The following is a 62,033-nucleotide window of genomic DNA, read 5'->3' as shown; positions in this document are numbered from 1 at the left end:
GCACCTCCCCCGTTCTCCAGGACCTTCCAAAGATGATGGCGAGCGGCTCGGCTAGGACATCTGCCAGTTCCATCTGCCAGCATCCTCCTTCCCCAATTCCCTAAAGCCCGTTTTATCCTCTCAGTCTGAAACACAGAGCCCTCAAAAAAGGAGCCACAATGCGTATGCTTAGAGCGCWAGTCCCTGTCTCTGTTAATACTGACAGAGTTGTGTTTCTGTGCTCCTTGTTCCTTAAGAGCGACAAGACAGAATCACAGACTGGTTGAGGTTGGAAGGGACCTCTAGAGATCATCCAGTCCAACCCCCTGCTCCAGCAGGGACACCCAGAGCACGGGGCACAGGGCGGCATCCAGGCGGGTTTGGGAGATCTCCAGAGAAGGAGACTCCACAGCCTCCCTGGGCAGCCTGTTCCAGGGCTCTGYCACCCTSACAGGRAAGAAGTTCTTCCTCACATGGAGATGGAACTGCCCGTGTTGCAGCTTGTACCCATTGCCCCTTGTCCTGTCACTGGCCACCACTGRGAAGAGCTTGGCCCCTTCCTCCCTACATTCCCCCTTCATGAACTTAGACATATTGATCAGATCCCCTCTCARCCTTCTGCAAGCTAAACAGGCCCAACTCACTCAGTCTCTCCTCATACGAGAGATGCTCCATTCCCTTAATCATCTTAGTTGCTCTTCACTGGACCCTCTCGAGAAGCTCCACATCCCTCTTACACTGGGGAGCCCAGAACTGCACCCAATACTCCAGGTACAGCCTCACCAGAGCTGAGCAGAGGGGCAGGATCTCCTCCCTTGACCTGCTGGCAACATCCTCCTGATGCAGCCAGGATCCCATTGGCCTTCTTGGCCACGAGGGCACTGCTGCCTTGTGGTTAACCTGGTGTCAACCAGGACTCCCAGGTCCCTCTCCGTGGAGCTGGTCTCCAGCAGGTCGACCCCTCATCTGTRCTGGTGCCTGGGGTTATTCCTCCCCAGGTGCAGGACCCTGCACTTGTCCTTGTTGAACCAGACGTGCCAGGACCATGTGGCTGCAGCCCTGGAGCCCTTCGGCAGAGGCTGCAGCTCCTCCTTCACAGGGGAGCTGCCCCACAGGCCACCCCGGACCRCCTGGCACCCACGCTCAGCCTGCATCTCTACAAAGAGGATGAGGTTGGTCTAACATCAGTAGTAGGTTAGGGAAAAAACAAAAAGCCAAGCATCCGAATAACTTTTTCTTTTCTTTTTCTTTTTTTTTTTTTCCTCTTGGTGCTTTTATGTCTATATCTAATTTTAACCTTAGGAAGAAAACAATAAAACTCATAGCTAAACTCCACTATGAGCAGTGGTGTTTCGTTTATAATCCATGTTCTCCTGAAACATTTTGTGGGATGTTAGGATTTAGCGGCTTGGACGTTCAGTGCCCTTATACAAGCCGAAAGGGCTTTTGTGATAAATGCTGATAGTTTGTGGTTGCTTATAACTTACTGGGAAGTTTGCTCACTGGCTCCTACTCAGTCTCCGGCCCACGCCGATGAACCACGTTGTCCTGTTTCTCACTGCATTTTGCAGATTTATAGTGATCATCAAAACACTGCAGTAATACAGAAACGTTTCAGAGTAAATACAGAAAAGTGTTTTTCCATTTGATTTATTTTCATAATAAACCAATTAAAAATACAAAAGACAAGAACCCAAGGGTTCAAAGGGCTCCATCATTTAAAAATTTGCCTTTTTAAATACAAATTCACTCTGTAATATGAATACATATAACATTAGACCTCTAAACATAATGATCTTATTTGCATCTATCAAAAATTTGTATGGAAACAAATTAGCTGAAAAACTTCCTTGTGACATTGAATGTACATTATTTACAATCAAAAAAAAAGAACTCTTAGCAGTACTAATCTCAGAATTCCTGCACAAATTGTATATATTTCATTTCCCTCCCCCCTTACAAAATAATCTGAAGTAGAAAGTGAAATTGTTAAAAGTCATAGTCAAAAAATGGCATGAAACATTTGCACCTGTAGTGATGCCACTAGTTTCTGTAATTAAATATATCTGATGTTTTCATATAAAATATAGTCCTGGCATTGTCCATTACTGGAATAAATGTTTTGTATACTCTCAATAGGAGTGTATATTTCACTTTGCACACACGAGAGCGTGTGTTGCAAAAAAAAAGATGCAACACGAGGATACCTGGTTATCACTGTCCATTATTAAAGGCTAAATCTGATGTAACTGACTGGTATGAGATACATACGCTTGATCATTAAAAAAAAAAAAAAAAAAATCATACACATGGAATGAAAATGTTCCATCCAAAGTAAAAGTAACTGTTGCTTCAAAAGGTAAGTGATACATGTGTGGGTTAAACAGAGAGGTTACAATAATGTTATTGTAATGTAAATTAGCAACAGACTGAAAACATACAAATATGTAAGAAATTTGGAACTTTGGCCAAAAAAMCTCAAGAGAAAATCTTCATAGCCTAAAAAAAGCACGTTCCTTCATGCCTGTATTTTGAAACATGAGTAATATGTATTTTTATTTATATGATAACATTTAGCAATTAACAGAAAATCAAAACCCGTTCTAAAGCATGAATCCTACCAATTAACTGCAGAAATTAAGTAGCTTCGTAACTTTGGAATCAAATCGTATGTACACAACTGAGAAGGTCCCGTCACATTTACGAAAACCATCATCCACAGGGTCTTTTTCCTTTTGGATTTATTTATAGGGACTGGGTTCCGAGGGCTCGCTCTCCTGCTTCACTTGCACGCTGGGCGGGAAACCATTTGGAGCAGACATGACCACGACGAAGGGCTGCTGCTCGGCCCCGCCGCCCTCCTCCTCCTGCTCCTCCTGCTCCTCCTGCTTCACGGCTCCCAGCTTGGCCTCCTTGATGACGGAGGTGATGACGGCGCCGGGCGGCGGAGCCGTCCCCTGGGAGCCGCCGGGCGAGAACGTCACCACGGGGGCGGCGGCACCGTAGGACGGCGCCGCGGCCGCCTCGGCCGCCCCGTTGCAAACTGTCTGCACGCCGCTGCCCAGCACGTGCTGCACCTGCGCCGGGCTCAGCACGAGGGGCGCCGGCGGCGACGGCGGCCGCGGCGGCAGCAGCACGTTCTCCTTGAGCACCGCCATGGGCTGCGACGTGGGGATGGCCTGCAGGATGAACTTGGCGGGGGCCGCCGGGGCGGCCGGCTCCGTGCTGGCGATCACCGTGGTCAGGGGCACCGTCTGGAGTGTCACCGTGTGCAGCTGYGGGTTCCCGGCTGAAACCACCACCGGCACCTGCGTCGGAGGCTGCAGGGTCCTGCGCGGGCCGGGAGAGAGCGCGTGTCAGAGCACCTCCACTTGAGCGCTTACAAGTAGTGGCACTCTTAATACTGATMCTAACAACATCAACAAATCCTTTGGCGTCACAGACATTCAATTATGATTCCTAAGGACTCCAAAGAGGGAAGCCCTCTGCCTAATAGAACAAAACCTCCCTAAATCAGCAACGCCTTTCCCAAAGCYCCGGCGTGCACTGCATAGGAGACCTGGGACTCCAATCCGTATTGGGCTTCAACAAATCCTACACGAACACCATCGAATTCAGCCAAATTAAATCCTAAATCCAGCCTCAATCCTCCCACTATCCATGTGTGTGACTATCCACCCAAGCGCCTGCGCCGTCACGGCCTTCCCAGGTTCTGTCCGCCAGGCTTGCACACTCCTCTGGGAAAAGCTTCGGGCCTGAATCTGCCCTCAGACAAACACACACACAAATAATAGGAATGATTCCATCCATTTTGGACTGACAGACTCGGATACCAGCATACTTTCCAAATAGGCACAGCTGAGAGGACAAAGTGAGAAGGTGAAGAGCCACATGACTGAAATATAGAAATCCTAGAGTCAAAAAGAGTGATTTATAAGTGTGGCTGAAGCACAAGCACTCCACTCCTGCACCATACCTATTTGAAAAGTAAATAAACTATAGAAATACATACACACACACACACACACACACAAAGATCCCGCACTCCCAGTGAAGTGAATGATTTCCAGGCGAGTAAGGAGAGCAGGAAAGGAAACTACTTCTGCCCTGTTCCCACACTATTTGTATTACTAATTCTCATTTCCTTTGCACCTTTATTTTTAGCACCTTATAAATCACAGTAATTTTGCCATGCCTTATTTATTTTGAACCTACACTTTCTGAGAATAGTTTACTCCATGTTTACTTTTTGCAGTCCTGGCTCACCACCACTTTTTTTCCCTCTTCTCTGAATCAGCATTGTTAGAAGTTTGCTAAATCTGTTTAAAATCTGCTCCCTGGCTGCTTGCTCCGGCCCACCTGGCCACGCTGCCCCTGACAATTTTTTTTCCCTCTCCYCTCCATYCTTCTCTGTARCTTCCTCYSCATAAGAAAGAAATCAGAAGTATCCAGGGATGTCTTTATAGCAAAAGAAATCCAAATACTTGCCCATCCAAACAAATCCAAACATTCAGGATGCAAAGGGTGATGCGTCAGTATGATAGTGGGAAGAAACAAAGGAAAATGCTCATGGAAACAGGCTGACTGGGAATACAGTGACCACTTCTTTCTCTCCAACCTCTGGATTTCGTGCCCAGGCTGAAGCAGGTGCTGCACAGGACACACGAGCAATGGGGCTTGCAGTGACAGCAGCACCAGGCCTATATGCTTATTTTTAAATAATTCCCCTTGGAGTCTGATAGAAAAAAGACAGACGGGCACAAACACCCACGTGTTACTGCAGAAAGATGCCACTGGCTTTTCAAAACAATGTGAACTACCTACAGTTGAAGAAAATGGCTGTAAAATCAACATGTCACAAGATACAGTCCAAACAACCCATGAAAGTCCCTGGGGACCAGCTAAGGACCCTTAATTGAAAAGCTCTTGACACATGACCTCAGGGAAGCCTTCAAAGCATCCGAGCAAGAGAGGGGGCAGCTCCTTAATCCACAAAGCACCGATTTGTGGCTGAAGGATTTAACAGCTTCTGAACAGAAAAAAGCAGTGGCTGAAGCTGCCAGCTCATGCCGGCACACCGTGCGAGTTACTGCTATGAGCTACTCTCTTGCTCTTCAGCTGCTTTGTTTAAAAGTAAAACAATGAAAAATAAGCAGCCCTAGCAGCAGTTGTGGCTGCAAACAACCTCAAAACAGGACCTGGATGTAATGAGTGCAGAGAGCAAAGCCCAGCTAAGAGCAGCTCCAAGAGCACTTGGAGCCAAGGCGCTCGCCCCAGCACGCAGCAATAACCACCCGGGTGTCGATCTTGAACCATTTTACTTCTCACTAAGGCAAAACCTGTACCTGCACGTCATACGGTGAGTAATATTTTATTCCAGATGCTTTGTTTTCTCCCTCGGTGGAAACACATATGGTATTTGCTCGCTTCCTGGCTCGGGGGGAGCCATATGGCGGGGAGYGCTGCACAAGCACGGGGTTAAGCCGCATCCAGACCATAAAGGAGCTGTCGCTTCCAGTCAGGAAGCTCCAAACAGAAATTGTTGGCTCAACTGGCAACATCAAGACAACAGTGTCTGTTCGTGAACTGAAATTTAGTCCCTCAGACTATTTGCCTTGAATATAATTGAAATATATGTRTATATATATGGGTATTCCATGGCTAATCTTTTTATTTGAATGSTTTACCAAAAATAAGATGCCTGCCACTCCAGATCATTTGTAATTGCTGGCCTAGGTTATTTTAGATGCTTTTAAATGCCTGTTTTGCTACACTTCTGAATTGCACTGTCAATTCACTAGCACCCTTGCCTACTCAAACACACTTGTTGGGTGTTGCTTTAGAAGGGCCTCTTGAAGTTCCAAAAGGAAGAATAATATTAAGCAACACTGACAAAATGCTGCCACTGAACAGGCTGTTTGCTACTGGGAAAACAATGACAAAAACTGTAAAGTCATTTTAGCCTGTCAGAAAATGATAAAAATTTATTTCTTAGTTCATTTGGTCCCATTGCTAGTCTAAAACTGTGCAACATCACATTAGCTCATCATGAAGTGAACAGGGATAAAGCAAATACTAGCTGGCAGGTAGAGAAMGCAAGTTCATTTGTGTCAATTTATTTGTGAAACCCCTGAAGTTGAGAAAAGATGAGAAAAGCTACAAAGTAAAGCTACAAGCCAAGGCAAATAAAATATTTCACAGCACAACAAGCAAATGAAACACGACAGTATTAAGAATTACATAGGGAGAGGCAACAGAAGGAAATTTCCTTCACCAACACACCTATTCCATCTCAACTAGAGGGGAAACGTTGGCCTAGTCACAACCGGGCAGATTTCCAGGGACTTTCCCGAGTTGTTCAAGTAACTGGTTACAAACATCTCATTCAATCCACCCAGAGGAGCCAGGGGGGTGAAGGGAGGGGGGTGCTCCCCAGAACCGCTTCCAATGCCCCCGTGAAGAGGCGACTCTCAAGTGCCTTGAGGAGGCACCAGCTCAACACATCTCAGGGCAGCTCTTTGAGCTCTGCAAGCCACAATTGCCCTCACTTATCTGATCCTCAGAGGGCTGCCAATCAGGGTGTCAGTGCTCATCCCAACACATCGCAACCAGAGGCACTTTACGGTGCAGGATTTGCGTGTGGGAGCTGCTAACGGGTCGGGCTACAGAGGCCTGCAAGATGTAGACGGGGACTTGAAGATTTAACGCAAAACCTTCACGTAGCCTCTTCCTAAAGGAGGAAAGAGCTAGTCAAGAAGTCAAGTTCTCCACACAGACAAGATAATTATTTATGTCATGAAGATCACAGGACCACAGACTGGCTGAGGTTGGAAGAGACCTCTAGAGATCATCCAGTCCAACCTTCCTGCTCCAGCAGGGACACCCAGAGCACGGGGCACAGGGCGGCATCCAGGCGGGTTTGGGAGATCTCCAGAGAAGGAGACTCCACAGCCTCCCTGGGCAGCCTGTGCCAGGGCTCTGTCACCCTCACAGGAAAGAAGTTCCTCCTCACATGGAGATGGAACTGCCTGGGTTTCAACTTGTACCCACACTGCCAATAAGATGCAGATAGAGGACTGAACTCTCAAGTCTGATGTCATTTTTACTGACCCTGGGGGTCTACAKGGCCCTCTTTCCACAGTTTTACATTATGACACAGTCACCTGAAAACCCTCTTAACCTGTGCTACTTAGAGAAAGCTGCAGAAACCTCACCTCTTTCCGCAGAGACAAATACAGACATACGAATCTGTATCTAAAGACAGCCCTTGCAGACAGTTTCTTACTGAATGGAAGCAAAATAAATTGGTCTACATGATTTTAAGTCCCTCCTGCTTTATTCCTACCTCCTGCAGAAGCTCATTCAGAAAACCAGGAACGACTCTTCTCAGTTGCAGGAAAATCAAATTGAAAGCTTTTTACTTGACAGGAGCTGACTGTACCGTAACAGYGTCCTGAGAAACGCAGCCCTTCGTAAGCACGAGCGCTTCCCATGGACGCCAAGGTCACAGCAGCCCATTTCTGAGGAACTCCTCCTCAGGAAGGGCGTTTTCCTCACGTTCCTCAGGCCTGGGAAGCAGCACAGCCATCGCTTCAAGGAGCTCAGAGCTCAACTCTTCCCTGCAACCCCTCCCCTGCAGGGAAGGCCCCTGCAGCACCAAGTGAGATCCCCCAGCGAGAACCTGGCCAGAGCACTGAGGGACCTTCTAGCGCTGCCTTCCCTGGGAGCCTAGAGCCACCAACCGGCTGCACTCACAAGTCTCCCCGTGAGCTGCCAACACAGCGACCTGCAAACGCAGGGAGCTGCAAGCACAGTGACCTCCAAGCAGGGCCTCTGTGCCGGGGCCTGCTCAGGGCAGCAGTCGCCGGTCACGGGAGGCCCTGCTGGCCTTGCGTTCAGCTCACGTTGCTCCCGCTCTGCCCTCAGGCCCAGAGAGCCCTACCGAGGCTGCCGGCCGCGCTAAGGCTTGTCCACACACCTGTAAGAAGGGCAGAGGAGCCCCGGCTGCCACACGAACTGATGGCACGAAGATCTGAACCTCCTTTTCTTATTGTGGGGCAAGGGGAAGCACTGAACATCAGCAGCAAATGGTTAATGCAAAAACCTGGGTAGAACRGGGCCAGGCTAATCCCTGTCTTCGCGTGGCTATGCACACATAGGAAAAGGGTATAGAGTTGGGATGCAAAATACTGATTAAYTGCGTTAATTTTAATAGAGACCACAACAATGACATTCACTGCACAGCTTACACAAGTTAATCACTTTTTTTTGCGCATGTGTGCTTGCTGGTAAATGCACACCTGACAAATCTGTGTATTTTTCAGTGTCAGACTAGCTGGAGATGTATGACCCACACTCAGGCTATACCACAGCCTGGGCACAGCCCTGTCCACCCGCTGGCCATGGAATGACAGCAGAAAGCACACGTGTGTGTGTGTGGGGCAGGCACCACACTCAGGTCATTAATTACTCAGGTAATTCCCCGGACATTCCTGGAATTACCAGGACAATCCACCCCACCCATATGTTGCTGACAGAAAGCAAAACAAAACACCAAAAAAGCCCCATGATTCATGTGCAGYCCATTCCTTCTCTGAAATGAGGATCTTGCTGCTGCAGCCCTAGGATGAATTACTGCAATGTTTTCTACCTCAGAGGGTMAGGTGGAAGCTGCGTGCGAGTCATCACGCGGTGGTTTCCCAGCTCAAAGTGAGCACTGGATACCCCAGGTCCTCTGCCATCTGCCCGCGTCCTTCCCTAGCTACAGGACACAACCAGGATGCTGGTCCTGTGACGGGCTCAGAGCCAAAACCACAGCGGTGCTTTGCACGTAACAGCCCGTGGACGGCTGGAGCCGGCCTTGTCCTCGAGGCAGCGCTCCAGCCGGCAGCTACGATCACACAAAAGCCTGGAGAGCAGGAAGGCACCAGCTCGGAGCTCACGAGCCCCACGTCTCCGGCAGGGCCGCTGCGAAGCAGGCGGGAGGAGCTGCTGTCTGCTGACCTCACACTAAAATCACACTAGAGTCTTCATGAGATTTATTGAGTTATAAATTAAACCACCCTCAGTAACCTGCAAAGATGCAGCTCCTTATTGTCATTCTCATTCACAATTTATTTAAAAAAAGAAAAACAACAACAAAAAAGGAAGCCCAAGAGGCCCTAGAAGAAGGTGCCAAAGCACCCAGAAGAGGCCCTGGATGTYACAGTCTCCCAGCGACGTTCTAGGKAGAGGAATACACCAACACACCRCCTTGCAGAGAAAGGGGTATCAATATCGATACATAACACCTTTCACAGCATTCTTCAAATACAATTCTTTTAACAAGTATCTTAGCATAGAACATGCCTGTTTAGACTTCTCTCTGAAGGATATTGCAAATGTTATGAATCTAATTGTTTTAATCTCAAAAACCCTCAATAGTTTTTCTATAATCTGTAATCAATCACATGATTTTTTTCCTCTTGCAACACTATGGAAGGAAACCACTGCAGAGAAAAATATCTTCATCAAGAACAGAGGTGAACATTTATATGAATATAGCTTTTTTTTTTTTTAAAAAAAAAAAGAAGTTACCTTATGTAAAATTACTTTGTGTAAGAAATTATCTGGCACCGAGGCACCCATGTGTCCAGGCACAGCCCGACCACTAACCAGTACGTCAGAAACAGCCAGAAAGCAGATTCTCCTGAGGAATGCTTCCCAAACCTGCCTTTTTTCCCAAATGACCTCATGCAGTGCCTCTCCAGAGCTACTGGCATATTCCAGTGCTCCTGTTCTTCCTTCTGCTTCCTTAGAAAAACCACCGTGCAGTTTCTTCAAGCACATCCCTATGGTGTGCACACACCAGAAGGTYGGCCTGCCGTTCACCAAGAATGGCAACCAACCCTGCTCTGTGCTTTAAACCCTGCTCTGTTTCACTTCATCCTTTATGGGAGGCTCCACGGAGGCGAGGTACAACATTAAGGCAGTCTCATACAACTGCTACATTGCTGCTTGGACAAGCAAAACCAAATCACAATTCCTTTGCTTTAGCTGCTTTATAAACCAGGCCTAAAACGCATGTTTTAGAAAGTGTTAAACAGGTCTTGCTGCCTGACCAAAGTATTTGAAACTTAGATTTTGTATCTGAACAGAAATATGCCCAGCACAAATGCACTGCACGATGCATCAATGGGGAATGACTGCAGAGGGCTCAGCGACAGCTTGGGCTGCATCTGCTCTGGTTCTGTTCATCTAGCTGAGGTTCTTTGTCATCACAGCTAGGAAAAATTGAAGACTTCACAGAAAAACATTTAATGTCTTAATGTAAGCAGTTTACAATACGATACAATGCGATACAGAATTCTAAGTTTTTAGTGCTCTTCTTTCATTGAAACTGCACACAAGTGTCATCTCTACTCCTTTTTTTCCCCCTTAGTTTACGCTCACAGTCTGACTGTGAAATATTGCAGTGCAAGAGGATGCCATAATATCCTTGTGCAGTCTCCCAAAYGTGAGGATGGACTGCTGGCCAGCCTGCCTTAATAGGCATTACAGATATTCTACTTGCTGTTATCATTGTAATAGCTTTTATACTGTTGATACTGTTTCTGATATATAATCTAGCCGAGATCTAGCCCGGGGCCATTCAACTCTGTAAAGTGCCCAACTCTCCACCGACTGGTATGTAACAACATTATTCTCCTGCCTTAAATGTTATTGCATAGCTTCAATTATGTCTTTACTGATTTCCTTTCTCTTTATGACCCTAGACACTTTTTTACAACTTACAGATAATTAAATCTTTCACCAACCTTGAAATCATAAGATTGCACCGTATTAGGTGGCTTCCTTCGTAGGTTTTAAATCTTATTTAAGGACACACCATGCAGAGCTTTTTATCATTTAATTCTCTATTTTCCATTTCTGTATTCTACTATTTTTTTCATACTTATGGAAAAATATTTAACTGACTTCTGAAAAAATAAAAACTTTCCATCCTATACATATACAACTCCAGTTGATTAGAATAATCAGGAAAACACAATTTCGTTTCAAAAATAAATAATCATTTAGAATTAAAGGACAAATTAGAATAGTAATTTTCTGGTTACAGGTGTTAATTTTTTCCTGTTTGTTTTTCTGGTGCTTATCTGTGTATGAGAAAATATTTTTCTTTCTCGGCTTAATTTATTTATTTCCCCAATAAATAAATTCACTTTTTTAGTCAGTGAATTTCTCTTTCCTAAATGAATCTTTCACAATGCAAAGCGAGTAAGAACATGTTGTATTTTCTTAACGAAATTAAAAAGACATAAGGATTCAAACTAGAAAGTCCAGGGATAATTTTAAAACTATTATCATTCATACCAAGGAACAAGCCGGGTTTTCTGGCGGGGAAGGTGGATTTTGTGTGAAGGTGAAGTCTTGGTTTCTCACCCCTCTACATGCACAAGTAAAACTTCAGTTTCTTGAACTGTTTTATGGTATAAGACTTTCCAATTTGTCCTATGAAATCTGCTCGTGAAAACTGATCTAAGCTTTTTAGTTACCATTACTTAAAAATACGACTGTCTTTGCTGTTTTGAATTTTCCTTAATCCTCTTCCTTTTAAGATAAGTGGAGTTCTATTAATGATTGAATTTTATACTAGTCCTCTAGCAGCAGAGAGGAGAAAGCAAAAGGGATTTTTGGAGGCCAAGGACTGACTCAATGTGATTAATATCCCATTTCTCGCTGACAGAATTCCCAGGCTAACCCCGGAGTGCCACTCACGGCCTCATCTCATCGCTGACTCGATACCATTTTCCAAGGCACGAGCAAGGCAGGGAGCAGGAAGCAGCACTACTGCCCTCTTGTATCACAAAATAAGAAATGTTAGAACATTGAACTTAAAAGAGCAAATCTCAAGAGTGCTGCTGATAATTCAGTGTTTTTGAGGCTTTCGCGAAACAGCTTTGAGGTCCAGAATCATCAGGCACAACTCAAACCTCCCCATAAAGTTGCTGAATTACAAGAATTCAGATCCTTTGCACTTGGGAAGACAAAGCTGCTCTGTCAGGAACAGCTCAGCTAAGTGCCTAGAGCTGACCAGAGTAAACCCAGATTTAGGGGTTTCCTTCTAAAATCTCTTTAGTTAGGATTATGCTCACAACTTGAAGGTGCAAGGGACTATTGATGCTTAGATGCTGCACAGTGCTAATTAGCTGACTTAAAAATTAAGCTTGGAAGTGTGATTGACTCCCATAACAGTTTACGGATACAAAACTCCTACAAGGTTACTCTGATAAATGTTTTCTAAAAATCAGAAGAACATGCTCTCATAATGAGAGCAAAACGCTACATGGAGCTTTCATAAGATGACAGAGATGACAAGAATTTGTAAGAAGRAAAAATAAGAAACAAGGCCAAAGAACTTTTTTGAAGAGATCAAGCAGGTACACCACATGTAACTCAACAGTGAAGAGATCGTTTAATGAAGAAGCAGTCATGAAAATACTGCCAGTGCTGAATGATAGAATTGGGAGTACTAACTTTAAAAGAAAAGGCTTTTCTCTGCCCTAGTGCTGCAGGAAAGATGTGCTTCCCTCCACCAAAGATCTGAGTGTAGGTATTGCAATGTAAGAAGAAGACGAAGAAGAAGACGAAGAAGAAGACGAAGAAGACGAAGAAGAAGACGAAGAAGAAGACGAAGAAGAAGACGAAGAAGAAGACGAAGAAGAAGACGAAGACGACGAAGAAGACGACGAAGAAGACGACGAAGAAGACGACGAAGAAGACGACGAAGAAGAAGAAGACAGTTTCCAGGTCACTCACTATGAGTCATTTCACCAGAACTGAATTAGGAGATGAGCATTTTTGAAGTGTAACCAAAAAACTAGTGTATCTGGCCATGATCGAGTGGATTTACTGCTGTTCACACACCAGTTTTCCTTACCCTTTCTTACCTCATGTTCTGCACCGAGGGGTTTAACGTCTCCTCGGGAACGCTCCTGGTCACAGCTGCGTGTCCCTCCGTGAGGGCCTGCAAGGGCTGCATGACGTGAACTGTCCGAAAGAGCTGCGTGGGGAACACGGCCTGCGGCGGCTGCACTGTCCTGGCGCCGTCGGGCGCCACGCCGGGCGCCTGCGCCCGCGCCGCCTCCGCGGGCTCCTTGGGCCTGGCAGCCTTGGCGCTGCCGGCCTTCGAAACGGGGGTGGCTCCCGCCTTGGTTCCCACGTTTGCAGACGCCCTCGATCTGCTCGACTGGTTTCTGTTGGCCGCGGGAGTTGAGAGCAAAGTCGAATCCGACGATTCAGTGCTAGGACTTGCATCCTCATCATCTATATAGACGAGATCTTTTGGCATTTCTTTAAATTGATACACAAGGCGCTGACCTTCTACTTTAGCCAGTATTCCTCTTTGGTAATAGTATCTGGTTAAAGCACACATAAATCAACAAGTTATGCAGTGTTCTTGCCAAAACAACAACCACCAAAAACAGACCAGACGAGCAGCAGAGGTAGGTGTGCAGGCTCAGGGTTTCATTTTAAATATTATGCCTATTTTCTTGGTTACAAAGGAGTGCTCAACTTAAACAGTACATTTTGCTCTCTCCATTTTTCTTCTACTGGCATTTCCTGCAGCCCTCTCATTTTAACTTCAAGTATCACTACAAGGAGAACAACTCAGTGACTTGGCATTCCTGCCAACTAATACTTTTTAACTTCAAATTGTCCCCAAGTCACACGGTTTGGTAGTTACCTGAATTCATGCTTATTCACCAATGAGCAAACACAGACCATTTTACTACAGGAAAGTAAAAGGAACAGGTCAGCACTTCTACCAACTAATAGGACAATTTAAAACGGTGTTGTTGACACCAAGGTGAGGGAGGAAGGAAAATAAGAGAAAAATGCAGCTGTTCATCCAGAGTATCAGGCAGTAGGGAAAGAYTGAAGCTTGTCAGTCATGCTCATGGATGTCTGCTTCTTTTGCACTACCTTTTCTGTATAATAAACATCCCAATTTGATAGGCAGAGATAACACTAAGATGCTTTTAAACTGYCTGTACTCACAAGCACACGCAGATCCAAATTCCAAAATCAAGTCTCCCAACAGCAACTGGATCATTTGCCACAGGAAGAGATCATTTCACTAGCTCTAATATACCTAAATTTAGGATTGTGTGAAATAGAGACATTCCATCTTTACAGAAACACCTGCCACGCTTGTCTGTTGGTGACTGAAGAAGCAGTTTTTGCAACAGCAAAGAAAATGTCCAAGTTGATACAGGGGATGACTGATTTTTAGCTGCAGGTTACTCTTAATTAGCTTATTTGTTTTCCTAAAATAACTTCTCTGTTTCCCAAGCTGACAGAATACTAACTCCTCACTGTTGTTAAACAAAATTAAATGAGCCATTTAATACACCCAAACACTAAAACAACAAAAAACAGTGTGTGATTAAAAAATGCCTACCTGAGAGCTCTACCCATTGTTTCRTAATTCATGTCAGGTTTGTTTTTATGTTTTCCCCACAACCTGGACACAGCCTTGGAATCTACCAGTTTGAAAATGCCCTTCTCTCTTTGAGTCCATTTGATATATTTAGGACACGTAGCTTTGTCCTGAAGCAGTGCTAGCAAAAACTCCCAGAGATAAATTGTATTTCCTAAAAAAGAAAAAAAAAAGTATTTCAGGGCACAGATATTATATTAGTTGACTATATTTTATTAATGTTGCAAATAATCTAAAGGTCAAGAAGCTGGTATCTTTATGAATACTTCCTAATATATGATTGAGACTAACAACTAAGTAACTGCTAACAACTGACTGAAGGGCTTGGGATGTTATTATTGTTAAATATTTCAATCTGGGTGTCCAAATGCCATAGCCAATATCAATAACATTAAGAGCCAGACCATGCAAACCACCAATATAACACAGCATTAATCACCTACTCGTACTCTTCCCTCCTGCCTAGCCTAGCTACAGGAGCAGTCATTACTACTGTACCTGGAACAGGAACATGTTTGTGGTCCTCTTCTGAAACTACTACAAATTAAACACTTTGCTGAACTGAGTTGGCTGTTACAGTCCTTTAAGAGGATAAATAAAATCCTTAYTTTTAACAACAGGTTTTATATGTGATAACCAATAGTACATGTTGAGGTAGACAGACCTTCAACAGCAATGTTCAGAACATTTTTTTTTTTTCTTTCCAGCCCAAATGAGTTGGCAGAAAAATCCAAACTTCATTTTACAAGTAAGTGAATACAAACACATACGAAAATACAATGCATCTGTTCAGTGTTAGCCTCACCAAAAAATGAGGCTATTAAAAATCAGATTATGAATGCTTAAAATCACTACAAAAATTACACTTCTTCTCCCCAAAAAATGCATTTAAGGAGTAAAAACGCAGGTAACTATTGAGATTCTTACTCCTGTTTTTTTCTGACTTGCAGTGTCCGATGTGCTTTTGGACCCTTGAAGCCATATACAAGCTTCTGAGTAATACACTGTTAGTCTGAAAAAGGAAGCAAACTTCTAGTACGGCYGTGTCTCCTCACACAAGCAATGACMGAGCAAGCACAGGATGGATGGCACACACAGACTTCCTCAGGTTCACACACATGGTGCCCACTGACAGTCTCAGTTGCCTTCAATTTTACTCTCCAATCTTCCAAATTTCAGTGGCTTCAAGTCTGCACTTTTTTAAACTAGGCAAGTAGCCCTACAGATTCTTAACACTYCTATGTCATTATATTATGATGTTAGATCGTTGTCCACTGCATCGRGCACTCCCTCTGAGTCAGTCGGTTCCAATGGAGAAAAACAAACATTTGCCTAAAGTTTTGGAGATGMCWYGKGAGTACTTTTATAATGGGATTTTGCTGAAGTATTTGGCGATGAAGAAATGTTAACAGCTCCTTCAGAAGGTGGGAACTTGAAAAGTGAACATCTCCAGGGGAAAAAAAACCACTGGCTTTGCACCAAGTGCCTTCCAGCTGGAATAGGAATGTCAGATCCTTTGCTTCAGGACACCCTGAAGGAAAAGGTTAAGGCTGCTTGGCTAAGATACAAGTCCAGTCAGGAACGTGGGCATTCCCAGCCGCTTATCATCTAATCCAGGGTGCTTTTGTTGCAGTCTAGACTGAAAATGCTCAACTGCATCCAGACAAGTCTAGAAACTTGTCACTGTTTAGCTATTGAAAAATCATTACGAAAAGGACTGTCTGCAAAAACAATGTTTTTACTCAAAGACCAACAATGTTGTCACCTCTGTGAATCACAGAAAAAGTATTAGGTAGAAAAATCAGGGTTTTTTATGCACTGCATAATATAATTACATCAAAAAATGCTATTTTAGAATACATGTTTTCCCTATGGCTAATGCTATGAATTAACAGTCAACTCATACAACCTGCCAGCTGCTTCAGTTCCACAAGTGGTTGCACTAATATCCCTTTTACGTTAATTCTGTGTTCCTCAAAATGCTAAACTAACCCTTTTGTGGTAGCTTTTTCTGGAACAGGCAGTGGTGTCAGCAACACAGTCCTTTTCAATTCCTTGTGAATTTGTAATTTTGTATTAATGGCAAATACGAAACATTATCRTGAATCCTCTGCCTTCATCCACTGAAACATTCTTCTGTCTTTGAACTAGATATTTTGATAACTTTCTAGCTATTTTGCTAGCTAGATCTTTTTTTTTAATATATTATTTCATTCAACTATTACTTAGGTGTTSCTCTGGCACCATCTTTTCTTTCATTTTGATTCAAAAATCAGGGTTTTAATGGAGAGGGGAAAAAAAATCTAACAATACGCACTCCAAACTTCCGACAGTAACTTCATAAATAGCTATTTTTGTTGTTCTTGCTGCTGCTGCTGCAGAAGACGCCAGTTTTGCTGAGTGCGAGACGGCGCCGCGCGGGTGCTGCCGGGCCTGTGCCGTGGCAGCAGAGCAGGGCAGGTGACACGAGAGGCTCCCACCCAACGTGGGGGAGCCAGGGCAGCCACCCAAAGCAGCCTCTGCACCAGCCTGGGTGCAGAGCATCCCATGGGAGCAGCTCAGCCCACAAGGAATTATTTATTGTGCCAGTTATGTGATATTTAGTTTTCTTTTTGAACACGTGAGGAATGAAGGGACTATCAAGGATCTCAAGCTGCCCAAGTTTTCTAGTTGCTCACAACTTTCCCTAAAAATTAAGGGTATCCTGCTGTCCAACTTGCAGCTTGGTTATCTCCTCAGACACAGACAGATGGGAAACGTTTTCCAATATTGGCTGTCAAACTAACCACATCCCCCAAAAGAGGCTAATACAACGCAAAGCACTCCACAAAACTCCACTTGAAGCATGGCAGCCTCTGGGAAGGGGGTGAAGGTTTTTCTTTCTAAAGGTTACTTACAAACAATAACCTCTTAAAAAACTATTTTTTTAATATGAAAGACAACTATTGGACTTACCCTTTCCATCTTTGTTTTTCCTTTTCACAGATATGTTAGGTGTTGTAGTAGGGGACTCGGGACGAGGAGGCTTTGGTTTCTTCCCTGAAGAAAAAAATCAGAAAAAAAAACCCTTAAAAAAGGAAGAGATTCGCTTCCTCAATTCAGGGAGCATTTAACCTCTTAACCCCATCAAGGTATGGCTATATTAATACAAATTTAAGACACAGTTCTGGCCTAAGCTTTTCAATTCCTACAGCAGTAAAGCTGGAAAGAGTACTTTGTCTAGTGTGTGAGAAAAGATTTCAACAGGAAAACCTAGATAAAGAGCAGAGCCCTATCTTGCTTAGGCATCCCCAAAATGGATGTTGGGATAAAACAAGGTTCTCGGGTTGTTTAGAAGACAGAAATTCCCTACTGATAGCAGCAAGCTATACTGCTACATGAAGAAAACATTTTAGTCTTACTCTTTCACCTTTATCAAAGTGGCTGGAAGTACAGGAAAGAAAACAGTATTTTTAATATTTATATATTTAAATTTAAGTCCAATAGAATTCATGTCAGGCTCTGAAAAAAAAAAAAATTAAAGACATAAACACAGTGTCCATATCTGGTAAGGAAGAATGGACAAAAGAAGAGTTACAACTGTGGAAAAGAATGAAAAGCATTCATTTGAAAGTGAAGAGAAAACAGCTATCTAAACACAAGGGGTGTTAAAAAACATACGTCATGCTGAAGCATTTTCAGTTTAAAATCCTGAGCCTTTTTCTTTCTAATCCTCAGCCGCCTCAACGTCAGCTTTTACAAGTTTTGTAATTAATCAGAAACCTTCAGAATTTACTTGTGGGACAAATATCCCTCTTATCAGAGACCCCTTATTCCTCCTGCAGAGACCCATTAATTTCTTGACAATATAGGGATTATTCACATACTGCCTCTCTTTTGAGAGGTAGAACAGACCAAACATAGGGCTCTGAGAAGCACACTTCTAGTCCAAGCATCCCAAAGTCACAGCCAAAGACCTGAAGAAAAGTACTTCTATTTTTTATTGTGTTTCCAAAGAATTTATGTTAAACAGAGCCAAGACCAAGAGTACATATGTACAGTCCCATGCACAATGATGTTCCAGTTCTAATTTAGTGTGTAGGGGCTACCTTCAAACAAATACCCACTGCAGAGTGAGGAATCACCATATAGCTGCATAAAAATGCTCAATCCCCCCAGTGGTGCCTGTTTTGTTGTAGACTTCCACATCCCTTCTAGGTGGTGATAAGGAAGAGAGGCTGAGCACTCACCTTTTGATATCAAGTCTTGCTAAGTTTACTTTTGCACACGTTTCTTCTTCTCCCCTTCCCTTCGTTTCTCTCTCATCCCCCCTTTATTCACTCCCCACATTTTCTCTCTTTCTCTCTGAAGGTAAAAATCACTAGTCGAGGCAGTGGGAGTGAGGAATTCTCATAAGGGTTCGTACCTGAGGTTGACACAGAGGTTACCCATCATCTTGGCCAATATCCTTCTCAACCTGCATAAAGACGGGAGGAAGGGAATCCTCCAATATTGCTTCTGACATACACRTCCATATGGAAAGGCTCAGAGCTCCTGGAGCACGTTTTGAGCTCTCTCCTCTTCTGCTGACAATTATGGGTGGCAAAACTGCCTGTGATGCCCCGCAGCGCTGACCACGCCGTGCAGCYAGACTCTGCTGCACCAGCCGTAGCTTTGGCAGGTCCCTTCTCCCCCTATATGTGTCAGGTCTCTGCTGGGTGCTCACCTGGCTCCCTCTCCTCACAGCACAGAGACTCACACTAAGCACTGAGGGGCCATAGGCTGCAGCAGTCTCGGTGCCCTCACGCTACCAGCTCCATGTTAAATCAGAAGAATAAGGCAAAAGAGGAATAAAAGGGAATAAGAGAGGAATAAAGGGCTCCAAAGAGTAATAAAGTCCTCAAATAAGACCAGGTTTTAAATGAAAATGTTCATTTTCAATGCTCAGCTAAGTCATGACTGAACTCCTGCTGATCAACTTGAGGAAACACAAGCATTGAGCATACACAATTTACGCATTTCTCATAACCTAGGCTACTAAAGATACATACGAGTGCTACAGCAACACAAGGTTCTCTTATCTCAACCTAAGCTACTACAAGATGATCTTTTTTGCACTGTGCTCTACCACAAACCTATCCAAAAATCAAAAGCAGTGAAGAATTTCTTCAGAGGAAAGTGTTGATGCTACTGTGCTACAGCTAGACCCAAGATATTTAAGATCATCGTGCTTTAGCACGCTTCCTCCTTTGGTTCAACAGAGTGTGAATTTGTTATAGTTCAGAGCTCGTTACTAAATTCCTTTTTAGGAGAGAATTCTACAAAGAGGAAGGATGAACTTTGTGCTTGAGCAAAGCTGATGTGGGGTTTCTGTGATTATAGACAGCTCACGCTTTTCTGTTTTAAGAGATAGGAATGAAGAGGATGAAAAGACCACAAGTCAACTACTGTCCAAAACTGAGAGGAAATGCAGAGAAATGGGAACAAGCTGGCAAGCAGGCAGCGTGGCACCAACATGGAACTGCAGGCTGCCCCTGGCTGTTTGGTTGCAAAAAGCCTTCATGGCCTTAATGGATACCCGAGTAAGCTCATGAGAGGGAAACCAACGGGTTCCTGAATACAAAGATACCATGGCTGGCCCTGGGAGCCCCTAACCCCAAATCCTTGGGGCTTCCGCGCGGATTCCTGGGAATCCCACTCCTGCACAAGTCCCACTTGCGCAGTCATCCTCCCCACGGCATCTGCATTGGGCACATTGGGAAGACTGGCCTTTAATGGGACACAGCAGAGAGGTCTAAGTCCTTTTGCTGCAGGGTGCTGTCCTGCAGCGGACCTCCAGGAGACGGAGTTTTGTTGGTAAGAACATCCCAAAGAGAAAGTGCATAGGACACCCCATACCAGCAAGCGTATAGGAACTACCCCAATAAACACAGGGGACGGGGAGCAGCTCCAGTTCCAGCCCTCTGAAAGCTCTTTGCTTTGCCACATAGCTGCCAGAGGAAGAGGAACAGATTGCACAAACACAGACACAAATGGGTCATCCTGAAGTGCTCTACAGAATTAATAACCTTTTGCAATCGCTGAGAACACAAATGCTTTTAAAATGTCTTACAAGATCCCTGCACGTTTTGAAACGGCACTTGAGCATGATTCAGACCATGGAGCTCACGAAGCCCTCACGAAGCCTCAGTTTCATTAAAAGCTGGTTGTTAATGAGACAAGAAGGTGGCACGTCTGTTTGAGCACGTTCTCTGCTCACGCCTGTCTAACACAACCACGTTTGCCGTGGAACAACCGACTGCCCAACCCACAGCAAGGGAGGAGGAAGGAGTGGGAGGGCGCAGATGAACATCAACGGAGGAGAAGAAGCGTCGAGACGAGCAGAGGTTGAGCGCCCGACACACACAGGCTCCTTGTTTCGACCCACACAGCAGCCAACAGTAAGGAGAAGAAAACAAGACATTAGAATAAGATCTTCCTGAGCTGGGTTTTGCCGCGGCGCTGCGCAGGGCGGCTGCTGCTCAAGGCCTCCTCCACGGCGGTTTCGGTTCAGGTTTTGACGGGAACCAGGGCGCTCCATCCGCACCCTTCCCTCGCAGCGCTCGTGACGCACGCGCTCCACGCAGCCGCTGCTGCGTTTGCACAGGCCCGCAGGCTCTCCTTCCCAGAAAGCTGCTTCCAAAATGTGGGAGTTGCATCATTTCACTATGAGCCAGAACGCAGTTTCTTTCAGAGGGGTATGACAGGGTAGTAGAAAACCCTGTTCTGGAAGTGACTTTTCCCCAGGGAACATTCAAAGCTCGAATGATCAGATTCAGCCCTAGGATCAGCTCTGGAAACGTCCTTTCTTTCCCCAGCCCCAACTTCTCCGTTTTTATTTGCTGCAGCAGCACCCTACCTTGGCTGCATTCCAAGATTTTGTGAGGAAAACACCAACCTCAGGGCTGCTGAAAGAGTCCACACTGAAGCAGGATAGTAAAACCAGGAAAGAATGGAACATCGCTCAGAGGACAGGGCTTCAGCCCACTAGGTAAATGTTAATTACTGCAAATGATGCTAACACTTATTATAACTTAAAAAAAAAAAAAAAAAAAAAAAAAAAAAAAAAAAAAAAGAGTTTAAGCAGGCCATGTTCAGATCCTCAGAAAGAACAGGCAAACAACCCCCCGGCTCTCTGTCCATATTCCCAATGGAGCAAATATCGTAGCCGAAGCTGAGCAGATGCTACTTAGGATGCACCACAACAACAGCGCTCACAGGAACAAAAGCTCCGCAGCTCGCAGGGCAGTTCTGCTCCCAGGCAGCAGCTATAAATAGGGCAGAGCAGAGCCCCGTGTTTCCTGCGAGATAAGCGGTCACTGCTACCTCTGAGGCACCGGCAGCAACAGCGGGCGGCTCGGCTCACGGCACCAGCAAAGAAAAGCTCTCTCTGCACCTCCAGCTGAGGCCTCCTTTGGACACCGCGTCCACAGCGACTGCAAATACTCACCAGGAGACACAAGGGCCACCAAGTGCCCTCTTATTCCACACCTCTGCTCTTACAGAGTGTCCTACCTTTCTTCTTCTTTGGCTGCTCATATTCCGGAGTCTCCGGTGACTCGGCGTAGGGATCGGGGGTCTGGTGAACTTCCACCACCTCGGGGATCCCGTCCAGTGTGACCGATACATGGGTAATAGGAGGCACGATATCTTCATCTTCAGTTGCACCAAACATGGTTGCTTAAAGGAAAGTCCTAACGTGAGTATTTGTGCAGAGCTATCAGGACCTTAGAAAGCTGTTTTCAGAGGACAGGTTTAAAATAAATAAAACATGGATATCTGAGGCCTTCATGGGGGAAACTAGTCCTTAATACTTTACGCAAGCAGATGCTATATTAAAATTAATTAAATGATATACTCTCCTCCTCTCCTCTGAAAAACAAAATTATGATAGCATAGCATGTTTTTGCTCACATTTAAGACAATCTGCAGAAGTAGGCATATTTTCTTTTACTTTACCAGCGTAAAAAGGTTCATTGTCTAAGAGCCAGAGGAAATGGAACAGTGTGAGCAACCTCATGACATTCACATCTTCTCTCCATGATTTTTGAGCCTTTCTTTATCCACTGGTGACCAACTCAACGCAATCCTTCACCACTAGATTTCTGATACTCAAACTACATAGGTGAAGTCTAGAGGCAAAATATCTTTAGCCCTTCCATGCAGCTATGCTGCACTGACTCCTTTCTCCTTTCACAAATTAACAATGCAAACACGGATTGGATTTACCTCCAGCAAAACAAACAAAMAAAAAAATTACTTATTCTTTTCTCATCCAGCATAGGACCAGGGGAGTCCATATTGAGAAGCGCTTCGGCAGCCTCGATTGTTTCCATTGTTTCATCTCCATTATGACAAGATGCTTCAACTGAAAGCAAGAGAAAATACTTAATTCTTAACAAGCTACAAACTGGAATTAATAATTTACTTGAAGGCTATTCCTGTTTAATTTCTAACAAAAAGAGGTGGTTTTCTACTAGATGGCAAGAGAGAGGGAGAAAATGCACATTGGAATCTCTTGGTATGTCTAAAGCACTGTACTTCTAAGATAATACATATACATGAATAAAAATAATCATTTTATCTTCTATGTTCCTCGCGAGCACATCCATTGGCTGATCAAGTACATGGAATAAAACACAACAGCCACAAGGCAGGAGGATCGGTACTACCTCCCCACCAATATTCCAGGCAGTACCCTTAAAAAGCAGGGATTTTCTTCCTCTTGGTGGTCCAAAGGTTAAGAATTCCTAAATTAAAGGGTGCTCACCCACATCAGCCTGTCCCTCAGCCTGGAGGACCGATAATACAGTCCACTACTTCTGTCAGAGAGCACGTTAATTACAAACGTAACTGATTTCTGGGCCATTCATATCCCTTGAGATTGGAAGTAGGAACAAGAGAGTAGACCGAAGGAACAGGTCAGGAAGCAAATCCAAAACATGAAAGTCAATGTACAAGGCTGACAAATATTTGATGAATTTTGCCTACCAGACAATCCCTTACCTCCAGAGGTGACCACCAAACAAATCAAAAACTTTTGAGCTTTAATTTACAAAGGAAGCTCATGTGAAGTTACACACCAAAGAATCTGATAAAATAAAATTTATAACCTCTAAAGCATATTTGCAAACTAACACTTGTCCAAGAAGATAAGATTCCTTTATTCAACCCAAATTATCTGATGTTTTTTTCCCAGAATAACTGTGACACAAAGAACAAATCCTGTATTATTTCCACTCCCTGGTACCACACACTTTTATAATTGTTTAAAACATTCTTTCAGAAATTACTTTTAATGCATGGAAATGTAGAGGGCTGCCCTCTTTATCCTTTCCCGCTAATTTGAATCTGCATTAAGAGAATTCCAATGCATTTATCAGAGTGGTGCAAAGGTCRGCCTTATTATTCTTCTCCCTGGAACACAGACGAACCTTAGTTATTGTCTCAGTTCTGTAATAAACCTGCTTCACACCCTTTCCCTGTCCACAGTTTTGAGGAATTTGGGGTGGGGCAGTCAGGGAGGGGGAAAAAAAAAAAAAGAGACAGACTGACACAGCAGGCAAAAATGCACCAGAAAACACGACACAGATCTCAGGAACTATTTTTTTTTTTTTTTTTTTTTTGCTCTTTGCATAAAAGCAGCAGGCAAACGCCAAAAATAAGACTTTCATACTATTTTTGAAACCATGGTAGAATAAATCACTCTGCCTACTAGCACTAAACAATCATGGGATTTAAAACTATAAAAAGGGACGGAATCCAGGCCCCACCGCCCGGTGTGTTCAGCGTGAGCAAGGGCATCAGCAGGTGAGATGGAGACGGGCGCCGACGTCCCGGCCTCGGCCGCCCCCTTCGCCCACGGCGGCTCCAAGGAGCCCCCGACCTCAAGCGCTCACCCTCGTCTCTCTCCTGAGCTTCCCACCACATTCYCAGCTAGTGGGGAATAAAGCAGACACGGAGAATAAAGCAGCCACCGTGAGCAGCCCGAATGCTGATCCTGGCTTTACGCCCTTGTCTCTCTCCTGAGCTTCCCACCACRTTCCCAGCTAGCGGGGAATAAAGCAGACATAGAGAAAAAAGCAGCCACCGTGACCAGCGCGAGTGCTGATCCTGGTTTAACAGCCTCGTTTCTCTCCTGAGCTTCCCACCACATTCCCAGCTGGTGGGAAATAAAGCAGACACGGTGACCAGACCGAGTGCTGATCCCAGTTTTACTGCTGGCTCTGCAGGCTGCCCTCCACCCTATGTCCAGTTTGGGACCACACTTCCAGCCGACATTCCCAAACAGGCTTCGGCAGGGARAAGCACAGAGCTAGGGGGGCGAGCGGCATGGTGGGGCGTATGGAGACACAGCGCACGAGGGCTGAGGCCCTGGCTTGCAAAGGAAGAGGGAGATGTGGCRGCAACTGCAGCACTAAAACACTGCAAATACCATCACGTGGAGATGGGATACAGAGACTCTGTGACCTCAAGTGCCTAAAAACATCATTGGTCAAGGATGGGCTAGTTCAGGTGGAGACTGCACAAGGACACAGGCAGAATCAGAATGTTCAAGGTTGGAAGGGACCTCTGGATATCATTAAATCCAACYCCCTGCTCCAGCAGGGACACCCAGAGCACGGGGCACAGGGCAGCATCCAGGCTGAAGATCTCCAATGAGGGAGACTACACAACATCCCTGGGCAGCCTGTGCCAGGGCTCTGGCACCCTCACAGGAAACAGGTTCCTCCTCAYCTGGAGATGGAACTGCCTRGGTTTCAACTTACACCCATTGCCCCTTGTCCTGTCACTGGTCACCGATGACAGACTGTGGGCATGCCCATGCTGGGGCCACCAATGCTCACCTAATAGCTCCCGGCTCCGTTTTTGAGTTTAGTTGGGATGGCAATTTTCTTTGTTATCTACCAGCACCATGAAGACCTGTCACACTACCGACAAGAAGCCAGCATTTAAAGAGTGGCTTTTTCGAATGGTGACACTCATTGCCTGGACTCTGAACTAGAGCTAGGCAGCATTTACAGCCTGAGCTTGTCATGGGCTGGGACAGCTGCCGTAGGGATCCAGCCCTTTGCACTCCGGAACCACATCCAGTGGTACCTCTGAGACCCAAACCCTGCCCCAACTGTCACAGCCCTGGCTGGGGCTCTGCACTGACACCGCTGCCGGCTGCCACTGGGGCTCTTTGCTGCGGGTCCCACCCCAGGCTGCAGCCAGAAACCAATCCTGAGCATCTGAAGCAAGGAAAAGGCACCTGAAGTAACAACTGGTACATCAGTAACATGCACAGAAATTAATACAACCTGATGCTTAAGAAAAAGGTATGGTCTAACAGCTAGAGGTGTTGTCTGTTTATTAACAAAGAACAAATGAGTTTTCTAGCCACATTTCTTCCCCTGCTAATACCCCACCTMTCTTCTTTGGAGATGGCATCATAAGATGGCTTGAGCCAAAGTAAGAGTTTGCTGGTGCTGAAAAATAGTTTGGTTTTGTTGGGTTTGCAAGTTGGATTAGAGAGTTTAAGAGCTCACACAACCACACAGTGGATTCATGAGCACTTCTCCCATCAGCAGCAAGAGGTCCATGTGCATCACTCAGGACTCGGGCACAACCCACTCAAATAACCAAGCCAAGCTGATATCGCTGTCACCTCAGTCTCTTCAGCACTCTGCCCTTCCTCTTAATATTGCCAATGGATATCCCAGTTACTGTCAATTATGAGATAATCAMAAATTAAAGAAGAATTGGGGCAAAACTATTTATTTTTCACACTTTCATAGAATCATAGAATCTTTAAGGTTGGAAGGGACCTCTAGAGATCATCTAGTCCAACCCACTGCTCCAGCAGGGAAACCCAGAGCACAGGGCGGCATCCAGGCGGGTTTGGAAGATCTCCAGASAAGGAGACTCCACAGCCTCCCTGGGCAGCCTGTGCCAGGGCTCTGKCACCCTCACTGTTAAGAACTTTCTCCTTAAGTTCCTGTGGAACAGATGTAGAACTGTGCACAGCCACAGCTACCTGGTTGTCAATCCGTGTTTGCTCTCAGTYATTGCCCATAGCACAAGACCTGTCCACAGCACGTTCTGCTCCTCCCACCTGCTGGAGAAAGCAGCTACACGTCCAACCAGAAGCTGCTTCCCCAGAGCCCATGTCCAACTTTAAGCATTCCTGTATAATGTCCCTTGGAAAGCTTTGCACCTCTGCACTCAAGTCGGCCTCTGGTGCTGAGGTCACTCGTGTGCCTGTCCTTCGGTGGTGCCCAAACAGTGGCACCATCCACCAGCCTCTTCCAGCCCCTCTGCCTCCTGCTCTGGTCATTCATCCGGAGGCCAAGGGCCCTGGAGAGCAGACAGGGTGAGTCCTTGTCCAGCCTGACATAAGGACTGTGCTACTCAACCATCGTTAAATGCAGTGCTTGTTTGACTATGGGCAGAAAGAGGAACCGCAGAGTCTCAAAACTGTATGAAGAGAATCTGCTGGAAGYAGGAAGAGGGCCCTTACAATACAGATTAAGCCCTCTTCTTCAGAGCAACTGCATGAGTTAAGTGATTGCTTTTTAATATAAACTCTGAACTAACTATTGGAAAACCAAGTCCTAGTTTAACAACAGAGGTATTTCAGGAGACCTATGCGCAATATTTTTATTTTTTTAATAAAACTTTGTAATTTATAAGCTAAATTATGTCATTGGGGAGTTACGACAGAAAAACACTCAGTTTTTAAACAGATGCTTTGTGCAGCAGCTAATAATTGCCTTACGAAGTAACTGAAACCTTGGCCATTTTTATGATTGGCATTTTGTCAATTAAAAATCCTCCTGGATTAACACTGTAAAGCTCTGTTTCCAACTATATATGCCTTTTGATTTTTTTCACACCATAAATGCTTACCAAATACACTGGGTTTGTGTTGGATTACGGCACCTGACAACTCTTACCTGAAGGGTATGACTTGTGCAAGGGGCAGTAGAGGTTCACCGCACGCTACGGACCTTGGAAAGACTGTGTAATAACTTTTGAATTGGTCATTAACCTTTATTAGTGAACTCTGAGGATCCACATTTATGTGCTCGGGATTTACAGACCAGGGCACACTGAACCCACGTGCAAATTTCTGTCCCTTCTCCTGCACAGAAAGGCACTTCCTCAGCGCCAGGCATCACCAGCTCCATCAAAGGAAGGGCAGGACAGATGAGCAGCAGCTATAAAATTGCAGAGGGTTCAATTACTTAATAAATCAAACATGCCAGAACTGAAGAAAAAATACAAAGTTATCAGGAAGYTTCATAACCCACCTAGTTCCTCTTCCTATACCTATTTTTACCTTACTGATATAATTAATTACAGTTAAGTGTGGCAAACTGTATCATCTGACAAGTTGGCTAAAATTTCTTCTACACAAATTATTATCCTGTTCTTTATAGAGAATAATTCAATATTCCTGCTGGAGATAAAACTGGATTCTCAAAGTCAAATGCTCTGTTTTTGTTTTCTTTTTCTCTCTTAACCAACAGAGCCAATCACTTAGTCATATTGGATTGGCAGCAAACTGACCATAAAAGTTGTTATCACAGTTTTTCAGTGGAAAAGAGCTTTTAAAGAAGAGAGCTACAGAACAAGTCTACTTATTCATTATAAAAAATATATATATAAAAAAGGGAGGTCATCAAGATAATTAGAAGGCCAGTCATCTTTCAGCAGTATTTCAAGTAAAATAATGTTCTTACAGGTTTCTGTAGGTCACAATTTATAGTACATGTAAGTTAATCATTAATGTGTAATAACTGGTGTTTTTGAGGGCTTATGCTACATCCTGCAGACARGAAAACCTACCAGAGTCAATAATACTGCACTTAGATCATCAAAATACAAGTCTCTTCTATTTCTGTGTTTAAGTGCTTCATTGCTAATTTACCAAGTTCAGGAGAAAAGAGAAGCTCAATATATGACAAAGGTATAAAACAGATTACAGGAAAGCTTGTAGTTTAAAAAGGACAGGCATCTGAAACACCTGTTTCTCATGACTGTGTAGTCACAAATAATGGTACTTTTGGTTTCACTGGGTTATGAGCATCAGTCTAAGGAATACTTTGAAGAGGAATTATTGCAGTCTGTACAAGGGACCATTCTCTCTCAGGCGCATAATGCAGGAGTGACTGAGAAGATTTGTACAGAGTTCAAAAAAAAACAAAACAAGGACCTGTTGGGACCAAACATTTGCAATCAAAATCAAGGAGGGGGCTTCAAAGAAGAGAAAGGACAACTGAAAAACAGGGCAGGCGGAAGATACCACTGGTGCCCAGCCACTCCCAGCCGGTGGGCAGCAGCTGCAAACCGCGCTCCAACGCGGAGCCTCGTGGCGAAACGAGGCCGGAGCAGTCGTGGGCGACGCTCGTGCGGCACATGGAGCTCCCCATGGGAGCCCCAGAACCCATGGGCTCCCAGCAGGAACCATCAGCAGCCTCCTCGCGCACCCATCTCATGCCGGGCAGGATGGGCACCCGCTGCTGGCACCAGCCCTTGCCCGCCTTGGGGCTGCCCTGTGCTGGGAGATGGGGCTTTTCATCGCGCTGCGCCAGCAGAAGCCACAGTTTGCAGAGCAGCTTGTGGAGGGAGAAGCAGGGAAGCAGCTCAGCACCTTCTGCAAACAGTCATCTCTGCAAAGCTGCCACAGAATCCCAGAATGGCTGAGGTTGGAAGGGACCTCTAGAGAYCATCCAGTCCAACCCCCTGCTCCAGCAGGGACACCCAGAGCACGGGGCGGCATCCAGGCGGGTTTGGAAGATCTCCAGACAAGGAGACTCCACAGCCTCCCTGGGCAGCCTGTGCCAGGGCTCTGTCACGCTCACAGGGAAGAAGTTCCTCCTCACCTGGAGATGGAACTGCCTGGGTTTCAACTTGTACCCATTGCCCCTTGTCCTGTCACTGGCCACCACTGAGAAGAGCTTGGCTCCTTCCTCCCCACATTCCTCCTTGCCTTTAAAGACAGGCAGGTTGCCTGAACTACAATGCATGGTGCTCACATTACAGCATTTGTCTGCCTCCCAAGCATCCCAGAAGCTCTTGGACACCACCACTTACAAGGATTACATATTTTCAGTCTCTGGCAGCGCTAGAGTTTGGCAGTTTGCAAACCCTTCTCATGTGACCATTGATGCCAGAAAAAAAAAGTTAACAAAAGTATTCATAGAAGTGCAGTCTCACAGTTATTCAAACAAACCTAAGTTCATACACAATATATTATACTGAACATGAAATCATAAAACTATCAACTAGGAAAAATTCACACAGCCACATTAAGTGGTGCTTAAGTGACGTGTTGAGAAAATGCCAGTTAGAGGGTGAATTACTAATGTGAACAGCAAGTGAATAGTTGGCAAGAAGTCKCAGCTTGTAATAATGTTTAAGTATGTAAAGGCTTCTTGAATAATCAGCTAACTTATTTGTACAGTCACAATCTGCTCACAGATAGTTCACTACAAAAAAAAGGAGCTGTATTTATCAGATAAAACCACTTGCTGAGAGCAGTTCATGTCAAATTACTACTCTGTGAATTGTAGCTCACATCAAGTTTTGTAGGGTTTTGTTTTGGTTTGGATAATAAAGATTGTATCAGAATATGCCTTCAGAAATAATGTCAAAAACATGACAGAACCAGTAAACTAGCTCTTTTATTGCAAWCCTCCAACCTTGGAGACAGTACAGACAAGAAACGTAACTGCTGAGACACATGAACAGATCGAGACACATTAACAGATCCTAATTCTGTAAAGTATCTACCAAGCCTTTCAGACACATTTAAAAAACAAAAACAACCCATACACYTCACATGATTAAGATTTTTTTTTTAATTCAACCTTTTCATAAAGAAAARAAAAGCTCTTCCTGTTCAGATTTTTTCCCCCTCTCTCTTGGATTACATTTTATAACAGAATTTATGCAGAACATCTGTATTTTCACAGTTCATCACTAGTAGTGATTCGAGGTGAACAGCTTGCTGAGCATGCTCACGCCAGGAAGCCATGTGAATGTGCCCACTTTATGGATAATCACATCTCTGCAGGAAAYTCAACCCCTACATCCATACAAAGTGCAAATTACTGCTTCTTGGCCAAAGAGCAAAATTACTTCAGCATGTATCACTATCAGTTATTAAAAGCAATAAATAAATAAATAAATAGAACTCAAAGAGATTTAAAGGGATTTGTAGACCTGTTAAAAACAAAGTCTTTCAGTTACTTTGAGGAGGATTAAGCAAAATTCCATTTTATCTTTATCAATGGCTGACAAGATGAGCAGTTTGGATTGCAAGTGCTCTGTAGTAATGATATTAAAGCTTTTTTTCCCCCCCTCCTRTCTTGTACAGAATTAACAGCATTCGATACTACTATAATTTTGTTTCCTACTGCTTTTGTCATTAACTTTTTCTACTAAGAGCTACTGACACCTTGTTATAAGGAAAGGGTACAGAAATGTCTTTATAGCAAACCTGTAAGGGTGATATCGTCATCTTCTATGATTTGCTCCTCTGCGACATCGAGAGAGCTCTCGGTGATCATGTCACTGGGTTCATCCACACAGGTTAAGCCGGAATAATTGTGCAGGAGGTCTGCGCTGGGAACATGTTCCACAATGACAGCAGGGAAAATAGATGGATCACCAAGCTATGAGGGGAAAAAATATTAAAACAGTTGGCTTATATGCAATCTTACCTCGTGCAAACGAATAGCTCAACAGACCCATACCACTGAACATTGGCTGGTCAGGGAGGAGTACTAAAGAGCAGGTTGACTTTCAATACCCCAAGGAGAGCAGCTGCAGTGTCCAGCTATGGGCCAGCTGCTGGGCATCACCGGAATATCCCAGTACAGCAGCTCTGCTCTCTTACATGTAGTTCTGCACAGCCTTGAGAGCATGTGCAGTGTGGAAGCTCACTGGCCAGAGAAGGGGCACAGGGCAGTAAATCTCCAACTCAGCTGGTGATAACCCCAGCATCTTGCTGCAAAGCCCCAACCTTTCGGGCTCCTGGTYGAGGTGGGGCTGGAGAAGCCCCACAGCTGTGAGGACATGGGAAGAGTGGCCAAGAGTTGGAACAGGCTGCCCTGGGAAGTGGTAGAGTCTCCATCCCTGCTTGTGTTCAAGAAACGTGTAGATAAGACACTTAGGGACACGGTTAGCAGGATGGTGGTGAGGGGTTTACGGTTGGAGACTTGATGAGCTTGTGGTCCTGAAGGTCTTTTCCAGCCATAAGGATTCTATGACACAGGATGGTATTGCAGGCAGGACACCAGGTGAAGATGACTATTCTAGCTGTAGTCAGAGGTGTAAGGGAGCTATTGATACACATCACAATACTTTCCCTCTTGAATTCTTATGTCTTTATTCACTTGACACTGTTCCCCACCTTTTCCTTCCTACGTCTACTCTCATCCTCCTCTTTTGACAGTTACTTTGTATGAGATACAGAAGAAAAGGGCAGCTGGGAAAACAGAATCTGACCAGCAAGAACCACAGTAATGCACACGTTCCCTCAGAAGGCAGCAGCCATTCAACAGGAAGAGGTTTTCGGAACGTGCTATTTACTACAGACAAAATATTTTTCAAAGCAAGTCTGTTAAAATGTCATTTACAGGAAGAAAGTCATAGCTGATGGCAGCASAGCTGGCTCAAAGAAAGCCTAGTGTAACTCCCAGGCAAAAATAAACCACGTTATGAATGTTGCAGCCCTCAAAAACAGCAACAGAAGAGGCTGCAGAAATGTGAGTTTCTACAAGAAAAACAGTATGTGTGCGTTTGGCCTCACCTTCCACAGAAGAACAAAGACACACACAAACCAAGCAGGTTACTTAACCACACAAGAGCCTCCTCAGCCACGCTGAGGAGTTTGCTCAGGCTGCTCTTGTCTCTCAATCTTGCCACTGTGCAGGGCACAGCCCAAAGAAAACTGCAAGCCAAAGAGCCAGAGCTGCTGGCCCAATACAACAACTGCTTAAGCAACTGCCAGGGAAGAGTCTGGGAGAGCAGCAAAGTAGAAAGGGTGATTAAAGGTCCGGAAAGGCAGTAATTGCCATTTTTAATTGCTCAGCGTGTCATAAAACACGGCTTGCCAGCAACTGTGATAAAGGCAATCAGGAAAAAAGGGAAGAGATTAATAAGAATTCAGAAATCAGTAAATAAAACCAATATTTCTGTGGACTTCCATCATATCCTGGCTGCAAAACAAAAGTGACAAAACAAAAACAAAGCAAAAAAAAAAGTAATATACCATATTCCATCAAGCCAACTTCAAAATAAAACAAGGACAACATGGTAGGAGATCAGGAACAATAAGCAAGGGGCAGACTAACTAAAGCCCTCAGGCAATGAGGCTGTCAGGTGATGGGCATGTGTTGAGCCAAGCAAGGGCAGAGCTTCCCCTCCACATCTGCTGCGGGGGCCTCCACGACGTTGTGTCTTGTCTGGGCTGAGAAGCTGGGGCCCACTGCTAGTCAATGGGGCACTGGTCTTTCTCAGAGAGCAAGATACTTGCATGGTGCATCCCACTTGTTCAGGCATACCAACAACTCATACGATACCAACAACTCACACGCTGTTTGTTTCCAGGCAAGAACAGGCACATAGATGTGATTAAGTAAGAGCAAAAAAAGATAAAACACTGCAAACAGAGAAAAAAAAAAGAATACTGTATGCATAGTAAGGATTTATTCGCCACATGTTCCATAAACATGACCTAGAGGGAAGATGGTCCATTACAATCTCAAAATTTAAGCTACAAAAAAGTGTAAGCATCCCAATTTCCATTATATGCCTCAGCATAGAGCTTGTTACATACATTATACACATATATGAGTAACTACATTTCAGAAAATGACTGCATTCTGTTTTTAGATAAATTGCACCCTAAAAACCTCCATTTCCCTATGGTGCCTCTAGAACCTGGGGTGCCGGTCCTGGGGTGCCCATTTCCCAYGTGGACACCCCCAGTCGTGTTCACGTTCATCTGCACTTGGCCTCCCTGCAGTGCCTTGGAAATGGGCTGTCCCTTCCCCTCCTCTTGGGTTGCAAGGCACTTCAGCAAGGGCTGCCCCTGCTCAGCAGCAACTTCTGCATTAAAAATAAAAAATACTCTGGCTCCACACCGACCTTCCTGGCTCCACACTGACCTGCCTTAACAACTACAGTTCTCGGCACTGACTTCACTCCTGAGATGCGGAAATGCCTCCAACTCCCTCCTTCTTCAGTGGGGCTCAATCACCAAAAGCTGTTTCAAAATGAAGCATTAGAGGAAGCAGATAAAACCAACCAGTTCTTAAGCATTTTTATCTCAGTCTTTCAAAGCTTTGCCTATATTCTATGCTAGCAGGCAKTAACTCTGCAGGGAAACCTGATTGYAACAGCCYGATCCTTCCTTCACTTCTGCAACGTGCTTCAGCACTGACCAAGATCTGTTCCCCATATTACTGTGCTAAGTTTTAGCAGCAGTTGGTTTGGTCAGTGTGATCTAGTGTCATCTATTTTGCAAGGTTAAAAAGAAAAAAAAAAAAAGACACATGCATACAATTTCAAATTAATCTGAAACACATTTTTTGCAAAAAATAGTCAACTACTTTTTTTTTGGTATCATATTTGCAAAGAGTTGTGATTACCCAAGCATATCCCTTAGTTTTAAATGCAACCACTGGAAGGCAAAATTTTATCTCAGGGCTTCTGTAATTTTCCTGACTTCATTAAAAAAATCGTGAATCCCAAGCTAAAATTCCTGTAACTCCATTAAATGCAGTGATGACACTGTACACATTTAGAATTGCAGAAGAGTCTGTGTTTACTACAGCTCCTTTTCGTGCTGACGTACAAACAGCTTTACAGGGGACAACCAGTCTTAAGGACTACTTGCTTTCACCTAGAAGGCAGTCAATCAATTAACAGCAAAAACAAAACAAATAATCAAACAAAAAAACTCAAAATAAATTATTTTTAATACAAACTTTTTTCCAACACGCACATAAAAAAAGAGAAAGTGCAAAGCAGAGAAAATGTTTATGGAAATTAGAAAAGTAAATAAAGCAAGCTCTGAATTTCAATAAGTCAGCAACATAGGCCAAGAAGCAATTTTGTTKTTTCTCCTTTTGCCTGCCTCTGCTGCTTCACCTTGCTCGTGCCACCTTCAAAATGAAGTTACAATGTGACATCCCAGCTCCGCTATATTTTGCCTTGGCATCAGCTACGTTTGCCAGAGGAATGAAGTTGAGCTACRGCTAGAATCTTCCTCAAGTCTCAGGCACTGAAAAGACCCACACTCTTCTCATACAGCAAGCCCAGTAAGAAACAACTCGAAATTTCTCCTGGAAAACTACAGTGACAGCCTCCGATCGGCTTGGAGCACTAGGGGAAGCTATGTGGGAAGAAAGGCATCCAATTAACATAAGCGGAACAAACAAATCAACCAGAACAAACTCAGCGGAGAAATGTGCTCTGTAAGAGCAACAAAATCTGAAGCTGAGCTTCATTTGGTCATTCCTTCGGAAGGAAGCCCTTCACAAAATGAGGTGGATGATTTAGGTGACTAAAACACAGGCTTCAGTTTTCCACCGCTCACGTTCCTCGATGGAGATTCCTGTGGRCCAGCAGCACAGGGGACCTCTGGACTTTGAAGGTGCTTCCATGGCTGGGATGTGAAAGGACTCAGTTTCACCGTGGGATTTTGGAGGTAGATAAATTGCTTTCTCCCCCTTGCCTTCTCAGCGAGACAACTTTGTACAGACCTCCCAGGCATATACTGAAAGCCCTCATAAAACTACAAGTGGCCAAAAGGTCAGACTTTCTGCAGGAGCTGGAAGTGACCAGAAATCAGGACCTCCCTCAGCCTTGAAGGGGCTTTTTGACTCTGGCTCCTCCAGCATGCGGGAATGACTTAGCTGTTCGGAAAACCTATGGTTTTCCGTGTGCTAGCATGCGTGTTTTCCATGTGCTAGTGCTTGCACAAGCCACTAGCTCCCCTCTCAAAATTACAAAGATTTTTTTCATCCCTTTTCTTCCTGGTCATCTGTACACTAGACCACAAATAAACACACAGAAAACAGGGGTGGAAAGGAGCCAAAAACACTCCAGACCCCACAGTATTTTCTAAACTCAACAGGATAAAGTTGACAGGAGAGAGCGTTTCCCGGTCATGGAGCATGATGTGATAAARTCCCTCCCATTGGCATCTGCCACTGGCTGAAGGTTCTCGTTTGCAAAGGGGTTGTTCATAATTAATCACTGATTAAGCAAGACTTTTAGCAATAAATYAATAGCCATGAATTATGACTTCCCCGGAACACTGAACATAGCTGCAATATAGGCCATAAAGCTCTTCCCACAGCTCCTCCAGCTCCTGACAGCTCTGGRCAGCAAGGGACTCGAGATAAAGCTTTGACAAAGAGAGAATCGAGATCTAAGTTCTTTCAATTACAGCTTTCAAGACCCTAGCAAAAATAACTACTCAAAGATTAGCTGATTGAACTCTGTATAAAAATGATGTGTTTCATGCTCYGAGAAAGTTCAAAAACCAAATCAAATACTGTTTTGATCAAAACAGAGCACTCCCAGAGCTAAAAACTTTTCCAAGTAAACAAACTGTGATGTCTGTCTCCAAATAYGATACATCTTTGCAGGACTGCAGAGCTTTGGTAGCTCAGCTCCCTATGTTATAAGAAGCAGATATACACATAATTATTCTTTTGGGGCTCATGTTACACTACAGTTAATATTATACTACATACCCTTGTTCTAGTTAAATCTTTCKCCAGCTCATCAGATCGTTCCTGCTTAGGAACCCAATTAGGATCTATCTTCATGCAGCCATCTCTATATTTGCCTGAATCTTTCCTCTCTGAACTGAGACAATCCGCTTGTTGATTCCGGAGCTTGTGGCATCCCTGCATTTGGAGCAAGGGACCTTCCACTAGGTACTGGCTTCCACAGCTTCCATTTCTTCATCTCTAAAATAGCTCCAGGACCTCATGTTTCCTTAGGCTTAATCTAAAATAGGACTTATTTGGATTAGGAGGTAAATGCTAAGTTTAAGTTAGCTCTTCCCTCGAGAAATGTGTATTTAGGAAGGAGTCACTGGGCTGCTGGTTGTATTTTTGAAGTTCTTCAGCTGACCACATAAAAAAAATTGTGACAGGCACAAGGCAGAGACAAACAGGGCAAACCCATGTTTGCCTCCCCTCGACCCCTTTTATGGGATTGCAACGAAGTGGCCTCCCCTTTTCAGTTTTCCCCTTTCCCATTGGCCTGTAAATTAAGAACAGCAACAAACAACAGAGCTAATAAATGAGGCATATTTGCCACTATGCTTATGCAATTCCCATATCTAAATCCCCAGGCTATCACGAGCTCTGGAAAAATACAGGGAAGGAAGTTACATTACTAGTTCCACCCTAAACTGAGTTAGCACTTGAGACAGAAAACACTCAGTTCGTTGAAATGCTCATATGACTCTGACAACAGCAACAGCCCAATGGCAGCCAAGGATTAGCCCATACGGAAAACCCAGAGACAAGATTGTAAAAATCAAAGGCGTTTTCAAAACAGGAGAGAAAACTGCTTTTCACATGCACACACACACTAAAGCCTGCAAGGGCTTCTCAACCTCTTAAGGACTGACTCTCAGTAGTACAGAGATATCTGTTTTCTTATTAACAAATGCAAAATCCTACCATTAACAACCACCTATGCAGGAGCGGCCTTATTTTATGGTAGGAATCCCTCCCTGAAGCTCCAGGACTTACAGGATGTGGTTTAAGCGAATCTACACCTGAGCATCTCATGAGAGAAAAACAGATATATCTTCCCTGCTGTGTGAAAGAAAATAATTTGAATGACTATGAGGCTTAATTCTGAATATCTGGCATATGTACAGTAATGCAATTTAGAAGACAAACTAAAAATGGAGGATCTTCTAAAGCTTCTTCTAGTCATTCACAGTGACTGTTAGTTTTATTCAGCATCTTATCCTAGCACACTAGAACAGTTGAAACAAACAACTAAACAAGTTAAAATGACTGCCAATCACCAGATTTCAAGAAATTTTGCATCACGAAGGGCTCTCCTGACACAGGCTGCCAAAACAGGCGCAGCACTTTCAGAGGGGAAGGTCTGCAACGCTGCAGAACTTAAAACATTTCAACTGACTTCTGCTCCACTCACGCAAGTTACAGGAAGCACCAGGAAGCTTTTGAAACACTGTAAAGACTTGCTGCAACAATCATTGGGTTTTTGTGTGTTTCGTGTGACTTTTTCCTTAGGTTTTTCATAATACAAACAGCACCAACTTGTACAAATGCGGCTTCTCGCCCTGCCCCATACCTGCTGCTCATCCTCCATGACGTTGCTGGCAAATTCAAACACGAGCTCATTCTGCTGCACAACTGCTGCCATAATAACGCATTCCCAGGTCTCAGTTCCACATAAGAAAAATGGTCTCAGACGTAAAAGGGCAGAAGAGAGTGACCAAGATCCAGCTGGGCAGAAAAACAGTCGCAAAAATAGATCAAGTATCGGTTTTAGTACTTCTCAGGCTGTCAGCCTTCCTGGGTTTTCCTCTTCTCCAAGGTAAACAAAGCAAGGGAAATCCTTTCCTGAGTTGTTCTTCCCACTCGGACAGCCCTTTATCACTGTGGAGAGGAAAAAAATAATAATAATTAAAACCAACTTCTTTAGCTACATGAAATAGTAGAAGTCGCAATAAAGTGTGCTCCAATTTACAGATATTTTTATCATACTGTAATGAAGTTTGACATCTCTGTCTTCAAAGACAATACTTATACTAATTAATACAACTTTTTTTTTTTTTTTTTTAAGAGAAGGAAGATGTATGCTTAGGAAAAAAGTAAAATGAAACTGTTTCAGGAAATAAGAGAGCAGTTTAACACTTTTACTATGAAGCACTTTGAAAGTAAAACAAAGATAAGTTATGAAAGTTAATGAAAAAGTTCACCTCTTCATTTTGATTCATCCATTTTCACATTAAGAAATCTTATCTTTAAGATGCATTCAAAGCAAAAAAAAGCCACATATATCATAACCCAGACTGATCTGCCTTTGGGACACCTCAAAATCTATCACCTTTTCTTCCTTACACACAAGCCTATTTTTGCAAAGTTTTTACTTCTTTTCCAAGTAAAAAGTACTCAAGCTTCATACATACAGTGTCAAGTAAGTAAAACCAATAAATATTCTTTATGTAGTCACAGAAAGTCACGGAGTTCTTGCACAAAACTGGTCTCCAGCTTCTTTTCAAAAGTGCCCTGTAAAATATCCTTATCTCTGCCCCAAGCTTGCAAGCGGCCGGAAGGAAACGGCACTGACCACGTCACGGCAAATGAGAAGAGGCAAAAGGCTCCACAGCACAATAGCAAAATAAAGAAATAAATAAATATATTCACAACTGAGGAATGCAAACAGCATCACTGCAGGGATGCGTGCTTACAACTCCCACGTTTTCATTTATTCAGCAGCAATTAAAGGTAAACACGGCTAAGACGAGCTCAGCAAGAAAAACAGCAATAAAAAGGAGAATAAAATATAACCTTTTCAGGCAACTTACATAGTCGACACATTCTGGAAAAAAATAAGACGACTAAGAGGACACTTTGAAGACTAAGAGGAGAAATAAGTATCTAAAAGTGGGAAGTAAGGCCAGTGCTTTGGTGTCTAGAATTTAAACCCMCTTGTGTTTAAGGAAGTGAAACGAGCGGTGAGTGACGTTTTAGCCAAAACCCTCTGAGCTGCCTTTGCTTTGGGGCTGCTGTCACCTGTGTAAGGAGCTGGTACTGACCCCGGGCCCATTTTGGGGACACATACTTGGGCCCAAACGGCTCCCACCGAAATCCTTGGTGGAGACGCCTGGAGACTTCAGGAGAGGAGCCCAGTGCCACCTGTAACCTGCAAGGCCTGCGTTGGCATCGGAGCATCGCTGCTCCCTGCTCCTGTGAAGGCTAAAACTTTAGCTCCACATCAAGGGCATCTCCCTCTTCCCTGACGCCAGGCACTTTAGCAAGGGAGGATGTTGCTGTGTGCTCCTACTCCCTCACTCTAGGAAATGCACCAGCTGCTTTTTTCCCATACAGACTGTGGTATTCCCAAATTCCTACGCAAAGATGACAGGCCATTCAAGGAGTCTCACTTAAGTCACTGGATCCTACCTACCCTTCTAAGAAACCAGGAAACCCGAGACGATGCAGACAGGAGAACCTCCCCAGCTTCCACAGAGTGATCTGAGCAGCAGTTAAGCACTTCACAAGCTAAGTCACGACCCTAACCAGAGAGCATTTTCATTAATGGGAGCTACGAACAGGAAAGGAGGTGCTTAGGAAACTGTGTCAGTTCTAACTGTTCAGCCTCGAGCCCTTTCATTCTGCAGAGGGCCCTGAGTTTTCTCTGTGCAAGGCAATGGCAGGGAAAGGCTTGTACGCAACCATATAATCTAGGGTAACTTCCTCAGATTTATGTATTTGCCTTTTTTTTTTTTTTCTTTAAGAAGAAAGTTAGGAGAGTTATACAGAGATGCCATCGAAGTGTGAGCAAAAATCAGCTTGTTTTATCTTGAACCCTTAACATCCTTCCTGTATGCTAACTTGAAATACATATACCTGCATACTAATACTTCCTATAGTCAGCTATCGAAATTGGTCAATAAATGTCAATAGACACACACTGGTTCTTTTGTAAAACAGACTAAGAAATAGAAGTTTATTTCAGTACAAATTCTATTCTAGTTACTGCAAAACCATAAATTACAACTCTCCAATATGGTATTTTCAAGTCGCTCAATGACATGAAGACACGCTTGAAAGGGCAGTGAAGAGTCATCTCATTCTAAAGGATCACCAGGCAAATATGAGCACCTCCTCAAGGGAGATTTATTTTAAAGTGAGAGGGAAGCTAACTGGCCAGAGAGAATGAGAGCCAGAACATATAAAGAGCCTAAAATCATCTTGGTTATACAAATGGCAGCCACGCGAACCAACACAGGATGCAAGCTCAACAACTTCCTAATGCCAATAAAATTATTGTTAATTAAAAAATAAAATAAAAAACAGGCTACATGAAAAGTTTTGAGATGTGAGCTACCCACAAGTTAATGTATAATGAAAATTGAAGGCATGGTCAGCACACAACAGATTTTTCAAGTTATATACACTATATATATTACACATTTTATATATAAAGTTCACATATACACTGTAAAAGGTGTATATGGAAAAAGAGTATTCTACTCTTCCAGTACTGCCAGGTCATTATTCTGTCAAATATTAGCATTTTTGCAGTGGATTCCACAATATCAAGGCAGACAWTAAGGGTATATAATCCCCAAACTTTGGCAGCAGAGCTACAGACCTTTTYCTGTTTTCTTTTAAATTAAAAGCTCAGTGCAAAAATGGAAGTTGTGATTTGACATCATTTAGGAGACTGCAATAGCATAATGCATTTGATCCCAAAGGGAGCCACAAAAACACTACTTACTTTGTGTGGTCACATCAAGTTATGCAGCAATGTAAGTTCTTAACATGCTGATTCCTCTGCAGGATCAGATATTTAGAACATGTTTTTATAAATTTTATAAATTTTTGACCACTGTGGGGGAAAAAAAAAAGAAAAAAAAAACAAGGTTTCTACAAATAGAGCAAAAATACTTTTTTTTTTTTTTTTTTAAAGAAAAGTGCGCACATGTAACCACAACATAATGGCCAAGGTCAAAGACAAGTGACTGAACAGTTTCATGGGCTTTAGTAAGTCTCTATATACAACCTTACCACTATTACAAGGGCAGCATGCTCAAATTATTATTATTTACAGAAAATATTTAATTACTTCTTTAGTGGTACCTACTAAGTTCTCAGAGTTTAATGAGTAATCTATCGGGAAATATGGATATGGCAAAATAAAGCAAACACTTTCCTTCGAGACACATCACATTTTTTCTCAGCGTGTATAAGGCAGCAGCAGCTTCTCACAGACACCAGCACAATTCTAAGACATCTATATTTTTCCCCCACATTTATTTTTATAAATTGTGCTTTCATTATTCCAAGTCTCACAGCCTCCTGCTGTGCACAGGCCAACACAAGCACGACTATTGTTTTTGCTACATAACAGAACTTATCTCCCTCCCTAATTTTATGTGCATCTGTGGACAGAAAATAAGTTATTTACAAATAGCACAAAATGTGCAAATTGTGTTCACGTGCACAATAAGCTCGGCTATATACAGTCCTAGGAGAAAGAGGACCAAGTGTTCATTACTTCTATCTTTCAGACTACACAATAAATAAGTTTTTGCTTTCATTTAAACTTGCTTATTATAGAGACACATTATCTAAAGCGGTATCAGGATACTGCAATATAAAGCAAAATTAACACATGATTATTAATTCTCAAACCTGACATATGGTTAAATTATCTCAATATACCTGGAAATTCTGCTCCTCTACTGCATTTCACAGCTAGAAACAACCTCCCCTACCAGCCTCTCAGGAAGTCTCTTTGGCCACTGTAACCCTGGGGACGCAGCCACCATGGGTATCCCAGAAGGTTCCTTGTGGGACACTCCAGCTGGACACAACTTCCTCGCCCACCACTCTTCACTATATTATTCACCCTGACCTTAACGCTGTCTCCCATTCAGTACAGCTAGGAAGAAAGGGCTCCAAAGGAAACATTTTTGGCTCCCCTGATAAGGCCGCAACATCGCTGAACTGCAGACTGCAGCTAAGGCCCAACTCGGAAACAACAGCCAGGAATCTCTCCTTCAGCTCCTGCTGGCATTAGCTSCTCATGTCTTATTGGCGGGTCTGTAACACAGAACACTAAAATAATCCAGTGGCATCGACATTACTATCAGCAATAAATACTAGAAAAAGGCAACATGCATCAAAACGCTAGGAACAACCTCCAAGATTTGTTAAAGAAAGCTCTGGCATGATCCTGAAGGGTGAAGTGCTGGTACCAAGACCAAGGCTGCGGTCCCGCTTGGGGCTACTCATGACGATGGCCACACGACTTCCCTGCCTGTTCTGGGGAATTACCAAGCTCATTTGTACGTTTAAAATGCAGGAACAGCTCAGTCGTGCTCTGATCCGAATGCAGATTTCTCTGAATCCTGAGTCACTCCTAGAAGAGCCCATCTCGTGGAGCTTGGGAACGAGTGATTGCGGATTTCCCAACGACTGCCAGCCCTCAGCGTTTAGGAACGTTAGCCTAAAAGTGACAAAGTTGTGACTCAAACACAACTGAAACGAAGCCAAACGCCTTTCATAACCACATCTCAGATAGAGGAGGAGGGAGGAGAGGAAAGTCAATGTTGAAGGTAGCGCCTRAAGTTCTGACTCAAGGGCAGAATCCACCCCAGGTGAAGTTAGGCAAACACACACAGAGTCACTCCCGTTTCCAAACCCACTGGAGGTTCAGGTTGGAGAGAGCCAGTCCTTTTCTACAGCCATCTCTTAGTAAGATGTTACCGAAGCAGCACGATGAGAAGGTGGAAAAGTGGTTTCCATAAAAAGGAAACAAAGCTGAACAGCAACGGAAATTTTCCCACCCGAGAAATCCTAAACCCATTCCCATTTTCTGTATGTACCATCCACATGGAGCACAAACACTAACAAACAGCCCGCCAGCTCCGTGCAGATTGATTATTCCTGGGTAATAACAAGGAAAGGCCCAGGACAGGAGCTCCAAACCGTGGCCTTAGCCCCCGAGGAGCTGCACTCGGCAAGCGCCAAGCGAGAAGAACGAGTTCCTCTGTGCTCCTGGTGTGAGAAACTCCGAGAGGTGGCGCAGCCCTTGCTGCTCACACAAACAAGAGAAATACATCTATTGTATAGGAAACGCCCTGTAAGGGACCAGTAACAAGGAAGGGTGCAAGCAACCTAAGGGATGTGCAGGAATCTCCTGGAGGTATCAGTGCTGCCTAAGGGAAGTGGGGCGAAAAGCAGCCGCCAGATAAAACACGGATGGAGTGACCTTTTCCAAGCTCCAGGTAAGGACAAAGGAGTCGTCGGTATCAATAAATCCCTGTTTCACAGCGAGGCTGGAAAGCAGAGTCCATGCAAAGAGCAAGGAGGACAGGGAGTGAACGTGTTCAGTGAACACAGAACTGACCTGTTGAAATAAAGAAAAAATCAGGAAAAAGGCACACGGTTCAGCCTGTATAGGAGACATGCAATGAAACCCATCAAACCCAYGCAACAACATATGCCTCCCCCAAAGACAGCACAACGCCCAAACAGAAGCCATGGACCCTTTTTGCCCTCACCAAATGGCSACATTTCCAACGAATATACTTTTTGGCAACAATACCTGTGTTAGCCTGAACATCTCATGCGAGACAAGATTCCTTTCTGGGCTATTAGCAATAAGGGTTTCAACACTGAGTAGAGCCTCCCCCACCCTGAAAACCTGCCTGTGCCCAGCTCCCGCCTTGCCGGGTGGGTTTACCATGGGAAGTCCCCTGGACTTGGGAATATTGTGCAACTGCTGGACACGAACCTGGCACACATGGGAAACGTTTAATAATTATAATGTAGTTGAGGCTTTGGGTTTTTTCCCCCCTGTATCCTCTGCTGCCAGCACGTTAGGGTGATGTTAAAGGTGGTGTGTTCATGTTTAAGGCGGCGTGTTAGCGTAATCCCAAATGGGCGCACAGGCGGACAGCACCACGGCAATAACCGGCTTCCCGCTCCGGCCACAAACACCCATCTCCCTGGAAAAGGCCGCTCCTAGCGGCAAGTGAGACGGGCACCAAGGGGAGGAAGACTCACAGCCACCAAGGGGAAGAAGACTCACTGTAGCTCCACACTGCAGCTTTTGAGGCTTCAGTAGAGTACTTGAACCCCCAAGCTCCCTCATGGCGCAGGAGAGGAAGGCTATGCCACATTTTAGTCCCTTCTCCACAAAATGYTTGCTCTTGTAAAGCAGAACCAACCAGACAGGAACGCTCCCAGGTAACTCATCTGAAAGTCAGGCAGCGAATGCATTCCTGGGAATGCATGGGGAAACATGGGCCCGAGCCTCTGCCTCCCTCCCCATTCTCCGGAGGCTGACACACAAACCCAGGCTGGTTTTCCACACCTTGAGCAGGACACAGGAGTTGAGGGATAAGAGGTATCACGGTACCAGCTCTCGCTCTCTCACTTCCTCCTCAGATAACGGGAGAGATTGGGCTCCTCTCCGCCCTTCTGTTTTTTGCTTTCACACTAAACAAAACCAGCTAAGTCAAGAAGTCAACCTGCTAAGAAGGTCTGCATCCTTCAGACTGTATCTGCCACCTCTCAGATGCACAAGAGAGAAAACAGCAAAACATTTTCAGGAGTAGCTATGTGACCTAGCAGCACTGGCTACCTACAGGGCTTTAGAACTTTTCCAGTTGCTTTTGGGTTACTAAACCTTAGCTCACAGAAAAGCTGCATTGACTCAATGACATATAGATAACATGCGTTGTGATTTCACTGCATAGCACTTGCCTGCGAGGATGCTTCTACAAACAGCAGCTGCATTTATATAATCACATGTTATTGCCTTACATTTTTGTGTCTATACACACACACGTACACATGTGGGTGTGAAAGTGCACATGCACACGTGGATATAGGCACCCAGTGAAATATATGTAAGCTGGGAGCTTAGCTTCAACTTGGCTTGTCCAACTGTGCCCAAATGAACCGCATTAACTGAAATCCCCCCATGTCACCCGGAAGCGGATGGGAAGAGCTCCGGCCGCCTGCCGAGGCTGAGCAAACTYATCGCTTCCTCAAGGCAGCGGATGGAGACCTACAAGTATCTCCGTCTTGCAAATGCACCATCGGTATTGGGTCACTGTCAGAAAGGGGAAAAGGAAGAAGCATGGACAAAAATCAAGTTTTCACCACTTAAAAAAGCTTGAGCACAAAGACACTGAGTTTTCTGGCCCCTGACAASCTCGCTGCCAGTCCAAGAGCTTCTCTCCAAAGGACCATCTAGGGGTCCCTTGTCCTAGTAACTCTCAGACTTCTGTCGTGAAGGACATTTCCAAACATATGGCTTTGAGAAGCAACAAAGCTACTCCTTGGGTCTGTATTAAAACAGTAAAACTTCCAGGGAAATTCTGTTTCTCTTTTTGCTAACGCACAGCGATACTGCAGGGTAACCTCCAGTAAATGCAGAGGCTGGAGAATATGGTTTGTGAGAAAAAAAGAGGAAAAGAAGAAAAATGAGTTATTTTATAAAAAGAGAAAATAGAAGCACTTAACTAAATTGAAAAGCAACAAATTTTAGAAGGATGAAAGGAAATTAGTTAGAAATATATCAGCCTGAATACACCTGCCTGAACTCCCTGTGGCAGACAGGCAGATGTTAAAAATCTCAGTTAAATCATAAAACATYTTTAGAAATCCTTACAGATTTATACAAACATTAATATTATAAATACTAAATATATACTATATACTTATTGTACAGAAAAAGGAAAACAGAAAGGTCTCCATTTACTACTATTTCTTCYATAGTACTTGGTATACCTTATTTTATTCAATACTAAATTTGTAGAGTCAAGATTTTTATGTATGCCCTAACAGCCAAATTATCAGCATTATAAATAACAATAGTAAAGTAGCAACAGTAGATCTTTCACTATTTTTAAAAATTGCAAATAATCTCAGAAARCTAGTTAAGTAAAACAGTAAGAACAAAACTGTAAGTTGATTAAAAAGAAGATTGAGAAAACCCTGCAACTCAAGTGAATGACACCAACGGCATAAAATAAATGTCTCAAAAGACATTCATTGTTTGTGGCATTTGGTAGTTTTAAAGAGACATTTAAATGTAAAGAGACATTTAAATGTTTTAAAGAGAATTAAACAATAAGGAGAACATAGTTAAGGATGTTCTCCTTAGTTACAGAGATAACTAAAGGGCTGAGCTCCAACACAGCCTAACAGGCTACGAGGAAAACTTCAGAAATTCAGGAAAAAACATAGCTGGACGCAAAGTGATTTTGCTCTTTGAGAGAGTAAGAGCAGCAGCACTGCAGAGAAAAGAACACAGCAGCTCACAGGAGAAGGAGCCTGAAGGAAACTGCTCCGGCCAGGTGCCAAAATTTACAAGTTGCCAGTCTGCCCCAAATACAGATATAAACCTGTCAACCGTCCGATGAAAATCACCTTGCCCACAAACCAGCACTATAGCTTTTATTCGTAATTCACCTGCGGGTCTAAGTTAAGTTTACTAAAGAGGAATTCATTTTCTGCTGGGCAAAGAGGCAGATTTTAATTCTTTCACCTGAAAGGCAACTCCGTGCAGAGCCTGTGCGCTAGAGGCGGCGCTGGCCAAAAGGCCCCGGAGACGCTGCAAGTCAGAAGCTTTTTCCTCCACGTGACCTTTCTCAGTGGAGCATGGACAGCTCCAGAGCAGTTAAATTTCCACCAGGCCGCCTCTCTGATGGCTGCAGAAGATGCTGCGGTGGCGAGCTCAGTGATCCTCCTTTCTGTAACTCTTCCAAAGAGGCTTTTAGCGCTCCGTGCCTTCCCTTTCGCATTCTGTTCTTAACTATCCAAACCGGACTGTCAAGCAGGATGAACACAAAGCATTGACATTATTTCCAAATCGCTCTCTCTAGAAGCTGCACGCACAGCAATGCCGGGATTTGCCCTCGTAAATCTGAATATTTGCGACATTTGAGAGTGGAAATTTGATGCAACTGACAGAATCAACTAAGAAGAGGCATCAACTAATTCGAGCACAACCTGCATTCGCCCAACCCTTCCCTTCCACCAACACACAGACTTACAGCCACAGTTTGGTGTTTTTAAACCTCAGACTTCCCTCCAAGGCCATGTTCAGCAGATCTGTCCGACTCAGACGTGTAAAGGATCTTACCTTTGCAGTGTCTTTAAGGAATCAGTGCAAAAAAATAGAGCAGATCGGGAAATATTCCTGGTGCTGGCCTCTCATTTGCTGTCAGCTGTCAGCAAAAGGAACAGTCAAACCCCACTAGCTCAGGCTGTTATTAGTCAGCTAGACTTGAAATTCCAGTTCTTTTACATTGCTGTCTATTTTCCTTCATTAAGTTGGCCTGTCCTACCCTGGTATCAGATTACATGGAGCCAACATTTATAGCACCTTGCAAAACAGTCAAACATATCACATACCTAGGTCTGCCTATACCTGTTGCCCTCAATGTTTAACCCTTGCTGACATGGAGGAAAAAAGAAACCCTCAAATCTAGCATAAAAAAAAAAAAAAAAAAAAAAAAAAAAATCAAGAGAGCCATTTGTCCTTCCTACCTGATAGATGAAAGATCTTTGCTTTTTTTTGTGTGTGTAAATTCAGATCTGAAAGGCCCACAAAACACAGAAACAAGCAGCAAAGAGGTTTACGGCACCCGAAGCGCACACTCATACCCATACAGAGACACTTGCTGCTTGTTTTAAGAGCATTCCCCTCTCAGAGAGCACCCCTTGCAGGAACCCCAAAGGACCTGCCTGGGTTTTGGGCTGCTCTGGCTGCGCTGACTCACATCCCCCCTCACTCAAAGCATAAAAGGGCTCAGGGGCGACCCCGTCCCACACAGAGCAGGGGGCAGCAGGACCACCGCTTCTCCAGCTCCGCTCACAGCAAGTCCCTAACGAAAGCTCTGAATCCTACAGGGAGTCTGGCTCAGGACTTAGAGCGGAGCTTAAATATAAAGGTTAACATTGTGGTCAACAGTGACACATGGGCAAGATAGAGAGAGAATCGTCATCTTCTCGGCCCGTCTTATTTATAGAGCTTATCAGTGAGAACACATTTGCACAAGCCACCTTGGAACCTTTTCAATGCATGCGCTGCAAGGAGCCTCCTTTAGCTCTCACAAATGAAGCCCTCACATCAGTGCATTTATAGTGATCACACTCCGGGAACTCAACAGTGCTGTTTTTCCAGGAAACGAGGGAAGAGCCATTTTCTCCAGTCTGGGAGCAGATGCGGCAGAGTTTGTATATAAAGTGATACAAGGAGCAGGTTCTTGATATATCTCTACCCATCCAGGGACAGCCACCAGAAATAGTTCTCTGTATTAGATCGTCCTCAAATAAACACTTCGGTGAGTAACTAAGACTAGCAGCACTCTGAAATTTTAATTTCCAAGGGTTTGAGGCATCCAATACTAACACAGTCACAAGCTTATTTATGAGTTTGGGACAGCAGAGGCAGATCTCGGTCAGTAAATCTCTCCAAAAAAAGTAGTCGAATATCTTATTATGTCAAACCCACCAAGCTCATGTTTGCGTTAAGCTTGCAAAAATAACACCCTAGAGTGAGTGACACCACCTCCCACCCTTCCACAAGCTGAAATACCCAATTCAAAAAAAGCTTGTAGAAACAAGAAGGAAGGGTAATATAAGGAGAGGTACAAAGTATCAAACCCTACCTACGGCCAGGTAGATTGATAAGAAACACTAGCAGATAGGGAAGTAAGATTTTTTCAGGCAGAAATTATGAGTAACCTCCCTGTAACCTCCAGAGCTGACAGGTCTGGGTCTAGGTTTTTTTCTTCTTCTTTTTCTTCCTTTTTTCTCCTCTTTCACAATTTGCCTTTTCTAACAAAACAATTTTTCAGTTTTAGCTCATTCTACTCTTATTTTTTTGGCTTAATTCTCTCCCCTGATTCAGGAAGTCATAAGCCTGAAAAGCTCAGTCTTTTAAAAGTGATCACAGAAAAAAGACCACCATCCTGCTCCAAGGAAGGCTCCTAAAATCAAGGCCCGGGCGTTTGCGAGGTGACCTCTTCCATTTGATTTCTATTTTATGCCACGGCAACTCACATCTGCTAAGGAGCTACCGAAGTTTTATGAAAGTTGTGTAAGTGGAGAACTGAGCTTTAAAACTCTACGAGCTGAGCTTTACAACTCAAGAAACAGTCTCAAAATGCTGGCTCAAAACTGAACTTGAAATTGTAAATATCTTTAAGAAACGGCCAACAAAACCAGGAACGTTACATCGCTTTGGTTAGAAAGGCGAGCATTATATAGCCAGAGGGGCCCCAAAAAGCCAAACAAGAAGCACCCCAGGCTTTCACTGGGACTGGTTTGGTACCTACACCACCTTCCTTCTTGACAGCCAGCCACATAAGGGTGTGCAGTGCACCTAAAAAGCTGCATCCAAAACCATGTCTTTAAAAACTACGCAAGGCCAGAGAGCACTTGGGCAAGAACATTCACTTAACTCACAGTTAGAAGTCAGATTAATACTTTTCCTGTGCCCTGAAATGTCATGCGCCACTCAGATGTCACTGAAAACACATGTGCCTCAGGGGGCTTATGGTAATTTAAAAAATAAACACATTAACCTGCACCTATGTAGGATAAGATGGAAACTACTTTCCCTCTGCCATTTAAGAACTTTTCTCYTTACAGATCAGCACAGCTTAAACTTTCAATTCTGAAGTATTTGCATAGCGTGGGATTAGGCGGGGAGACTATTTGTCTGGGGAATTTCAAACTAGAGAACTTGGCTACTAGGAGAATATAAATTAATCTCCCAACTTGTTGCTAGACTAACAATTCCCACCGCAGGCTTTTAAACACTGATGAAACGAGGCCAAGACCAAGAAGGTTAATGCAAAACAAAGCAAAAGTCCTTTCTCTCAAGAGTTACATGGAAGAGGGAAGGCAGTGTGTGTTGAGGTCGACGCTTCTCATTTCAGGACGTTGGGGAAAGACTCACACTGCAGCCCAAGCCGCTCTCACACAGGCGCACGCAGCTGCTCCCGGACACACAGGAACTGGCTGCTGCTGAACCCGACACAAACACACATGGTCTGCGTTGCAGGACCCACAAGGCCAGGCCTTTCGGAAAGCTCCAGAGCTCCCGCAGAGTGGGTGCGGAGCGATCCCAATCCCACCCCTTCCTCCTTTGGCCACGCGAGCTCCCAGGCCTTTTGCAGAAGCGACTTGTGCGCCGGCCACGGGGTCCGGTGGCTCCGGGGCCGCTCGGCCGCAGCTGCTGCCCGAGCAGTACGCGAGGCTGCTGCACAAGCCGTGGTGGGGAGGGACACGCTGGGACACCCCTGCTCAGCCGCCGCGGAGCTGCACACCCGGCTCGCGCCCCACAACCTCCTCTGGGCACCTTTGCACCTCACCTCTGCTCCCAGGATGAACAACACGATGCAACTAGAGCACTCAGGTCGAAACATTTCCATACGTAGCTCGTGGGATCAGAGAGTCAGCACTTGCTGTAAAGGGCACAGGCACCCCAGYCATGCTGCTAAATGAGCTCATCACACTCTCGGGGGTGCTTTTTCAATTAAAGCATTACTCAAATTCACCAGTGCCTCCCCAGTGGTGTTGTATAGCAGAAGGGCAGCCTCTTTGGAGCTCACCCAGCTTTGGGGTCAGGAAAGCAACCTTGGTTGCTCAAGCCCTTCGCTGTCACCAGCAGAGGAGAAGGTGGCTGCGCCTTCTGCAGAGCTTTTCACTTGTCCTCCGTTCCTCACAGGACGTCAGCACCTCCCCTGACTTGCCAAAATCATCAGGAGCTGATCCGCACCTGGACTCATGCGATTCCCAGGCACACAGTGGAGCTGAGCGGAGCCCTRCAGCCTCTGTCAGCGCTGCAGCCTCAGCAGGCAAGAGGCACCCCAGAAGACAGGGGTCTGCTCTTTCTTTTTCTCTTTTTTCTCTTCTTTCTCTTCTTTTTTCTCTTTAAAAGAGAAAGTTAAATTATCAGAGAAAGGAGAGRTTAAAGCATTTTGTCCATTGCTTCCATCCTGCCCGTCCCTCTCCTGGCCTCCTTAGGCCCCGCAATGTTRAACAGAGCATTTAACACAGGTAAACATCTCATCACTTAGCAAAAAAATCCTTCAGTTCTGCCCAATCAGCAAACAAACAGTTAAAGAAACAATAGTAGTTCTGGAAATTATGCTGCCTGTCACAGGAGGAGGAAGAAGGTATCAAAGGRGACAAGGCAGAAACCTTAATCCAGGCAGTTTCGGTTCTAACTCAGTTTTGGTGTGCAGAGTACTCAGTTCTCCAAAATCTGCTGCTGCTGCTCAATAGATTAACCATGCTGTAATAAAATATATAAACTAAAAACTAAAAATATATAACTAAAAGCACATATATGAAGCAATAATCCAGCCAACATCTGGTATGTGAAGAATTATGAAGAAAATCTCTAAAAATAATGAGATTTAGTGTAATAATATCACTTTTTTTTTTCTTTCAAATTTCAGAGTACACCTGTTAAAACTCGTTTAGCAAAAAGCTTGACTTCCTGGAATACACATGAAMTCAGAAGTAGATTAACAGAAAAATAAATAAATCGCTCCACAGATTACAGAAAAGAAAGAAAAAAAAAATAAAACCACCTTCACAGGGTCAGGAAATATGGCAGTTCTCTGCCCAGGAAGACATTCATGAAAACGTGTGATACTGTGTCTGAAAAATCCTTCTGTTTCTCATGTGTGTTCCAAAGCTTTGGTGTYAGCAGCAGTGCAAAGGCAGCACCGGATCTGGACCTCAGCTCTCCCCACTCTGGCGGTAGCTCCTGTAGTTGTTATTTTATAGTTATTATTTCACAGTTATGCTTCAAGAGCGCATATGCCGCTTTCTCTTGCACTGATCCAAGTTTTGGTCTTTCCTCCCCGGTATCTAAACAGGGGGCTCAGGTGGCTAATAAAATGAAGAGCACCTAGACCCTAGGAGGTCTTTTTCGAGAACACAGCTTGTTACACAAGGGCTGCCCGYGGCAGAAACTGGAGTCGAGTCATCTCGCGGGGCATCTGTTCCCCTGCTCGTGGTTTAACTGACAGGAAGCAGAGACACAGATACAGAGACTGAACAGCAAGTGTTTCCTGCCTTCACGGCAGCGTCTTCCCCTCACTCTGCCCAAAAAAAACCTTTTACAGACCCGCCCTGTCATCCTGCAGGGGCTGAAGCTTCACGGGACGAGGAGGGGCATGGTGACACCTTCTCCTCACCTCCAAAAGTCACAGCTTCTCTTTTAGCCCATGACATCTCTAGAGGTTTTAAGGTCTGTCATTCCCCAGGCTGGCTTGGAAGCTGCCAAGAAACCAAATTATTCGACTTACAGTTCAAGAGTATAGTTCAAAAAAAAAAGAGATCTTCAGAAATGCACCACAACAAGTGGCAGAAACCAAACAGGTGAGAAACTGTCCCAGCGTGTCTGCTGGATGGACCAGCCTCTCCTGGGCGAAGGGAAAGGCGACGAGGTGGCTCCTCTGCCTCTTATAACCCGCTCCCCACCACATAAAACAACAAACTCTTGGTATCAACAGGAAAACAGCAAGAACTAAAATGGATTAAGCAAGCTAAGAACCAACCGCTAGATAACATGAAGTTTCAGTAGAAAGCAGAAACAGTTGTAATAGTTTTACACCCAGATTTGACGCACACTGTAATGTACATTTGCATATATTGTACGTATACAATATATCTTGTATATATTTGCATATATTGTAGGATATACTGTGGGTATATCCAGATTTTACATATACTATTCAGAAATACATAATAAAACAAGCAATAACAAGCATGCTACGCTTAGCTTCTCTCTAAGTAAAGTCTTCTGTTCACTCCGTTGTGAGTTCAGTCCCATTACACCGTTGATCAGAAATTCTCAGCCCATCTGAGGAACTGCTGCCTATCCCAGGAATGGGTGGAAAAAAAAAATGACCTCGTGTGCTGCCCCATGGGCAGCCAGTTGTCTTGTGATAAGAGGATAACACTGATCAAAAGTAATTTTGAGCCTAATAACTGCAAGGTTTCCCTCTGAACTACCAGAAGCAGCATCATTCAAGTACATTCAGTTGAGACATACCAGAAAAGGCTGATACTCAGTAGATTTAATGCTATTATCTACCACCACAATCTAGGAGAATTTTACATGTAAACTCCAAAGCCATTTAAAAAAAAAAATATCATTCTGTTTCTGCACTTTTACCCTTTCTGGGTCTCCATCCTAAAGTAGTGTAACCAGGAGTTGCAGAAACRCATACAAATCTCTATCATCACTTTCAGCATGAAAGCTGACTCCGAGTCAGTGCTTTGCAGTCTTTTCTGAAAACAAGGCTGCTCATTCTGCTGATATCTGCCTAGAAAACTCCCCTGCAAGTAGGTGTCTTCAGAAGAGCRTGCTTGGTGCTCAACTTCCACGTGCTCCTCTCTGAGCTCTGCTAATTCAGGTTAAGAACTAAGAACTACAGCTGTTCAGYGGTTCAAAACACAAGATTACTCCTTCGGTGCAGCCGAGCCTTGATCCATTCATGTCCAAAAAAGCAGAAAAAGCCTAAACAGGACCCAGGAGAAACCTTCACAAAGTCAACGGAAGAACTGGAGCACAAGGTTGCTCCTGCAGCATTTCTTACAGAAAGCCCCACTTCTGACAAATACCCAARTAACCCCAAACAGCCAGCAAATTTWAAAAAAGATTCAAAGTACCATTTTGCTCAGAAGCCCTGCTGAACAAAAAAGCCTTGCAGCATGATCTGGACCTTCCTAAATTTTGCTCTTTGGCAGAAGGACTTAGAAGAGGGCTGAAAATAAAAAAGGATTTTCCATCTCAGATTCCAACAATACTACAGAGCCAAAAGCATTTTATACATTTGCTTCTTGGTTTGTAAGACATGTTGGTTATATCTTGCAACATGTACTGGCAGGATTTGATGTTTTCTCAAGAAAACTGGGGTGGCAAGGATGCTGACCCTGATCCAGAAAGGGCTGACTCTGAAGTTGGGTTTTAACTCTGAAAGCTCATCTGTGTCCCACCAATGAATCACAAATTTTAGTATGCAAATATTTCAAAACGGTCATATCTATTATTTTCATGGTGCATTACTACTTATTAGTTCTAAGCCTAACAAAAAAGCTGTATCAACARGCATAATCACATCTGGTATATTATTTATAAACCATGAAGTTAGCCTTAAAAAAAGTAATGATTTTAGGCCCATATAAAGGTAGAGGTTTCATTTACAAATGGATTTTATTTTGGGGCACCTCATGATCAAGTTCACAATTCTGTGTATTTTACCAAAAATGAGATAGAAAAGGCCATGTTTTTTACATTTATAAAAAATAACAAGCAATAATAATTCAGCAAAACTGAAACCCAGCAAACTGAGATCCACTCAGCAGGCACCAGTGAAGCCTGGTGCGTTCACAGATCTCTGTTTARTCAGTTTAACAAGGGCACACAGATTTTAATCCTCTGGTGCTCCTTTAACAAGCATCCCAAAGACAAYGTTTTCTAGATAAACCAAGGAATTTTTTACAATGTTGACTTACCAAGCAGAGCACAATAACCAGCTATTCTGTTTGCACTGAGAGGGAGTACAGTGCAATGAGTTAATAATTTATCACAGCATTGCTCTTGGCAACTGACCATGATCAGCTTCTAAAATTCTTCCTAGCTCTTACATTTTTAGCCTTAGTAATAACACTGCATCTCAAGGTGGTTTTTTTTAGATCTATCTTAATATTTCCTAGCTGAGAACGGGAGGGCTTAAACTCCCCTAGCACCTGCTTTGCTCTCATGCTGCTTCACAGCTCAGAGCAAAGGTCATCACCTCATTTCAATACCCTGGTCTAGCAGAGAGGAGTAATTAGGACGTTTTTAGCCAAGCGATAAGGTAGCAACATCCCTTCGAAGGCCTGCAGTGGGAAAATGCTCRTCCTTGTGCTTCCTTCCCCCTCTTCTGCCCAAAGGATATCATACAACCTAAAAACTAGGCCCTTTCAAAAAAATGTTCCAGGATTGAATTTGCACATTTTCCACAACAAACGAACATATCTGCCTTCTGTCTTCTGATGAAGAGTGTTACTTCCCTACATCATTTTCATCCTCATTTATTTGTTAAGATGCCCATCTTCTCATTCTACGGGATGCAGCTGTAGCAATGGGACAATTAATCTGGCGGAGAAGTTGGGGGAGATTAAAAGGGATGCAGGGAGGAGAGGGCGCCGCTCCTGCAGTCCTGTCTTCGTTACCACAACCAGACCGGAGCTGCGGACACTTGTGCTCTGTCATGGACGGCACGTCCGCCCTCCCCGTTCCCYCACCAGCCCTTGTGGTTTCCTCCTCCCACAAACAGCCCCATGAAGCCCCAGCCTGGCTCAGTGGGTCCCCTCCTCCTGCCAACGGCCCCAATGGATGATTTGCCACCTTGGCCACTTGGCCAAGGCAGAAGAGCAACTGCTCACACGGACAGTTCAGGGTGCAGATGGGAGAGGGGGATTATAACGTACTAGGAAAAATAAAAAAAACCTATAGTATCAGTAAGAAGAAAAAAATACAGGTGTTATTTGCACCTTGGCAAGCAGCATGGAGGCAGCTGAAGGACCAACCTTGCAGCCTCGGTCGTGGAAACATCCRGGCTTGAATGTGCCCGACCTCTGTCAGTGCAGCTAAAGGTAAGTTTAAAGCGAKTTGTGCTGGTGCAGGTTCACCCGCTGTTGTTCACGTGTCAGAACATACACCTAGAGCTAAGTCCCAACTCGAGCTCAACTAGTACAACTTAGTGTGGGCTCAGGAACCAAGGAGTGAGCTACAGCCCTTSGCAGATGCCATCTCACTAGGTGAAGAGCTCCAGGATTTACAACTCGCTTGGATCAAAGCCTCCCTCTGGGCTTTGGGGCGCATCCCCCCAGGCCCCGGGAAAGGCAGTGAGGCGACAAGGGCCGCTGCACTCAGAGCCTCTCCGAGGCGAGAAGCGAGCAGCAGGGTGGGCCCGGGCACATGGGCAGCCAGCACACRCAGGTACCACCGACAGCATCGCGACACTAGCGGCATTTGCCCAGCTCGGCTGCAAGTAYCACGCTTGCTCCACACGGGTGATGTAAGAGCAGGTTCTTTATACCCAGCCTCAAAGAACACAAAGATGGATTACTCATACAGTCTATCAAAATTTACAAATATGTTTTCCTGAAATCACCCTATCTAGAGATTCTGGCACAAAGCAACCAAAATGAACCTGTAAGCCCATAAAACTATGGGCTACATCCCGTAGACCAAACCCCCATGGTTCACATGGCTCCAGCACGGGCAGCTCAGGGCTTCCAGTCTCCTCTCACAGAGCAGTGGTTATTCTCATCACTAGATATTTGCAGCTGGTAACTGCTGCTGTCTATCTTCTCAGAAAAACACGACTTTAATCTCATTACATCCACATAATGATGCCATAGTTCTTTTCAGGTGTCTGAGATTCCTGGCAGTGCAACTTAAAATGTTTCTTAAGTCTGGCTGAACGTAGGACAAGTGCAAGAGAAGCTTTAAAAACCCCAGAGCATCAGAATCAAAGCACAAAGTCTGTTTAACACCCTTTCTAACTACGGAGCTTCAAAGTATTACATCTCACCCAAACATCTGAAGGACCACGCAAAACTCTCTTGGAGTCTGACCAAAGTATCAACAGCAATAAATGAGAGAAGAATGATTTGTAGTCTATTACCAATGGGGAAAAAAAAGTGTTTAATACAACTCACTTGAAGGGTTGGCTGTGTTAGAGACAGTTAGCTTTTTATAAAAACAAATGGTTGCATGTTGTAATAAATMAAGTGAGTATAATTACACATTTGTCTTTCAAAAGCGCATGCTTAAGAAGATACTCTAAATATAGCATTTTGCTTCTCTGTTTTCTTCTCAGGAAATCCTTCCATAGTACATTATTAAATGGTTTRATTTAATGGTTTCCGATATTATGGCTCCATCACACAAATTAAAGTTGTATTTCTCTTAGTTGCTTCAAAGGCGACCTATTCYAACACTGCGGGTGGTTGACAGAATAAATGTATTTTTTAAATAGAAAAAGGTCAGGATTTGCAAAAACACTGCAMATAGTCTCTTGCATTCAAACAAACTTGAAGCTGTTTCTCAACACAGAAAGTTTCAATTTCGTTCATATGCCTAAACCACCTTTGCGTTACGAAAAGTCCCCAAATAGGCACTTCCCCTCCACAGTTCCTTCTTTTCTCTTTTTGAAATAAACAAAAGTATTCACCAGAAAGGAGCCCACCGTGGCAGTAACAGAACGTGAAAGGCACCTGGAGGGCCCTGCTGGACTCATGAATTTCACAGTCAACTAGTCCAGAGGTACTGGTCCAGCAAAGCAGGTACCTGAAATTCATCTGATGTGCTTCCCACTTGACAACACGTGAAACTTCATKATTATTTTCTCCGTAGCTCATGCTTAGATCTTTCATTTACAGCCACTGCTAAATGCATAGTTTTAGAGACCAGAGATGGTGGAAAAGGCACCAGGAGTGGAATAACAACAAACGTATTGAGAAAATAGGAGTGGAAAACASAGCAACTGGTCCCCAGGAACACGTCAGGTCAAGTTCTGCCTTCAGCAGACAACAGGGAACCRCCGGTGCCTTCCAAACAGCTTTGGAGAGAAAAAACATCTTCTGTTTCCAAGATCTTCTGGTTGGAAAAGCCTGCACTAAAAGCAGCCCTGCTATCRCATCCTTGACAAATTATTCATATTATCTCCAAAATTATCTAGTCTTTCATACGCCACATGCACAAAGAGGAGAAAAATAACAGTATCTGTGTGAACTTGCTTGTAACTTGGAACTGAGCCTGCTTGCAAGAGCAGGTTAAACATTAATTTTCTGACAGCGGACAGCCCGAGATATCACAAGTTATAAGTGTAGTTTCATAATCACATTTTTCAGTTTCTTTCTCCAGCTCCYATATAAATCTGCACAAACAGCAGAATAACTAGAAAGCGGAGGAGTGCAGAAGTGAACAACTTTGAAAGCTTTGAAACAAAGCTCAGGGGTAGCTTTTGCCTTAACCTGTTTTGTGAAGCTAGTCAAAAGACACAAGTCAACTCTACAAAGTGAGTCCAGAGAGCCATTCAGAGCGATGAAAGATTCTACAGCCACAACACCGGGCAACAGTTCCTTTCAACCACAGAGGTCAGTTTGAACCATTGCAGCTCTCGTTCCTCTCTCCCAGTTCTGAAGAGTAACCTTGTGTGGCAAGACACTAATGCTGAGTCCACTAAGAACCAAGTCACTCAAGATCAAGTCAATCCACCTCCGTGTGGATAAGCTGGGTAAACGTGGGACAAGCTCTCACGTTAGGTGAGGAGACACCGTGCTTACACTAGCCACCTAGAAAGAAGTGACAAACAGCCTTGCTAGATAAATACACATGTATACATTTACATACACACAGAGCTCGCTGGTAGACACAGAAACGCTGATGATCAGTTACATAGAAGGTGTTGTAGAAACAGAAAATAAAAGTGTCTTTTATTTTCTTGGCTTTTAATAAGGGGACTTGGCTTTTAAAAAGGGGACAAGGACATTCACCTAGAAACAGTTCATYCCCATTGTTCCCAACCTATATACTTGGCATTCCTATTCCTACTAAATTATCTTGAGTATTTTCCCCGACGTGGAAAGAAATAATTTGACCCTAAGTTTGGGAATCATTCAAAGCTAACAGAGTAGCCGAAGTTTTTGGATTAGAAATTTAACTCGTTGCAAAACCACATGTGGCCCGAGCTGACTGAGCTCAAATGAGCTCAAATAAATGAGCTGAGCGCTCGCAATACAATTCACCACTAAAGACAGCTGTGAAGTAATTAAGGCCTAAAACACATCAAGGTAGGAACGCATCAACTTTGGTCGCTATCTGACAGGCTCCTTACAGCACAAAAACTGACACAGCTGAAATCCTTGTCTGAAGACAGGCACATATGGAAGAATAAATCATTTTTACCTCCATACAGACTAGATGCTTCATGTCAAGACACTGAGAACGTCTCGAGCGTTTCACACTGCCGCTGCAGACCTCTGATAAGTAAAGGACCTCAGATTTCAGTGCGTAGAGTCTCTGTCAGAAATGTTATCTGACAAGGAACATTTAAATAAGCTTTAAGAATACAAGTAACTTCTAAAGCACATCAATAGCATTAAAAAGCTAAGCGCGGTAAAAGGCTGGTTTATTTTAGGCAAAGTTTCTGTGCTTACAGAGTGGATCAGAGCCAAGGCTGGCAGCCCAAACGCCACCCCCTGCCACTCCTGCACTGAATCACGGGGAGGAGGAAAGTCCTTGCGCTCTTCACACACCCAACAAAACTCAAACAAGCTGCCCCCACTGCCAGGGAAAACAACCCAATCCGCCTGCGAAAGCTGCAGACTTTTACTAACAGTTGCAAAAAGTGAAAGCTGTTGTGGAGATCAAAGAATCTCCTCTGCTATAAAGGGAAGTCCTGCATTTTTGGTGCAAAGTCTTTTCTATCAGCTCACAACTTACACAGTGCTACYGGAGTCCCCGCTCCCAAAGGCAGCTCAACTCGGAAAGAGAGAAAAAGGGAGCACCTCGTGCATATTTTTACACAGAGGTGTCTGTCCAAAGAGCAAAATGYAGCACCAAAGAACGAGTTTGCAGTGAGACCGAAACATCAGGTAATACCAGGTCAACAACATTCTTAAAATCTGTATGTTTATTTTTTTCTTTCTCGTTTAAGCGCCAGGAGCGTGGACTTGGCGATTCCAATATGCAACAGAGGGTGAAAATAAAGAACTTTAGAAAATGCCTTTCTATAGTTTACCCAAGATCTTCAAACCACAGGTCTGCAAATACTGTCCGGGCTGGCTGGCAACTAAGGATACATCACTGCCGTGCCACATCTCCTCAMACCCAAACTCCACGGAAATCACAACATCCCTGCCTTGGTGTGAGGAGGACACCTCGGGACTTTTTCATTTTTCTGTTTGGGCATTTTATTTTTTGAGACTGAGACAAGTACAGGCTCCAGCTATTAAAATCAGAAATAAGTAACACCAATTTTGTTTCCTTACCTATCTCCCCCCTAGAATGCAACGTGTTCAAGCCCGAAACGCGATCTAGGGTCTCAGAAGAATTTCCAACCACTTTTCCTTGCTTCGCTGCTGCGCCGAGAGGCTTTGGCAGCAGCTCTGGTGCAAGAGCACGAGAGCCTGAACAGGGCAGCGCAGCCTCCAGAGAGGAGCTGCTGCTCCTYGGAGCCCTGGTCAGGAGAAAACAGTGGCAATGACTTACCCTTTAGCACCGAAAAAGGAGTTTGCACAAGGTAAACAGCCGCAGGCCAGAAGCTGACAGAGAACAGGCTAATTGGAATGGTCCAAAGGCTGGAGGTCTTGATGTGCACAGGAGGAAAGTGGAGAAAAGATTCAAGAAATAGGAGGCTCCTGCCTCTGCCTCTTGCAAGTACAGCAGACAACTGCTGTCTTGGGTCTAAGATCCAAAAATGAAACTCATAACTGATGAAAAAGAGAATGCCAACAGCTTAAAGATTCGTGCAGCAAGAAGCTCTTGCCACCTACTCAAAAGGTCTTTTTCTCCCCACCCAAAAGGTTCCTCTGCAGTTTTATCATTTCCTCTGCAGATTCTTCAGATGCACCAAACAGATCTCCAAAACCCTCGCAATGGCTGTTGCTTCAAAAAAGAAAAAGGCAAAACACAAAATCCAAAGGTGGTAAAAAACACAACACACTGAGTTGCAGGAGGAAGATGAAGGMGGGAAAGGACTGAAGTCTCACCCAGCACACAACCATTCACTTAATGGCYGCCTGCCTCCCTCCCTCCCGGCCCCGCTGCAGCCGGTTGGGGTGTTAAGCAAGACTCCATGACGCTTGTCAAGCACGGGCACCTCAGAGCAAGCTGGGAAGAACCTCCTACGCACAACAGGTCCATGTCCTCGTCAGTCATTTTGCTAACGCAGGGCACTCAACTCTGTTTTTCAACTGAAAGGTTGAAATGTAGGGTACAAAGCTCACTATCCACACAGAACCTCCAAAGATACGAGTGTAGTTTCCTGTTGAAACACAGAGCAGAGACACTCGTCCCGTGTTCACRCTCAGAAACCTGCCGTTAGCGCTGTCGGACCCAAGAACTTCTCACCCTCTGAGGGTTAAAGCACCCGGTGACGCAGCGACGATACCTGAGCGCTCCTGGCTCCTGCGCAGCTCCAGCTCACCCCGTTGCACAACCGGCCGGGCCCGCCGCCATCTACACAGCCCGTTACCATCACCCTCTCCCAATATCACATTTACGAGGGCGAGCACCTGCCCTYACCCTTTGTGTCTGTTTGCCCACCCCAGTTAGCTCGATCTCTCCAAGCAGGGCGCGTGGGCAGCACCCGAAGCGCCTTCCCAAGCGGCAAACCTGCCATTTTCAGGGCGCGCGGCAGCAGCCGCCGCTCCACTCACGGACTGGGCGCTGCCCGAGCCGCTCTGCAGCGGGAGCCGAGTGCTAAGTAGAAACCTACCTGAAGCCTGGGGGAGGCAGAAGGAAGAAGAACAAAGTTTTTTGCGCGGCRGAGCCAGCTGGGCCGTCCGCGCAGATACCGGCACGTTTCCCGCGCCGCGGGACCCCCCAGCGCTGGCGAGGCGCGAGCTGGAGCCTGCGGGGGGAAGCGGCAGACAAGGAGCCGCGGTGCCCTCGAGCCCAAGCAAGAGGAGAGGAAAGTTGGGGGGCGCCGAGGGCGGCGGCGCCGCAGCCCGTGGCGGAGGCAGCGGCGGCTGCCCCGGCCCCGGCC

At 44.5% G+C, this 62,033-nt stretch overlaps 1 protein-coding gene across 2 annotated transcripts; it reads right to left on the bottom strand.

Annotated features, from left to right (window-relative positions):
- Nucleotides 1-2,329: 2,329 nt before the first annotated feature.
- ELF1 (E74 like ETS transcription factor 1) lies at nucleotides 2,330-50,646 on the bottom strand. 2 transcript variants are annotated; one of them, XM_026034496.1, is made up of 9 exons: nucleotides 50,619-50,646; nucleotides 37,832-38,139; nucleotides 30,969-31,143; nucleotides 22,740-22,847; nucleotides 21,995-22,159; nucleotides 17,417-17,500; nucleotides 14,423-14,615; nucleotides 12,909-13,376; nucleotides 2,330-3,309 (listed from the first exon to the last, which is right to left on the bottom strand). In XM_026034496.1, exons 2-9 carry the CDS (start codon nucleotides 37,901-37,903, stop codon nucleotides 2,721-2,723), a joined length of 1,854 nt encoding a protein of 617 aa, XP_025890281.1. In that variant the 5' UTR covers nucleotides 37,904-38,139; nucleotides 50,619-50,646; the 3' UTR covers nucleotides 2,330-2,720. The 2 variants fall into 2 exon arrangements, with proteins under 2 accessions (XP_025890281.1, XP_025890280.1); XM_026034495.1 differs by lacking the exon at nucleotides 50,619-50,646 and adding an exon at nucleotides 40,991-41,096.
- Nucleotides 50,647-62,033: the final 11,387 nt, after the last annotated feature.

The sequence above is a fragment of the Nothoprocta perdicaria genome, unplaced genomic scaffold (genome assembly GCF_003342845.1).
Source record: "Nothoprocta perdicaria isolate Ctin4 unplaced genomic scaffold, notPer1 scaffold_145, whole genome shotgun sequence".
NCBI lineage: Eukaryota > Metazoa > Chordata > Aves > Tinamiformes > Tinamidae > Nothoprocta > Nothoprocta perdicaria.
The sequence above is the reverse complement of the archived record's forward strand: the minus strand, read 5'-3'. Positions and strand labels throughout refer to the sequence as shown.